Genomic DNA, 72,089 nt, shown 5'->3' on the forward strand with positions numbered 1-72,089 from the left:
GCCCACTTCTCCCACTGTCAGCAGGTCTGTGTTCATGCAATCATTTACTGAATGATGTGATTAAAAGGATTTATTAAGAGCTTGTTATCTGCTAGGCTCTATGCTAGTCACTATAAGGTTGGCAAAATAAAGTCCATTCCTATCTGGAGTTTAGAATACAGTGGATTTTATTCTTCAAAAAAAAAAAAGAACTCATTTCCATACCTGGATGCTTGGTTCTTACCTTACAGTGACCAATTATCACTGTAATGATCTTTTCTTAACAAAGTAACTTTTACTGTATTGTATTTTCTTATTAGAAGAGCAATAGAGACATGGCTTAATGCCACATGACAGACTGCTCTGGTCGCTTCTCACTACTACAAACACGTGGAAATGCTGGATAAAACGCATTTGTAAATTTTCATACAGTAAAATTCATTCCTTGGATGTACAGTTCCAAGAGGTTTACCACATGGATATATATATCCATGTGACCAGTTTACAATAAGGATCCAGAATAGCTCCATTACCCCCCAAATCTCACTTGTTCCTTTATGGTCAAGTATTTCCTCACTCTAACCCCTGGCATCCATTGATCTGCTTACTGTCCCTGCAATTCTGTCTTTTCAAGATGTCATATAAATGAAATCATATACAACCTTCTGAGACCACATTGTTTCATTCAGCAAAATGTCTTTGTAAATGATCTTTCTGGGATATTTTTAAGGAAAATTATCATAAGCAGAGGTGAAAGTAAGGCACAGGCAGGAATAAGATATTTAAAATTTACATAACCAACAAAGAATTCATATGTGTAATATATATAGAATTCCTGCAATTCCGATAGAAAAAGCCAACATCTCCGTTAAGCTGCAATTAAAATTTTCACGTGAAGGCTATTCAATAAACATTGGAAAAGATGCTCAATTTCAATAGTTTCAAACTGAAGCAAAGTTCTCCATTATGGCTGAATTCTGAGGCTGTTGAAAGCCCTTCTTTGTAATTAAATTTTCGTAAAAGAAAGAGAGCTTATCAAGAAAGTTATCTCAAAATCCAGGCACTGTTTTGCTGTTTCATAGTTTTGGAAGAAGACGTGGTTGAAGTTTGTAATTTTAGGTGGATAGGTATTATTTAAGTTGCAATCACAGAATGTTATTATCTCTTATACCAGTTATGGTTTATGACTTTTCATAATTTTAAGCATGTTTCATGACTCAGACAGAGTTTCACAGTACTGTATACATGTGTCATGAAAGAACAGAACAGTAAGAGAGTCTTTATCTCTTTACATTGGTTGAAAGGGAAAATCTCTGTATAAGAAAAATGCCAACTGTAACTGTGCAAAGCCAAATTTTCAGTCTTACTTTGTCTCAATATGATTACTTACCCAGGCATGTTCTTTGTTTAGCTCTCCAAGTTATAAATATTCTGTAACCTTGGCTTTTCTTATTAACAAAGAGAAACAATTTACAACATACAGCCTTTACCCAAAAAAGTATTTTTAGGTCTAAGTGACTTACTTCAGAGTTCACTTTTAATTAAAATTGATTCCCTGCTTAAACAGAGACATATTTTTCTTACTTCACTTAACGCTTGAACAGAATGAGGGCTTATATTCTTTTGCTTTCACATCAGTTATTGCAGTTTCATGACGTGTAGCAATAAGGTTTGTTAATCCTGAAGATAACAACAAAACTTAAATTTGATACAATCAAGTACTGCCAAGCATATGGGGAAATGAGTATTTTTACGCCCATCTGTGTAAAACTACTATTTCCATGTGGAAATACAAACGATTTTTATGGAGAGCTTAACTGGTGCTGGTCATTGTTTCCATGTTTTTAATGCTTTTTGAAAAGGCAATTCTCCCAAGTACTTATGAAATAAATATTATATTATCCATGCTACGGCTAAGAATTGAGCCTCAAAGAAGAACTTGGTCACAACCATACGTGACAAAAGCGAGGACTGACCTGGGGTCATCTAACCACCCGCAAGGCCCTTGCTCTCTTCACTAGGTCATTCTGTTTCTAAGACAACGAAGGATTAGTCTAACCATCCACCAAAGATTCAGTGAAGCTAATGTTTCCTAGCCAGGAAATATTATAATGCCAAAACCAAGGATAAACACTATAATGCCAAAACCAAGTTCACACCTTTCACTTCCATTTTCTCTTTCCTATCTAAGTTGTCATTAGCAACAACAGGTTGTTGTGATGTAAAATAAATGAGGTGGGAAAAACTCATTTTCCACCTACTTCCCTCCCTTTCCCTACTACTTGAAGAGTAGGCTGACTTCACCTAACGGAAATGACTTCTTTGCAGCTTCAGACAGAGATTGATAATTACCCCTTGACCTCCCACCACGTACCCACAAGGAAAGCTCCCATCATTTCACTCATATTTGCAAATGTAACCATCCTTTGCTTAACACAGAATACATTCACATTACCCTTTTTCAGGATCATAGCCTTAGAAGAATGCGTAACATTTTCCCAAACAAGAAACAAACATTTACATCCAACAAGCACCACAACCTTGGTTGCTGGAACTGAGCAGTGTTGTAGCCTTTCAGAGAGGAGTTTTGGGAAGCCACAGTGCGGACTGCTGGCAGGAGATCTCGTGTGGCTCCCCTTAGCCCACAATCCAGAGACCATCTGCAGAAAAGCATCAGTCATAATACAGGAATGCACTTTAGCCAATGCTTCCTTGTTCTCGTGTGAATTGAAAATTCATCCCGAAAACTAAGAACAGCACCTGGTGGGTTGGGCAAGAAACAGGGAAGGCTCCTTTGCAGCAGTGAAGTGTCCAGGTAGATCTGACGTCCAGCTGGCTTAGTACCAACAGCAGCAGGGATTTTTTTCTTAGGAGATTAATCAGGCTTGTTAGCTTGTGTTGACAGATCTGTCCGAGTTGCAGTGGCCCATTCTGTTTGGAGCAAAGGAACGTCCTTTTATGTGACCTTCCTGTGTTAACCAAAGACTTGGTGGGAAGTTATAGTCAGGGGTAACAGAGGGCACCAGTGCTTTTACCTCTATAAACTACAGAGAGTATTTTTATACTTTAAATACTTCCAACAATTAAATCACACTTCAAAGAGCAGAATTAAGTTTGTATAGAAAGGTGAGGTGGAGGCCGGTAAGGAGTAAGATGTAGTTCTTGCAAGATTAAAAAATAACATATAAATAGTAATCATTTTACTGCAATACACTTGACTCTTCTAACCACTTCTAAAGATACCAAATTTAAAACATCATACTTTAAAATAGTATGTCTAATTTTTGGACGTGGTCTGGGATACCCAAATCATCACCAGAGGATGCATTACATTGTTTTCCTTTAGGGGCCAAAGGTAAGGGAGCAGTTCTCAAAATTGCATATAAACAAAAAGTATGGTTTCTGCCTTTTATCTTTAGGCTTGTATTCGCCAGAAAATCCTGCCTTTGGAAGAGAAGTATTTTTGCCTCGTGAACATACACTTTTATCATGTTTTTGTTTGTTTGTTGTCAAATAAATCACACGGGCATAAATGGACATCTAGGAGGAAATCATGCATCTGTTCCTCCCAATCCCTGGTCCTGGTCCTAACATTACCCTGAGGCTGGGGATTATTCAAAAAAGTGCTGAGCCCACAGTGGACTTTCAATAAATAGGAAATAAATGAATGATAAAACAAAGGGAATGGCAGAGCTCCTGAATAATGGTTTAAATTCAGAAGAAGAGAAATTTTCTTCCAGACAGGAATCTATCTTCTCTAGGCATACAACTAGACATTATTTCTCTTGATAGAGGGGGAAACTGTGCTCATTTTGCTTATTCTTAGCAAAATTCTATTTTCAATTATTGATATTCATAGGAACAATTCAACATATTTACTTGATACTCAATAAAGATATGGATGAATGAAGCCTTCACGAAGCCTTAAGGGAAACTATGAAACACACATAAGTTACAGTGACTAGACCACCACACAATTACTCATTCATTCATTATTTATTCAACAAATATCTATTGAGCCCTGTTTGCCAGGAAACGTTCTAGATGCTTGGGATACATCAGTGAATAAAAGAGTCAGCAGTACCTGCTAGCCTGGAGTTTGCATTTTTAGCAAGGAAGAGATAGATAATAAATGATAAACAAAATAAATAAATTATATAACATCTGGGACAGTGATATGTGCTATGAAAAAAGAATAAGTATAGTAAGAGAAGGAGTATTTGCTTTGGAGGGGCAACTGAAATGTAAAGAAGAGTGGTCTAGTAGGCTACATTGAAAGGTGACATTTTAAGCAATGACTTATAGGAAGTGAGTATGAGAGGGACCTGGGCAGTAGGGGAAAGTGCAGAGACCTAAGGAGGAAGTGCTCTTGCCAAGTTCAGGGGGCAGTAAAGGGGCCAAAGGTGGCTGCAGCAGAGGAAAATGGGGAGATTTGAGATCAGGGAGCTCATGGGGGGTTGGAGATTGAGGTAGACAGATCAGACAGGGCTTACTGGCCACTGTAAAGACATTGGCTTATTTTCCAACTGAAATAAGAAGTCACTGCAATGGTTTGCATAGAGGATGATATAATTTAAAATTGTTCTAGAAAGATCACACATGTTGAGAACAGACTATCCACAAATGTAGAAACAGGTAGACCATTTAGGAAGCTAGAGCAGTCGTCTAGATTAGATACAGAGGTGTTGAAACCTGAGGAGTCTCAGCGAAGATGGTGAGAAGCCGTCAGATTGCAGATGTTTTGAAGAAACGGCCAACAGGAATTCCTGACACGCTGGATATAGGGAGTGAGAGAAAGGGAGGAATAAAGGATGATTCAGATTTTTTGGAAGGATAGGGTTTTACTGATTGAGGTAGATGAGTTCCCAAGGGAAAGGGAGAGTGGGGGCTGTTGGAATAGGGATCTCTGATGGCGATGAGAAGGCACCTTGCAGATCTCCAAGTACAGGGAGTGTAATTGCCCAGCGAACTGATGCCAAGCTTCCCAGGATCAGCTCCCACCCAATGACCAAGGACAACAGGGCTACCAAAGTAGGCCCAGATCCTGGAAGATGCGGGGACCCTTCTAAAAGGCAACTTTGGCTCAAAGACTAATCAGTTCTAAAACTTTCTTAGAACTGCGTCGCAATCTAAGACTTGTGCTACCCAAACTTCCTTTGTTCCCTCTCTCCTTCTCAGGGGCCTGAGCTGCAATCTGAAGGTTCTCCCAACATCCTCCAGCTTCCTCTTTCTTCCTTCACTAGTATTTTTCCCAAGAAGCTTCCTGCACTTCTAATCCCATCTTGCTCTATGCTTCTCAGAAAACCAGAAGTAACTCAGGGTATTAGACTGAGTGAATTAGAAAGGTAGAAGGTGGTGACTGGAGAGAACAGAAGGCATTGAGTTCATGGAGAGTTGCAGGTACTGGTAATTGCAACATCTAGGATGTGTCCATGGAGAGAGAAGGTGAGTTAGTGTGAAGGACAAAACCACTGTTGGAAAAGAATCCAAGATACTAAGGGCCAGGATATTGGAAGAATCATGTTTATGTGTTCTGAAACTGCAAATAATACCGTAAGCCAGCAGCTAAAGTAATCAAAATGAGGGGAAAGTGATACAATACCTGTAGATGAAACCACAATGAAGAATAGAGGGTGATGTAATCTAACGACATGCTATTCCCAGCTAAAATGTTTGGGAGGTGGAGGGCAAAGGAAGGAGAACAGACTGATGTGACAATAGTCACAAAGACTCCATCTCAGTCCCAATTATTGTAGAGCTAAGGGAAGTGACAGGGTGGGGAGGCAACAGCTACACCTTGAGAGCATTTCAAGGGAAGCAGTATCTTTGGGAGGAAGCCAGTTCCCTTAGCAAGTGGTTCTCAATGGGGGACGATTTTATATCACCCAGCTTCTCCGTCCCCTGAGACATTTGGCAAGGTCTGGAAGTTGGGAGTTTGATCCACCTGCATCTAGTGGATAAAAGCCAGGTATGTTATGAAATATTCCACAACACACAGGACAGCCCCCCACAGCAAAGAGTTACCTGGGCCAAATGTCAATAGCGTTGAGGCTGAGAAACCCATCACTGGAAAAACAAGGTGAAAGGAAGTTGAGAGAAGGGGTTGAGGAGACAGGGAATTTTGGCCAGTCCTGCAACCTGAATTACTGAAGGCATAGTGGGAGGGGATTAAGAGCTGGGGAAGAATGGAATAAAGAGAGAGAATAGGCCACGTATAGATCCTTACCGGAATTAGAGTTTGGAGACAAGGAATGGCCAGAAGGTGTGGGTTTCTTGTGCTAACTGATATACATGAAATTATGTACGTGTTGGTGAGGGTTGCGGACGTGAGTTTCTGTTGCTCCCTCTTCCTTCTCGTTGATGACAGTGAAAGACGAAGAGTGTGTGGACTGAGGTCTCAGTTCCAGGGCACTGAGTTAACCTGGATTCTTGCCTGGAGAGGACAAGCATACACCTAATGTATACGTGGTGTCCTGGCTCATATAGACACTTCACCTTTTCTCTCCTTTCTGGCTCTCTCTTTTTTATTACAGTCCTCACTGCCAGTCACCCTCAAGTCCTCATAATTGCTCAGAAGCCCTACCAGAATCTAATAGCATCCCTGATGATCATTACTTTTTCTTCCTAATTCTTCCCTACACACACACACACACACACACACACACACACACACACACACACACACACTCACTCTCTCTCTCTCTCTCTCTCTCTCTTTCTCTTTCTCTCTCTACCAAAACACACCTGCTAGTCATTTCATTACCTCGGGGTTCTGATAAATTAAATTAGTGGTTGTATTAACTACCACTCCTAGATTAATATGTTAAACCTACTAGAAAACAATGAATCTGAACAAAGGATTTCAATATTTTATGGAATCATTACCACTGGGATTTCAGACATGGAGGCAGAACTACTGTTAGAGACATTTTCTAATCATTCTACCCAGGCGGCCAATTCTGTTCAGAAAGAGCCTTTAAAGAAGGAACAAATCTTTATTAACTTCCTCGAGGTTACTTCCTAGTGGCTGAAAGACTCCACAAAGACAAATTCCAGAAAACATTATTCAGATACACACTGAGAAGAGTTGTATCTCCTATGCTCTCCACTTTTGTTCCTATTTAGCTATTCACACCAATCAGAATCTGTCGCTACTATGGCTTGATCTGAGTATCCTCTTTCCCATCTTGATTCTGATGTAGTGCATGATTCATTTCCTTGACTGACAACACTCTCTCCTACCAGTTTCCTCACCCACGCTCCTTCCCCCTTTTTCACCAGCTGGGTGATATATAGTTTCTCTGTGCTCCCAAGGCACCCAATGTGTTTATCACACTACATTCTTCTTTTACTCACCATTTTCCCTAACTTTATTGTAATTCTTGGTTTACTTATTTCTTGCCCCAAACAAGACTCTGAGCACTGTAGAAGCAGGGACCATGGGTTACCCATCTTCATGCGAGTAGACTTGCAACAGTGCCTGGCACATAAATACTTGCTAAATTGGTGACTAAATGGAAGGACGGATTAGTGGAGGAACAACTTTAGCTTTTATAAGGGTTCTAACATTGATGGCCTTTTGTGAATGACCCTGAATTACTGGAGTTTTGAAGTGTTGCTTTTTTCTCCCATCTTTTACTGTTATGCAATCAATCCTCACCATTGACTGTCTTGCCTGTTTCTACCAGTGCTTCCTACAGTTTCACTACCCTGTTTATTTATATTCTGCTGTGAGATGGGAAATCCCAGGTAATCAAGATCATGATCAAGTTAGTAAAGCTACGTGCAAGTAGATAGGCTCTAAGGACTTTGAAAACACTGTGAAAAAAGTACATGATTTTCAGGGCGTGTGATTTTTAAAAGTTAGTCTTGTGTCTTGGAAGCCCTTCTGCTTGTGTGGTGCTCATCTGTGCTCTTGATGGCTGAGGTCATGAGATAAAGCACACATTATCACACTCACATGCGTACTGGTTAAAGACTGATGCTATTGGCCTGGTCTAGGGGTGTCACCTCAAAGGCAGGAATGCTGTCTAAACTTCTGTGTATATTCTTCAGCAACTCATACATTCTTTTTGCATTCTTTAATAAGAGTTCAATAAAAGCCCTTGTCTGCAAGCATTTTACAGCACTGCTTCCACTCCGTCACAACAACTTAATATACAGGGAAAACTCCTGGATGCCCTCTACCTTATTTTTCTTTCTTTTTCTTGTCTTTGTTTTTATCTGCTTTCACCATAAGGCAAGATAAACGGTTAAAACACAACTTTTTAAGGGAAAGGCTCTAATTCCACTTCCAGTTCTACCACTTAACTAGGTGAGCAGACACTGAGGAAAAAAATCTCAACTTTTGAGACTCAGTGTGTCCTCATCTACAAAAATCAGAATAATAGTAATATTTAATTGCTAGGATTTAGATATGAACCAAATGTCCTACTGCATTAAGAAAACCATGGTAAGCTATGAAACAGTGTAAGCTAAGCATTTCTCCGTTTGATCTGAAGGAGAGGACAAAGAGGCCAGGGAGTTACCTTGGAGCAGAGATTCTGAAAGAGCTGATGTGTGGGGAATATGAAGAAGCAGAAGACATGTTTCCTAAACCCAAGGATTATACAATCTATTTACAGAAATAAGAGTTCTATATAAGAAACAATTAGCAAACACTACCAAACGATATATACAATCAACTGAGAAACTGTGTGGTACAAAATATTAACCGCTTTAGGACTTTAAAGAAGGGAGGCATACGTGAGCTGAATAAATTAAGAAAGCCATCTTAGAAATATTACACTGAATTTATTTTTTTGGCGGTACACGGGCCTTTCACTGTTGTGGCCTCTCCCGTTATGGAGCACAGGCTCTGGATGCACAGGCTCAGCGGCCATGGATCACGAGCCCAGCCGCTCCACGGCATGTGGGATCTTCCCGGACCGGGGCACGAACCCGTGTCCCCTGCATCGGCAGGCGGACTCTCAACCACTGTGCCACCAGGGAAGCCCTCAATTTATTTTTTTAAACCTTACAGGAATCCTAAGACATCTCTAGTTCCAACTTCATCATTTCTTCATCAGAGATAAAGAAGCCAAGAATTCATCCCACTTCCTTCTAGAAGGATCCAATCCTCAAGAGTTAAAGGATTTGATCAGTATCCAACAGTTAGGCATGCCCTTCATCATCCAGGCCTCCTTCAACCACTCCCCACTTGGAGAAGAAAAAAAGCAAGGATGGGGCGTACAGTTAAGAAGATACTGCGATAATCCAGTGCTTCGATTAGGAGGTGGCCATAGAGGAGCCAGGACAAACAGGGAAGCTGTAGCTGAACTCTGTTGGGCCAGTGATTAGCTCTAGAGACCAAGGTCAAGAAAAACACCTTATGACGCTCACAGAGCTGTCTGGGGCCATGAAGCGTCACTTCAACCTTTTCTCCAAAACAAAAGAAAGACAAGAGCGAGGCTCTCCTACAATTCTCTGGTATGGTGAAGACACCACCATGTTTACTAGCCCTTGCTGGTGAGCAGCGTGGAACAGCTGCCATATGAAATCCAGACACCTATCATGTCAAACATAATCACTACCCTGATTCTAGGTAAGTTTCAGAGGAAAATTGATTTCAATTGAGAAAACACTCTCTGAAGGCCAAGCACCTCAAAGGTGTGTCAGGAGCCGAGCATACAAAAACTTAATCTCTGTTTGAAAGTGGCTCACTAGCAGTAGTGAAAATGAGAAAAGTAAACAGTTGGTTTTAACACAACGCACTTAGTGCTGCAACAGAGCAAAGCACCAAATAGAGCAAAGCAAAGAACCAAAGAGCATCTCAGATCTAATTCAACTTTTGGACTCAATCTACCTTTTAGCCCCTAAACCCAACCTGCTGAAGAAGGCTGAGGTCCAGGAAACACCTCATGGGCACATGGTGCCTGAACTATGGGAAAAGAGGATGATTTATAAAAGTGAACTGTGAGGTGGGCAGTGTTGTGAGATGGACACTATACTGATTATTGTTACTTCTTCCAGTTCTCAGATTTGGGAATTTAGCGTACCCTTCTGTCCTCCCAAGTTTGGAATCACTGGAGAAATAAGACACAGGAGATGGGCAGATGCAGATCACAATGGCATCCATATTATTGATAAAGCTGATTAAACAAGGTGACTTTGTATTTGTGACCGAAGTTGGCTTCCTACTGGAAAGCCTATTCACTTCCTACAGGAAGAAAGGAATGAAGGTGTGAAGGGAAACTGGGAGTGATCCTTCCATATTCTCCCTGCTGGAGCATAAAGGCACGGTGCATGCTCCAAAAGTGTCTGTTGAGTGAATGGAATGTGTGTAAACATTTTGTCTGTTGAGCTTTCTGAGAAGCGAGGATGGCCGTATTTTCTAGAGAACAGCTGCTCTGGTAGTGCAGGTATTGTTGCCATTCCTTGCTGGGAGGAATCAAAGGCAAGATGTTGTTCTGTAGGAGCTGCCATCAGTCAGAGAAAAGCACTACGTTTCTGCCTACTAATTAGTGGTCCTATTTCAAATGACCAGCTGTCTTGGTCTCGCTTCTCTGTGGCAGTGTCAGCAGTTTGGAGCTCAAAGTGTCTCTCTCAGTTTTCTTCGGTGCTGTAACTTTATAACTGTCTCCATCTCTTTTCTCCTCTTCCTTTTTTCCTCCTCTTCTCCTTTCTTTCTTTCCTTATTTCTATATATCTCTCAGGCCACTGTTTTCTTTGCCTGTTCAATGTGCCAGACGTGGGCTATAATTTGCATAACCATAGGTTTGACACGACCCTCCCCATCGTTCCACATACCATGTGACTTGAAAGAAAATTATGATGCCTTTTAGTGCAGAACTAATGCCATTGTTTTATCCAATGAGATGTTCCTCAGCACAAAATCCCTCAGGCCTTAGGAGAAGATGCTCATTCTCCATCTCTTTTTACCTAAGTATTCAAATGTATAGCGCTCTACATGGGATAAGACATCCTCTCCAATTTCTTCATGGCAATCACCTTGTGCTCTGAAGCATGCGATTCAGTTACCCATATGATTATCTTGGCCCGCATGGCTACAACTGTTATTAATGATCATAAAATTACCTACTTCTCTGATATAAATTCGGTCACAGTTATGCAGTTCCGATCACACATCAACCAAGTACATTAAAATATATTTTCCCAGCCTCTAGGGAATAAACGTCCCTTAACAAAATTTGCATTCCATTTAAGACAAATTTCAAAAAAAAAAAAAAAAAAAAGAAAGAGAAAAATAACACTTGTGAAATGGAAATGACTGAACAGCCTAGCTATTACCCAAATTAGGAAAATGCTTCAAAGAGGAAATAAGGTGACTCTAAATAAATGATATGTTTATTTTCTGTACTGTGTATTTGATCTAGGTCTCTATTTGAGGTGATACGTGTGTGTTACTTTTAAGATACGTTTCTGAACTAGCCATGGATCTTTGCATTAACAGGTAGGAACAGTGCCTTGAGGCAGAGGTCACAAGACACATCACAATTAAGCCAGCACAGCAAGGACTGAATCTTGCCTACTGGTGTCATAGTGAAATTGCCTGTGAGGAGCCTGTGAAGTCTTTAAACCTCAGAAAAGGAAGCTTCCTACTGAAATCTCTTAAAAATCAATGCTACTTTGTACTCATTCTCCATGACGTTCTGGAACTGCACGAGACAGTGACATCACATACATTTAAAATTTTAGAAATCAAACTTTTAGTCATTTCATTTTTCAGTATACATTTCTGAAAGATAACGACTTTTTTTTCCTTTTTTTATAACATGACCACAATATCATTATCACACAGAATAAAATTAACAAAAATGTGTTAATATCAAATATCTTGTAAAATATTTAAATTTCTAATTGTGTTAAATATCAATTCTTGCTTAATGTTTGATTGAAACAGGATCCAAAAATGATCTAGTCACTAATATGATTTTTCAATCTCTTCATATTTTAAACCACCTGAATAGAAATTTAATTTACCATACCATTTACTCATTGCAAATGTACGTTGATGACTTTAGCAACTTTACATTGTCTCTTTTAATCTATAGGTTTCCCCTCCATCTCTGTTTCCTTTTATTTGTTGTAGAAACTGGGTCATTTGTTCCACAGATTCCCAGATTTTATCTTATTGAGCTCATCTCCCTGTATAGTTTTATATGTTTCTCTGTTTTTCATTGTTAGTTTTTAATTTTTTATAAATTTAGTTTTATAAATTTTATTAAAATAACTTTTATCGTTTTTAGGAAATTCATTATTTACCATAAATTGATAGTTGGCATCATTGGTATGAAGTACTACCTTTAGCTACAATATTCATAGACGGTGGTGCGTATTTCATCCGGATGCATCCTCTTGTGATGCCAGCAGTGGGTGATGAATGCCTGCCTCTTTTAATCCATTAGTGGTTGCAAAATGGTAATATTCTAAATCTATCATTTCTCCTTCACTTATCAGCTGAAAAACTGTCATAAAAAAAGCACTATTCCCCAACTCATTATTTAGTTACCCACTGGTACAGTTTATATAGGAAAGCCAGGATAAAATGCTTGATTTATTTTATTTAACAGTTTTCGAAGTAATGAGTTAGCTTCCAAGCACTGTCCAATAGTGAACAGTATTTTTTATTGATGTAATTTGTAGATTTTAAAATACTTGAAATGTTTTAATCCTTTGAGTTTATCGTCATCGTTTCTCAAATTACCCTACCACCCGGCCAGTGGTATCCTCTTCGTATTAGTTCCTGAGTCCTTATGATCCAACCTGCAATAAGATATTCCTTATCCAAACCTGGAACTGGCCGTGAGAATCTCGACATTCTTCAAGTTCAATTCCTCGTGCACATGTACGTATGCTCTCTTTGACCCCCTTCGCCTGGGTAACCACTGTGTCCCTGAGTGTCAACATTATTCCCTTCCTCCCCGGCACATTTCATAAGCTTTCATCTTTTGAATAGAATACAACAGGTGTTATCTCCAAAGTTAGGCTGAGAGTTCTTTATTAATTCATTCAAAGTGCAGCAGTCAGAGGTTGATCAGACACTCAAACTATGAGTGATATAAAATAAGGGACTTCTAAAAAACTATATGTTATGCTATTATGGAAACAGGTGGAGATGTCTATGCAAGGCTGTCACCTCTGAGGCTGCTTTGGGGTTGAAGTCACGTCAGGCTAACCAGCTCACAATGACAAACCAGATCCCACGAGGACCACCTGGTATTTGCATCCATATTTCAGAGCCTCTCACGTCAGTGATGCGGACGATCTTCAGGAGAGCCTGATGCCCTTCATGACAGATCCTCACACATGGACCAGGACACTGAGAAGCTAGAGAGACATATGCAGCAAACCGACAAGGTGCAGGCTTGGGCGATGCCCCACACTAACAAGAGGTGGGCCAGCAGATCAGTAACAAGTGCATGAGCTTCCACAGTTCCTGGTGTCTTACACCAACCTTCAGAGCACAAAACATGGCTGCTGCTTTATTTCCACTTCCCAAAGAGTGAAAAAATTTTTCTTGTGACCAACCTTAATCTAGGAGAGGACAAGGAAGGGAATTGTGGAAAAGGTCACTTCAGCTTAACTAATTTCAGAGTACATACCTGCTAGAATTTACCCCTTATCAACTAGGCATCCACACATACACTTTTAATCATACTTAACTTCCAAATAAACAAAAGAGAAAAATCATGCTTTCCCTAACTTTTTCCAACTGTCCCTCATAAAACTAAAAACATGCTATTACTTTCCCCAAAGAGGATACAAGGCTCTTTATTCACCTTTGAGAACGCTCATTCTTCCTCTGGGTGTGATACACCCCCTACTCACCTTTGATATGTTGTAACTAAATAGTGAGGTATAAAGTTGATACTACTAACATGTGTTATGTTAGGTGGTATAGATATGAGAGGGGAGGAAAAAAGAATTGAGTTGGTTAATATAGAAAATATATTCATATCAGAACAAGAAAGATATACTCATTTCTGTAACCTGTCGCATGGTTAAATACGGTTTTTAGAATCACCTTCTTAACTACTCATTCCATATTTCCTTTGTCCTCAGCAACCACCTCAGCCCCTTGTGATTCTGTGCTTGGTAGGCTGACCCAAACCTTTGTTCCTGAAGGGTTTGGGCCATTAGCAGTCTTGCCTATATTGGGTTGTAGTAATTTTTCATTGACTTGTATAAGAGGATACGAGAAAATGGTACCTTATCATGGGCTCAGTGCCAGTCTCCGCTGTTGGCAGGTTGAACACTCAGACAGGCAACAGTCAGATCCCCTCTGATGAACGAAAGTCTACATTACTGAGTTCATGTATAACCTTCTATCCTGGCCACTTCATTCATGAATCCATTAGGTAAGAGCAGAGGTAACTGGGGAGACTGAATGACTGATGTCCATAGCAGAGGTTATCTTCTCCACCCAATCACATCCTCCTCTGCTGAAGTTGCTCTTTCATGAGCATTTACATAACACACAAATATCTTCACAAGTGCTGCAAATTTGGAAAGATGTATCAGCATAAAGTTTACCCAGTGTTCCTTGTTACCAATTTCCAATTGTGTTTCTTCTAAATCTCTGACTACCTGACCAAATCATACTTCACAGGAATCACCGTAGGTCCACCCCTCAGGCCATGTCTCCTTCCAGGCAAAAGCCGGGTGGCACTGCTTAAAGTTATGCCCAATGGAACAGTTTTGTTTCACCCCTGTCCTTTTTTCTTCTTGAGTCAATTGATCACAGGAAAATCCCCTGGAGACAATAAGTGAGGGAGGGAGGAGGGAATAGAGCAAAAGTATGAGACATGGACATCCCGACTACTTGACTCACGCAGCATATATGTGCCTGCAGGATCTGCTTAAGTCCAATTATATATACATATACATATATAGAAATATATCTTCCATTTTATGATAAAGTGCTGATCTGTATGCCCAGATTATACATGGTGATCAGACAGTATCCATTTAATGATGGGCATCTTAGATCACATGAAAATTCGGTGGTCCATGACCAAGTGTTCAGTCTTTCCCAGGGCCCAATAGCAAGCCAGAAGTAGTCTCTCAAAATGATTATCTTTACCTGCAGAGAAAAGCATAATGATGTTCCAAAATCTTGAGGGTCTGCAATGTGACTTGCCTGTGAAAGCCTTCCAAAGGCGTCCCTATGTGACACTTCAAGGATTATATATCCAGGAGGAAGGACAGCTCACATTGCCCACTGGACCTATTACAGACTTTTCTTTCTCTTTCTTGTCTGAACCCAATTGAAAACTGGTAGCTTTTCAGCTTACTCTGTACATGGTTGTAGTAGCATACCGCAACGAGACATATGTTTCCTCCAGAATACAAAGAGGCCCATCAATTGCTACGGATATTTCTTAGTGGTAGGAAGCACCAGATGCAGCAACTTGCCCTTCAGTTTGAAAAGGATATCCCGACAGCCTCAGATCAAAGGAACTTCATTGAGATATGTGGTAGACAAAATAACATCTTCCCCAAGATATCCACGTCCTAATGCTCCAAACCTGTGAATATATTCACCTGTCAAAAAGGACTGCAAGGGGCTTCCCTGGTGGCGCAGTGGTTGAGAGTCCGCCTGCCGATGCAGGGGACACGAGTTCGTGCTCTGGTCCGGGAAGATCCCACATGCCGCGGAGCAGCTGGGCCCGTGAGCCATGGCCGCTGAGCCTGCACGGCCGGGGCCTGTGCTCCGCAACAGGAGAGGCTACAACAGTGAGAGGCCCGCGTACCGAAAAAAAAAAAAAAAAAAAAAAGGACTGGACTGCAAGTGTGATTAAAGTAAGGACCTTGATATAATTACACAGTATTATCCTCATGGATCCAATATAATCACAAGGGTTCTTATAAGAGGGAGACAGAGGGTTCAAGTCAGAGATGATGTGACAATGAAAGCAAAGATCAGAGAGAGATGGAGGCAGACGGCTTATTTAAAGATGCTGTACTGTGGGTGTTGACGCTGGAGAAAGGGGACAGTAACTACACACAACCTTCTGAAGCTGAAAAAGGCGAAGAAACAGATGCTCCACCAGAGTATTCAAAAGGAACACAGTCCTCACAGCACCTGTAATCAAGGTGCACTGACTTCCAGCACAGTGAGATAATAAACCTGTTTTGGTTTTAGCCCCCTAAGTTTGTGGCAATGTATTACAATGGCAATGTGAAACTAATATTAGGTGACAATGAATTTGTGGTGGGGGGGGGTTATTTTCCACCTCCTAAATGTCGAAATCAAATAACTAGAGATTTTGTTTCTTCCTGCTCATCAGATCCACGTATCAGGATATAATCAATGTAAAGGAAGAGTGTGATGCCTGATGGACTGGAACTGAGGCAAGTCCTGGTCACCTAGATTATGACAGGATTTGAGAGTTGATAGAGCCCTGAGTTAAAACAGTAAAGCTGTATTGCTGACCCTTCCAGCTGAAAGAAGACTACTCCTAATGGTCTTTACTAATGGGTATGGGTGAAACAGCATTTGCCAGATAAAGAGCTGCATACCAGATGACATGGGATGTATCCACTTGCCTAGCAATGAAACCACATCTGGACCAACAGGTGCAATTGGGCTCATCATCTAATCAAGTTTACAATAGTCTCCTGTCACTCTTCAAGATCCATCTGTTTTCATCACAGGCCAGAAAGGTTAATTGAACAGAGTTGTATTATAACAAGGACCTACTGTATAGCACAGGGAACCATACTCAACATTTTATAATAACCTATAAGGGAAAAGAATCTGAAAAAGAATATATATATGTATAACTGAATCACTGTGCTGTACACCTCAAACTAACGCAACATGGTAAATCAACTATACTTCAATTTAAAAACAAAAAGTTGTATTAGGAATCACCACTCCTGCATCTCTTAAGCCCTTGTTGATGACAATATTCTGCAATTCCCTTAGGAAGGTGGTATTGTCACTATTATTAAACTATTTTGGTAGGGAGAGGGAATTTTAATGGCCTCCACTTGCCCTTTGCTACCTGTATTAGTTTTCCACTGCTGCATAACAAATGACCACAAACTTATTGGCTTAAAACACCACTCATTTATTAGCTTGCAGTTCCGTAGGTCAGAAGTCTGGCACAAGATGGGTGGCTTCTCTGCTCAGGCTGAAATCAGTGTGTTGACATGCATTCTCGTGTTAAGTTCAAGATCCTCTTCCAAGCTCGTTCCTATTACTGGCAGGAATTCAGAGACTCTCCACCAAAGAACTCTTTAAAAATACTTCTCCTCACAACTGTTTTTATCGCAGCCTTGGTGAAGGAATTGTCTTCTGGACCGTCTCGGGGAACATGGCTGGGGGGTGGATAAGCAGATCTTACTGGAGAAATGTACTCCAGCATTCAGCTCTCCCTAAGCTTCTGGATTTCATCCTCTACAATATACCAGGAAGTTCTGGCATTTCTACTTGATTTCATTTTCAGTTTGGCATTTCAACTTCATAGGAGATTTGGGGGTACAGCTTTCAAACAACCAAGCTGACTTTTAAAGAGACTCCCAGTGGCTCAAAGTAACATACTGAATCCAGAATTACCATTTAGTAAGCCATCCAAACCCAACAGTTTATTCCTTCCACTCTCCCCCAATATCCTTAGGATCCATTCCTAATTTTCCCCCAGGTTACTTTCAGTATAAAGCAGCAAAGCCTTGCCATTCTTCTTTATATTGCACATCCTCATAGGTCATCCTGTGTGCCTTATCCTCTCAGGCACTGTCTGGACTTGCATTTGGTTATAGGTCTAGAAGCAATGGAAGGTTTATGTGCTGGGATTGAGAAGGAACAGTAGTCCCCGGCAAGGAACATATCTTCGAGGCCCATTTCAGGTTCTTCAGCCAAGGGGGTGCTAACCTCCTCTGCCAGGAAGAGAAGACAGATGCCTGCTTCTGCTGGTAAAAGCGGCTCAGTAAAACTTACGGGTCCAATAATCCCAGATTTATTGGAATCTGCACATATGAATCCAGGTTCCAGGATACCATTCCTTCCGAACAAATGCCTTAACTTTAACATAAGAGACTCGGTGACACTGGTAATTCAACTGTGCTGTAATTCAGCCTGACACAGGTTTAGACCTTGGATTTAACACTCAGAAATCTCAGCCATGAGGCTACAGGAGATAAGGGTTTTCTTCACGGTGGTCTTAGAGCTTCCTGGTTTCTTCCCAGACATTGAAATGCAAATTTAAAAGCCCTGAGCTCATAATTTTCTTCCCCTAAGTTCTCCACCACACTTAAAAGCAACCAGCTAACCCCATTATAGTCCTTACTTTCACTAAAGTTATTCCATGCCAGATTCCTAGTCACTCAAAGGCTTGCTTCTACAGGCACCGGATTATCACATGCTGTCCGATGAACAAGGTGAATTAGCAGAGGAACAATAACACGTGTAAGCTACCCCAGCTCACGTACCACTGACCTTCAGAGCAGACATGGCTGCTGCTTCACTTCTGCCTCCCCAAACTCATGTCAATTTCTCCCGTTCCTAACCTGGAACCATATGAAGAAGAAAATTCGTGGAAATTCAGTTCCCCCTTGGCCAAGATGACAAAACCACTACTTAAAGCCCCTTCCTGTGCCAGCCAGTGAGCTACATCTTGAAGATGAAAAGCTGAATGCCCCATTAGCTCTGGAGGAGATGATTCTGTGTAAAATGTGGTTGACAGACATAAAAAAAAAAAAAAAAAAAATAGAAGATACATTCTAATACGATGTAGTCTGTGGGAGCATAAAGAAAAAACACTAGCACCTTCTCCCTCACCCAATCTAACACAAAATGAATCAACGAGAGTATTCATTGATTCACTGAACCCAAAGAACTCTAGGCTACTTTCCAGGTTTTGGAATGTTGTCTTTGGAATGTTGTCTTCTGAAGATTCTCCTTTTGCAATATTTTTTCCACCTGTTTTTCTTGGGTTCCCATTGCTGCCCCCTTGTAATTAACTTCTATTATCAATACTTTATTTATGGACAGTTATGTGTCCACCTGACCACTTTGCTGTCCTTAGTCTCCCACTGTGATCCATCTGACATATCTCAGCAGATTGTTTTACTTTCATCTTGTCATCTTTCTGCTCAAAATCCATTAATAACCTACTCTCCAATCCCCATTCCCCATCTCCAGGAAAATGTCCTCACTCCATGTAGGACCCTTTCCAACTTTTGTTTCATAACTAAGCTGTATTAAAAAATCATCGCTTTGATAGGTGGTAAAGAGGCAGATTTAGCTAAGAGTAGCAAGGACTACACAAAGACAGAATTTTGGCTCTGCAGGAAGAGTCTGACTAGCTCCGTGAGTCAAACAGTGCATATGTCAGATTTTGCAGTTGTTGATCATACTGCAAGTGATCAAGTGCACTGTATAAGTTGAAGCAGGTCAGAGTTTGTGTCCATAGAATTTCACTAATACAAAGAGTGAAGGAAGCAAAACAGCTCTAAAAAGGCAAAGTCCAAAGTTCAGGAGGTCAGATTGTCAAAGATAATTGCACTGAAGTGCAGACACTGAGCTAAAGCCTAGTTTTTCTCCTCTACACTTGCCACAGCCTGATGGCGGGGGCGGGGTGGGGGGGGAGCCAGCCCCGCTCACACAATTACCACAGCTGGAACGGAGTTAAGGATCTGAGGGCAAGGGGCACAACCAGGATGACCACGGGTCTCAGTTTGCATGGAGCATTCACATCCAGTAGTAGCCCTGCCACTCTCAAAAGTGGCCACATTTGGAAAATAAGTTATACGTTCATTTTACATTTAGATAATACCTCAGCTCCCACAAGACTGAACTCGTTTTGTTTAATCTTACTTTCAAATTTTGACTTACATGAACTTGAATTTCTCTTCCTCATTTTCTTTTTCTTTCTGGTGATTAACACCTTTAATGTTCCAATTTACATTACAGCTCCTCATTATGTTCTGTAATGTCGCTACCCTGGGTTTTATTTTGTTGCCAGTTGCAAGACCTTACGGAAGTTACTTAACCTATCTGTGTATCAGTTTCCTAATCTTTTAAGTGGACATAATGGGTATCTACAACATGGATTTGTTATGAAAATTAAGAGAGGTTAATACATGTAAAGTGTTCAGATTAGCGCCCTGAACCTAACATACGCTAAATAAATGTTTAACTTCATCAGTAGCAATAACACCGACGATCTCTCTCTTTACCTGAACTCACATAGCATCCTCACGTGACACTTCAATTGTTCGTTAAATCTTTATTTGTGGCTTTTTTTTTTTTTTTCTTTTTTTGCGGTACGCGGGCCTCTCACTGTCGTGGCCTCTCCCGTTGCGGAGCACAGGCTCCGGACGCACAGGCTCAGCGGCCATGGCTCACGGGCCCAGCCGCTCTGCGGCATGTGGGATCTTCCCGGACCGGGGCACGAACCCGTGTCCCCTGCATCGGCAGGCGGACTCTCAACCACTGCGCTACCAGGGAAGCCCTATTTTGTTTTTTAATTTAATTCTAGTCCTTAATAACAGGGACTATGTCTTATTTTTGTATTCTCTAAGAACCCACCACAACGCCTTGTAAAGAGTAACAGCTCAGTAAATAAAGATGATTTACTTTAAGATAATCTTTCAAAAATAATTTGCCATTTTTAAGTAGAGCCCACAAGTAAAACAAGAACGTTATTTCCTGTGTGGGACTGCATCTCAGGGCCTCCATCTTGAGAATAAATTCCTTACAGATTGGGACAACGGGTGTAGATGTGAAAGCGATTTTTGAGCCTTGAACTAACTCCTAGGAAACCAGATGAAAGCAGGTGTTTTGTTTTTTAAATGAAATATTTAAATAAAAGTTGTTTGTTGATTTTTGTCTATTTCTCTTAAATTTGGTTTATCTCTTTAGATAATTAAATATTTTACCTGGTAGTTTCCAGGTAATAAAAGTTTAGCCATAACTTCATTCAGTGTCCAGAAATTGGTACTGTCTTAGCACTGTGCTAGGATAGTCATAGGATTAAAAACACAAAAGATAATTTCCCTTTCTTGAGAGACTTACAATCTGAAGAAAATAATTTAAAAATACAGTTTATATATCTAAATTTTAGCAATAAAGCTGTAAAAATATGGACATAAAAATAGGAGTCAAAGTATACACAGTCGTAGTTCTAAGGATATTACAGATAAATGAAAAGCTACTATTTTATTTTCTGTGCTATCCAATTTACTTCTAATTGCATACCTATTCCATAATTATTTTTTATCTTTCGAATCAAAGTACAAACTTATCAAGGACAAAAAAATAGATATTCTCCCCTTCATTTCCAAAGAAGAGCAAACCTTAGTCAATCAGCATTAGAAGTTAGTTTAAAAATCACTACACTGAGAATAAAGTCAAGATTCTTCATAGTGTTTTTAAATGTTACTGCTAAAATCAACACTTAGAACGACTTTCCCTGCGCTTGAAGAAAGGGGAGAACAGGTGCTGTTTCCTTAGTTCAGGAGCATCTGATTGTTTTTATACTTCTTGAGTTAATAAGAAGTGAACTTATAATCATTTGATTCAACATTACAAGTTTGATGTAAACTCAAATTTGATTTCCTGTAACACGTATATGACAAGTTAACATATTCCCTACGATAAACAGGAAAACACGCATCACAGTCTCAAAGTTAAAGGTTATATAACCATGTCTCACTGTAGTTAAAATAGATTCTACAGAACTTCCACGAGAAGGAGGCTATTTAAATCCACATATGTCACTTTTCTTGCCCATAAAACACTGCTAAAACTGTAGTAAAGAGGTAGATACTTAAGACACAAACCCCTAGAAAGTTAAATTCTAGGCCAGCAATGGAAAGAGCCAATCAATAACCAACCCGATTTACTTCCTCCAGAAATAGTGGTACCCACTGCCTCTGAAGGTTAGGAGGGAGTTAAAGGGTGTTTACAGAGCAGCTACATCATTAGAACCCTTCATCAGTGGGGAATTATCTCTCTCAACACCAACAGAACACTAGATGTTTAATTTCTGAAGAAGATAAACAGAGGGGCTCTCACAGGGCATGTTAGACTCAGTCGAGAGACTGTAATAAAAATGGGATAGGAGACAGAGAGAAAAGATTAAGAAATTCTTCACACCTAAATTTCAAAAACTGCATTTAGAATGGGAGTCAAGGTTGATTTTGAAGAAAATGTTATCTATTTCAGAATGTTTCCTCCTAGGATTTTAAAACCAGTGCATAAAATTAGCCACCCAACATCACTGTTGAAAGGTAGAAGTTAGAGGGTATTTTTTACAAAAGCTACAAGTTCAGATATTTGTAACCTCAACAGTAGCCGAGGACTCAACTGCACATCTCTCCCACTTTCTCCAACACATCTTCCAGGTGCAACAAACACCCACCCACACCAGGGTGCCACAGGTGAAAAAGCTGAGAGATGGGGAAGAAAAGATACTACAATGAAGGAAAAAATCATTTTAAAAAGTATGTGATATTAACAAAAACAGAAACTGTCCTAACTAAAATTTAATGATTTAATGAGCCTAGGGTTTTTAAATATATATTTCAAATAATTTAATCACACCATGTATTCTATGAACAAATGGAACAGAATTAGAAATCAATAATAAAAGGAAATTAGAGAAATTCACAAACATATGCATGTGAAGCAATATACCCTAAAGGGATCAAGGACGACATCGCAAAGGAAATCAGAAAATACTTGGAGACAAATAAAAACAAAACTCAACAAACCCAAACATAATGGGATGCAGCTAAAGAAGTGTGGAGGAAAACTTATAGCTATAAATGCCTATATTTATTTTTAATTTTTATTAGTTTCAAGTGTAAAACAGAGCGATTCGATATTTTTAGACATGATGAAATGATCACCTCAATAAGCCCAGTTACCATCCCATCGCCATACAAAGCTGTTATAATATTACTATGTTCCCTATGTATACATAACATTCCTGTGACTTACCTACTGTAATAGCTGGAAGTTTATACCTCTTAATCTGCTTCACCTATTTTGTCCATCCCTCTATCCCACCTTCCCCTCCTCTACAAACTATCAGTTTGTCCTCTATATCTATGAGCCTGTTTTGTTTCTTCACTTGTTTTGTTTTTGAGACTCCACATACAAGTGAAATCATACAGTATTTGTTTTTCTGTGAATTATTTCACTTAACATACTACCCTCCAGATCCATCCATGTTGCTGTAAGTGGCAAGATTTTACTATTTTTATGGCTGGGTAATATTCCACTGTATATACATGCCACATCATTTTCATCCATTCATCAACCAACAGACAGGTACCCAGGCTTCAAACTATACTACAAGGCTACAGTAATCAAAGCAGTATGACACTGACACAAAAACAGAAACATAGATCAATAGAACATAATAGAGAATCCAGAAATAAACTCACACACATATGGTCAATTAATCTACAACAAAGGAGGAAAGAATATTCAATGGGGAAATTCAGTAAATGGTTTTGGGAAAAATGGACAGCTGTATGCAGAAGAATGAAACTGTACCACTTTCTTACACCACATATAAAATTAAACTCAAAATAGATTTAAGACATGAATATAAGACCTGAAACAACAAAAATCTTGGAAAACAACATAGGCAGTAACCTCTTTGACATCAGCCTTAGCAATATAGTTTTGGATCTGTCACCTCGGGCAAAGCAAAGAAAGCAAAAATATACAAAAGGGACTACATCAAGCTAAAAAGCTTTTGCACAGCAAAGGAAATTACCAACAAAATGAAAAGGTAGCCTACTGAATGGGTTAAAATATTTGCAAATGGTATATCTGACAAGGGATCGATATCCAAAATATATGAAGAATTCATACAATTCAATATAAAAAAGCAAATAACCCAACTTAAAAATGGACAGAGGACCTGAAATAGACACTTTTCCAAAAAAGACATACAGATAGCCAACAGGTACATGTAAAGGTGCTCAATATCACAAATCATCAGGGGAATGAAAATCAAAACCAGAAGGAGCTATCACCTCACACCTGTCAGAATGATTATTGTCAAAGAGACAAGAAGCAACAAGGTTTGGTGAAAATAAGGAGAAAAGGAAACTCTCGCACACTGTTGGTGAGAATGTAAATTACTGCAGCCACTATGGAAAAAAGCATTGAGGTTCCTCAAAAAACTAAAAACAGAACTACCATACAATCCAGCAATCCCAATTCTGAATATTTATCTGAGGAAAATGAAAACACTAATTTGAAAAGATACATGCACACCTATGTTCATTACAGCACTATTTACAATAGCCAAGATGTGGAGGGTATCATTTTCTTAATAGCTCATCCTCTGGTGCTTCTCTTCAAAGAACCTAAGTATTAGTTTGGAAGAGTGTTTTTATACAATTCTTCAAATTATCTTTGTTTAGTCTTGAACTTACTGAATCTTTTCCACCAAGACTCAAGAACCAGAGGAATAAAGGGAGGGGGTGGCAATCACACGGGGAAAATAACTTCCAGGAGCCCATCTGAATGGGAGAGTTTGCTCTTTACTCAAGGGTCATTTGGTGGCATGGAGAAGAAAGGAAGCTGCTGTGAGACCTTTTAGTGGTTCAGATGCTGCCCTACTCCGCTGTGTCAATGTCTTAAAGTGCTACCCTGGACAGAGTAGGGGAGAAATACTCTTCACTTTAATTTTGGTGCTTTGAAACAATCCCCTTTCATGGAGCCAGTAGGATTCTACATCCCGTATACCTGTCTTGACGTATTATACAACTCAAGAACAACAGTAAAATATGGTCTCAGTAAGGCATCTGCTCAAGATGTATAAGAAGGCAGTGTTTCTTATTTTGTACGTTTGGATGAAATTGAGTCACTGAAGAAACTGTGAAGAGCACAGAGCTTTAATATACAGGGAAACTTAGATCTATCTTAAAAATTGGGGATTATTTTATCTGCAGATTTATGATTATTTGGAAAAAGATGGAAGAATCTTTTCCCCAGATTCTACCTCATCTTTGCAAATACTAAGGTACATGGCGAGTTCCTTGAGTAGTAACTCTGCATCACTCTTAATATCCAAACAGCTGGAAGGAAATTTAAAGGTCAACTATTCTGATCACTCATATAACATATAATAACTACACAGCACTCCTGACACACAGCCATAACTGCTGAAAATTATTCACAAGCAGGAAACTTACTACCTCAAAAAGCCATTCAGTCCATGTTTGGGCACTCCAATAGTTAGAACAGACTTTCCGGACTTTCTCAGCATAATATCCATTTAATACTAAAGGCAGTACTTCTAAGGAACAGATAGCTAAATGTGACTACCTTTAAAAATAATAATAAATCTAGCAAAAATATCCTTGCATCTGTAAGGATAGGTTAGGTTATGCTGCAGTAATACACAACCCCCAAATCTTAGGAGTTCAATACAACAAAGGTTTATTTTGTTTACACGTTTTGCAAGTAGGAGGTACCACTCATCTTTGTCACTTGGGGACGCAGGCTGACATTGTCTCCATCTCTGCCATCATCACAGGCTGCCACGATCAATGCAGAAGAGGGAGCTGCACAGTGGCTGCTGAAGCATTTATGTGCCCACAAATAACATGATGGCTATTGCTCACGTTACAGTGAGTCATAGGACTGTGCTTAACTTCAAAGAGGGTAGGAAAGTGCAGAGAGCTCAAAATGTTTGGGGAGCAGACCTGATCATTACTTTTCTGGGTAAAAAGCGAAATATTACAGATAACGTTAAATGACAGAGGACTAATTAGGTAAAACTACTCAAAATACACACGTCACAAAGATTTGCTATCCTTTATGTATGGAAAACTTTTAGAACTCAATTAAAAAAAAAAAGAGAGAGAGAGAGAGCGTTAATTCCAATATATGATTGAATAAAGGGCCTGGAAAGAAAGGACTGAAAAGCAGAGAGAGAATATTTTAACAGATACAGCCAAATACTCAACCTCACTGGTAATGGAAGACTGATACAGTACGTGTAAAAATAAAAGCTAATACTTATTGAATAACTGCACTGTGTCAGGCACTGTGCTTACAATTTATACACATTATCTGAATATTTCCCCAACCTTGCTACAAGGTGAGTACCATTTATTAATCCACTTTAGAGATGAGGCTATTAAATAAACTTCCTGGGGTCATTCAGCTTGCAATTATGGAGCTGCATTTCAAATCCAGGTGTGTCTGACTCCATGATAGGTACTAACCTCTAATCCATATTTAAATATGAGTGAAAATTATAATATGAATGAAAATTACAGTTTTCACCCAGTTTTTAAAGTTACAATGCCAGCATTGAAAAAAGAATGAAATCTGATGGATAGTGTAGGTACAAATTCTTAAAATCTTTCCAGAGAATATTTAAATTGTAAAAAAATATTCCCTGTGCACACTCTGAGTCATCAATTCTACTTGTAGTAATCAAATAGCTCACTAAAATATAAGGAAATAATCATAGTTGGAAGCAAAGACACACTGTTTGAGGGCCAATTCTGAAAGCAGGAGCAACAGAGTTCCTGTCCTTATGGCACTTTCAATCCTGCAGTAATAATGAAAATATCAAAGTCACTCTCCTTATTCAGAAAAGCTCAGGCACGGAAGGTACCCACTAAACCACATCTGTGTTATCCATTGTGTCCAAACTAGATTCCCTGTACAAAAAATCTAATAAACTCATTTGGTTTTCTTGTGTGATTTGCTCCCACTTTTTTGTCAATTCTACTATGTCAATGTTTCACCACTGCCCAGATTCCTCCAACATTTACTGAGCACACTGTGTAAAGTACTGGGGAAAACTAGATAAACAGATAAATCACAGCTCCTCTTTTCAGAGTGTTTAGCCTAATGGAGATTTTCCACACAATATGGAAAAATGCTCTGATATTACATATTACCTGGGGTACAAAGAGACAGGGAAGGCCTCTACCCCATCCTCAAGCAGTCAAGGAAGACTTCCTGGAGGAAGAGGTGAATGATTTATTAGAGGTAATTTAATTGAGGTAAGGATAGGTTTGAGTTAGCCAGGTGAGAAAGGTTAACAGTCATCCAGGCCAGGGAAGCAGAATAAACAAAGCCATAGAGGCATGAAATGGCATCACAGGGGTTCATTGAGCCAAACTTTTGTGGTCTTATCTGTGGGTGTGACTTTGAAACTCCTGGTGCTAAACTTCGGAGGAGAAATAAAATAGGAAAACTTGCACCTTGTTATCTCTAGCCTGTTAGTAAGACTGTCATTCCATAAAAGGTTAAAAAATTGTCTCATGACTATGTTTTTTCTTGTCGCTGCTCGCCTTAAATTCAATACAACACCACGCATATTGATTTGGGATTTGAACGTGCTATATATTTAAAGAAAAGGGCAGGCCGAAAATGTGAGGTGATAAATCAAAAGCTACCAGAACCTCTGCACTTAACGGGCAAAAACAGGAGGTCCCTTTTAAAGGCGAATGTTGTTTACTGATATGACGAATGGGCTTTAAACTCCATTCCTCTGAGCATTCTTTTTATTATGACTATTAAACGATGGTTGCAAATGAGCCGCATTACTTCCCACTGAGACTCATTCCAGGGGTGTGGAGGTGAAAGGCTGCCCAGCCTGGGAGAACTTTGCTGGCTTTTCTCTAATGTGCAGTGTCCGCTGAAAGCACTATTGACTCATCAAGAGCCTATCCTTTGTAAGAAAGAGAGCATTGACCTTAAGAAACCAGAAGAAACATGAATTTTAAAGAGGTACCCAAGACAATTACAAACTGGGATCATGAAGAAACTGTACACCTGGGATTAATACGACATAGTGAAAACCATTCTCCAATTTCACAGGCATCTTTGTGGAATCATAAAGCTGTTTATATAAAAATTATAGGAGAATACAACCAGATATTTATAGTTACTTAAAATTTTTATTTTGAGACAATTGCATATTCCTACGCAGTTTGAAAAAGTGAAAGCAGCTCTTATGCCCCTTCCCCCTTTGCCCATTTCTGTTCCCCTCTAACCTTAAAAGAACTTAATTATAGGAATGAGATCACTAAACAATTGAAACTAACTTGGACTTATGCTCTCCTGAAGGCACACCATGCCTTGTCTAACCTATTGATTCTTTTCCTAGATAAAAAGAAGGAAGAATGAGGAATTAAGTGGCTAAAAACTGACTTGCTCTCCACCCCGCAACAGCCCCCTCAGTAGTCCTGCGGGCAGATCACGCAGGCAAGATAACAAGTGAAGGAAGTCAGCCAGTCTGCACTAAATGGAGAATGATGCAAAAGCCAACCTCCCGCCTCAATGATTCACTGAGATTCTTCCCCCTCATGTTTCCCTTTAGAAACTGTCATGGCTGAGCAGAATTTTTGGAGTCGGTCTCTGGACACGAGTCCACCATCTCCCCAGATTGCCGGAATTTCCTATCAAAGCACCTTTCCTTTCTACTGACACTTGCCTCTCAAATGATTGGCTTATGAGCAGCGAGTGGCCGAACCTGGGTTTGGTTACAAAAGTAGTACAGAGAGATACCATGTCCCCTTTACCCTGATGCTCTCAATGATGACATCTTCCGAATCTCTAGTACAATGTCACGACCAGAATACTGACGTTAATGCAGTCAAGATACAGAACATTTCCATCACAAGAAAGATTCCTCATCTCGCCCTTTTATAGCCACACCCACTTCCCTCACATTCCCCTCTACACTCTACTCCCCCTTCCTCCACTGTCTTTAATCTCTGGCAACCACTGATCTGCCCTCCGTTTCAGTAATTTCGTCGTTTCAAGAAAGTTACATAAACGGAATCATACCTGGTACAATTCTTTGGGATTGATTTTTGGCCCAAGCATGATTCTCTGGAGATCCATCCAAGTTGCTGTGTGTATCAATAGGGTGTTGCTTTTTACTGTTGAGAAGTATTTCATGGTATGGATGTACCACAGTCTGTTTAATTGTTCATCAATTGAAAGACAGTTAGGTTGTTTCCAGTTTCTGGGTATTACCAAAAAAGCTATGAAAACTTTTATCAGTTTTTTGTGTAAACATAAGTTTTCCATTTCTCTTGAATAAATATCCAGGAGTGCAATTGCTGGATCATACAGTAGTTGGATGTTTAGTTTTTTAAGAAACCGTCAAATTGTCCTCCAGAGTGGCTATACTGTTACATTCCTCCCAGTAATGTATGAATGACGCAGTTTCTCTACACCCCTGTAAGCATTTGGTGTTATCATTAATTTTTATTAAAATAACTCTAATAGTAAGTAGTTATGTCTTATTATGGCTTTAAGTTGCATCTACCTGATAGGTAATAATGTTAAATATATTTTCTTGTGCTTTTCTGTCATGTGTACATCCTCTTTGGAGAAATGTCTCTTCAAGTCTATTGCCCATTTTCTAATTGAATTATTTGTTTGTTTTTACTACTGAGATTTAAGAGTCCTTTATATATTCTAGATACTCATCTTGGATAGTGGTTAGCAAATATTTCTAGCTTCTTTTCAGCCTTTTAACAGCACATTTCATAGAGCAAAAGTTGTTAATTTGATCAAGTCCAATACACCAATTTTTCTTTTTATGCGTAGTTCCACTGGTGTCACGTCTAAGGACTCCTTGCTTCACCCTAGATCCTAAGGATTTTCTCCTATATTTTTGAAAAGAACTCTTACAGTTTTACATTTTATATGATACATTTATGATACACTTTGGTTTCAATTTTTATAAGGTACGATGTTGAAGCTTTATGATTGTTTTCTTGCTTATGGATGTCCAATTGCTCTAGTACCATTTGTTGGAAAGGCTATCCTTCCCCTATTGAATGGCTTTTGCAAATTTGTCAAAGCTGGGCTTATTTGTCTCCGTCTAATTTTGAACCCTTCTGTTTCACTGATTCACTTGTCTATCCCTTCTCCAAGTAGCTTTGATCACCAAGCTATTATTAATTGAGTACACATTCTTTCCCCTTTATTCTTCTTTCTTAAAACTGTTTTAGGGCTTCCCTGGTGGCGCAGTGGTTGAGAGTCCGCCTGCCGATGCAGGGGACGCGGGTTCGTGCCCCGGTCTGGGAAGATCCCACATGCCGCGGAGCGGCTGGGCCCGTGAGCCATGGCCGCTGAGCCTGCGCGACCGGAGCCTGTGCTCCGCAACGGGAGATGCCACAACAGTGAGAGGCCCGCGTACCGCAAAAAAAAAAAAAAAAAAAAAACTGTTTTAGCCATTCTAGTTCCTTACCTTTCCATTTAAATTTCATGGTTTTTTTCTACATACCCCCCCAAAATCTTGTTAGGACTTTAAAAGAAAGTGCATTAAACCTGTATATCAATTTGGGAAGAACTGGAACCTTTACTATGTTGAGTTTTCCAATCTCCATTTATTTAGCTCTTTGCTTTCTTTCATCACCCTGAGGCCCTCCTGGTTTCTGATGCTGAGGCAGATAATACTGAATCTTAATTTCAGGACTTACACCACAGTAATGTCCAGGGTTTTTTGTTGTATTTCATATGAGAATAGGGAAAAAAAAAAAACATCTACTCCATGTTCCTGGAAGTGGTCTTTATAACTTAACCATACAATTGCTAAAGAAGTTTTAACCTCTTCACTAGTATGCCACAGAGCACCGTGATATAGCCCAACTGCTTTCTCCCTCTAAGCAAATGATATTGTTGTCCATATTTACCAAATATTTAACTCTTGTTTATAGTATAATTCACTCCTTTGCGCCAGTGCTAAGTAACCACCTACTTACCCTTCTAATATTTTTCCATTTTTCCCCCAAACCACTGGAAACTTTATTACAAAGAACTAGAGTGGCTTGCCTCATTCTGCAGTCTGCCCACTGCAGAACTACAAATACTTGGGGGACAAGAAGCTGATTAAAGATCAATCTTAAGTGAAGTAAAACAACTTTTGAATCTCAAAGGGAAAAGAACATTTAATTTACCAACCAACCAACGAGAAAATCTACCTACAACTTTACAGAATCCCTCAGTTTCTCAAAACGCGAGGTCGTATTAATAACAGCACACTGGATTAAAGACTAATAGTTAATAAGCATAAAGCAAATATATAATGGTAACATTTTTGGCTTAAGAAAGCTATTAATTTATGCCAAAATTATTTTTAGGCGCTATTTAAGAGTCAATTTAAGCTGAATCTGCCAGAAGATATGGATTTTTCCTATGTATTTCTCTATTTATTTACTTAGTAAAATTGGTGTTAATAAGGAAACAACTTTATTTTAACATGCAAAGTAACATATTTTCCTTCTAGTGTATGATGATGATATAAAACCCCAAAGAATAAGATGTTCAAGGCTAAACTACATTAACAGGAGCATTACTAATCCTGGAAATTACAAAACCTGGATCTACAAATAACAAGTAGTCAAATTTAATACTTCTAATTTCATAAATGTTAAGCTGTTCCTCGAGAAAAATATGGGAGCAAAAAAAGGAAGGGAGGGAAAGAGAGCAAGAACAAAGGGGAAATATTGGGTGTAGGAATTATCTAGTCTACAGGCAGATTTAAATGCAACTGTTTCTGAGTGCCAGGAACCAAGCACTATCCTGGCAGGAAGCATGTGCTCAACATATGTTTTCTGACTACCGGCAAGTTGAAGAAAAAAAGTAGTTTTGGTTCCTCTTCTCTGAATTATCTTTCTTCTGAGGTCTGACGAATTTCAGGGAAAATAACATTGTCACTTTTAAGGTATTTTGAGATTTCCTCCAATTCTTGATTCTAACATTATATTTTCTTCTCTCTTTTTTTAAGAATCCCAAAGCTTTCCTTACCTGGTTCAATATGAGAATACCTATAAGTACATTATCTTCTGTCAAAGTAGGAAGCCTTAACTGAGTAGACAGTAGCTCCCTGAATAGTGGGTTTAGGGTGCTACTGGGTAACTGCATGTCACGTTTACTATAACCATGAGATGAATATGACAGGTATAAGCCATCGTAATTTACAATGGGGACAGAAGCAGAGAGAGGTTAAAATGCCAAAAGGAGTACAAACAACTGAATATAGACCAAACTCTAGCCTCTTGACTCCCCACCTAGAGTTTTCTCCATCTAGATTCTTATTTCTTTAACCAAGAGAGGAGATAGGGGACTCCTGGAAAGGTCATAAGGATTCTGAGAGGCATCCTGGAATCCACACATAGAAGTACTAATCACAGTCTGAAGACCTAATAAACATCTCGCACATGTACGTACAGCCATTCTCATACACACACCCACACACACACACGTGCATTTTCAATCACCTAAATATAAGTTCATTTTAAGATGTTACTGAATACCTATTACTTATGTACATTCCAAGGTGTTGGGGAGGAAGAAAATTTCCTTTACCCTTCTAGATTCTTCTGGCTGGTCTAAGAATCAAATTGACATGAGACAGCTTAACAGGAACAAAACCAAACAAAAGTTTAACAACATGTATACATGAGAAAGACCCAGGAAAACCAAGTAACTGGCCAATCTGGCTGAAGCCCTCACCTTAAATACCATCCTCAGCTGAAGACAAAAGAGGGTGCTGAGGATGAGTCAGTTATGGGAGGAGAAGCCCAGTAAACAAGGGTAAGGTTGTTACATGAATTTAGGTCCGCGTCTTCCCCACTGATAAGAGTTTCTAGAGATTTGGTCATTCTCCTCTTCCAGGTACCAAGAGGGAGACACCCTTACAAGTGGAGATTTCCCTTACAAATGTAAACGTTTCTTACAAAAGGGTAACTCCTACTTGGTGTTCAGTTTTTCCCATGTCCGCTGTATCTTAGAAAACAAGCAGTTTCAAATAATATGCCAAAGAGACACATTGTAGGGTCGTAAATTCTCCTCCCCTACAAAGGCAATACGAACTAAAAGGCACTGGAAATCTTAAATGAATACATTTTTTAGTGTCAAAGAGGGTCTCTAACCTTAAAAAGCAAGGGAACCCGTGTTCCAATAATTTTCTGTAAACCAATAATTTTCTGTAAATAAAGGTGCTCACAAATTAGCACCTGGAGAAGCGGGAGCAGAATGTTGGTATCTGGTAAGGGAAACCTAGTCAGCATTCTGCTGCCAGTGATATCCTATGTACTATCGCCAGTGAAAAGATAAGACAGGGAAAGGATTCTACAGCTCTTCTCTATGCTAGTTCCAAAAAAGGCCATAAGGCAAGGAGTTCTCCTGGTTTGTACTCAGTTTACCAATGCCCGGAATATGTTGGTGGATTAAGTGTCTTTTCCTTTACAAATCTGTTTTACAGAAAGAATGATAGGCTGCGAACTACACCCAGCAGGAACAGAAAATCAGCCATAAGACCGGCAATAATAACAATAATGCTACATTTAAGCAAGGTACCCCCATAAAGCCACAGAAACAGAGGGACAATTCTAAATGACCCATTAATATTTTCGCCCTACCACACAGCACATTTCTCCTGTGCTTAAAACAGGTTTGAACATTAACAATAACAGCTGCATCTTAAATTTAGTGGCATCATTTAATTTTAGGTGTGTGCATTAGTAGAGGATTCAAGCTACCCTGTCTCAAGCGAATTACTGGGAAAAAAAAAAAGGAGAAAGGGGGCTGCTGCCTGGGCTTTGTGTTCACAGCAATTAGTTTTAACTGTCTGGAATCTGACTTTAAATAATTTTATAGCTTGGGCGAGATCTCTGCCATTTACCATGTGTGCCCTTCCTATTTTTATGGAAACCAGGACCTCATTCTGAGGCTCTTGCCTGTCAGAGCTGCAGGTGAAGGCCAGCTGGGGCCAGCGGCACTTTGTGTGAATATTAGCATCTGAAGAGGGTTTCTGGAGGCCTTGTGTCTTTGGGGACGTAACGCTCTAAGTCAGATGCAATAGCCTTGCCTCTAAGTTGCCTTGCCAGCAAATACAAATCCTAAGAAATGAGCAGTCTGGGCCTGGTGGCTTGTCTTCAGAAAAGGGTCTTGGGTGAGGTTTTAGGGTAAGGGGGAATGAGAGGGAAAACGGGAGCAAGGCTCCTGCCGGTCAGAGGCTGTGTGCTCTGGCAGAGTGACTGAAGTTCATTAACAATTATCTCCAGCTCCCCACAGCTGTGTGTACAAGATTTCATATATGACACATGCTGCCTTTGATTAATGGGTGTAACAGTATCTCTGTGACGGGAAATGTTGGCTTGTGGAAAATCATAGCAAATCACAGTCTGCCAAAAAGATACTTGTGAAAATCTTTCCTGTGTCAAATATAAATGCAGACTACACACAGAGAAACCAAAGACTAATTAATTCCTGCACTAAAGGAAAGAGAGTTAATCCAGTTTCCAGTATCCTGAAACCTGTAATCCTTACGAAGGCAAATCTTCCAGGAAGAACACCAAAAATGACACACGTGAAAAACCTTTAACTGCAGGGGAAGCTTTTTATAGGAAGAAAAAGGTTAGCAGGCTTGTATTTCCACCCACCCACTAAAAGAAAGAGGTGTTTCTTGACCTTTATTCCTACCACCTACCTGAAAATCACACCCAATCTATTTAAGACTCTACCTAATTGAAGTCTTAGGATCACAAATAAATCATTAGCACATTCCAATTAATTGAAAATAAGAAGTCTGCATTTGGTAGATTCAAACAGAGTTATAAAATCAAAACTTTTATTTCTGTAAGGAACTTTAGTGGTCACAAAAACAATTTCTCCTTATCTTGCAGGATAAAACTGAGGGCTAACATGTGGAAGCAATTGGAAAATGCCCAGATTTGCTGGGGACTGAATGCCAGGTGATACTTGAATAGAAAAGGGGAGAAGGTGACAGAGTATGTTTTGAGTACTATACAAGTTTAGCATTTTTGCCTTCTTAATTAATAGCTTTAAAAATCAAAAATATAGGGCTTCCCTGGTGGCGCAGTTGTTGAGAGTCCGCCTGCCGATGCAGGGGACACGGGTTCATGCCCCGGTCCGGGAGGATCCCACATGCCGCAGAGCGGCTGGGCCCGTGAGCCATGGCCGCTGAGCCTGCGCGTCTGGAGCCTGTGCTCTGCAACGGGAGAGGCCGCAGCGGTGAGAGGCCCGGGTACCGCAAAAAAAAAAAAAAAAAAGAAAGAAATCAAAAATATATAGCATACAGAGTTTAAACAAGTATAAGCTGAAGAACCTTGACTAGTCCACTCACCTTTGGAAGCTCTCACTCTGACTCTCCCTGATGACACCCTTTTCTCATTTTGTGTTATGGAGGAAAGGGCAAGGAACTCTTCTGAATTTTATTTTCATCATTCCTCTGTTTTTATTTGGAGTTTTATCACTTACATGTTCTCCAATTAACAGGCGTGATTTCATACTATAGGCATTAACAATATGCTTTTTTCCCGTTTTTGAGATTTATCATGTTCATGCTAATTCACACTGCTACATTAGTTTTCACTGCTGTATAATATTCAAGTGTATAACAATGCCATACTTTGTCCATCTTCCTACTCTGTGAATAAATGAAACCTAGCTATTTGGGCCGAGAGCTAGGATGACCTGAGACAACATAACATTAGTTGTTTGCTCAAGAAGAGCCTTGTGCAGAAAGATAAGACTACAACCTGAGAAACAGCTTCACTAGTATCGTCAGGAAATTCTTGCAGTTCACTTTATCCAGGCAAATAATTTGCATATTTGGAAAAACACCTCTTTTAAAAGTACAAGAGTCTGATCATCTGGACACAGGATGAGCTTATCAGAACAAAGGCATTTAAAAAATTACTCTATTAACCCCAAAGGCAAGAAAATAGGGGAGGATGATCCAAGCAAAGATGGGACAAATAGAAAACGACTAGCGGGATGGTAGATTTAAATCCAACCCTGTCGATAATAATATTACATGTAAATTGTCTAAACGTAAAAAACAGAGACGGTCAAACAAGGTAAAAATCAAGAACTAATCATCATCCACAAAATACCAACTTTTAATATAAGGAATAAATAAGTTAACAGTAAAGGGATGGAAAAAGATATAGCATGAAAACACCAGTCAAAAGAAAGCTGGCTAAATTAACCTAAGATGCAATTCTCTGGTTCCTTTCTGGTTTAAGGGCACATCTGAAGAAGCCAGGAAGAAAAAAGGAGTCGTTTGTAAGGAAGACACAGCTCTGCAACAGCAGCACTGCAGGGCCCGCACACTCACCATGACAAGGAGGACACAGAGGCCTCGGGCTACGGAACCCAGAACGTTCGACTGGGCCGGGATGCCGTCCAGGACTTCGACTGCTGCGGCGTCACTCTGCAGCCCTGCCCCGATCTCACCATCACACCAGACGGCTTCCTGGATGAGTGAAGCAATCCTGGAGTACATTTTGCACCAAAAGGAGAACACCCAGCAGATGAAGGCCGGCCAGAAGCAGCTGGGCCACCTGCGGTGCCAAGAGCACAAAGAGCGGCAGTGGCCGGGGTGAAAGACCAGGTGCGGGGCTTCCTGGAGGGGGTGGCCATCGTGAGCCGACCTCTCAACCCCTTCACGCCCAGGGCTGCCTCGGGGAATCGCTCAAATGATGCCTGACCCCGGGGGGCAAGCGCAGCCCTGCAAGCAAGGACGAGGGCAAAGTTCTACCCAGCTTCTGGATCCAGTCACTGACCCCGGAAGCCAAGGCCACCACGCTGGAGAAGCTGTCGTGTACAGTGACCTGCCCCACATCGCAGCAGCTGCTATGCACGACGGCCCTGACGGCCCTGCGCTTCACGCCGCCGGGAGGCTGTGTGGACCATGCGGGGCTCGCCACGCACCACGACCAGGACAACCCAACAACGCCACGCCTGCGCAGTCCTGCAGCCCTCCAGGTGCCGCGGTCACATTTGAGTGCAGTGGAGAAGCTGATTCAGAAGGACGTGATGGACGCAATGACGGGAAGGAAGCTCACTAACCAGATATGGTGGCTGCAGAGGGACACTACCGGCTTTGCAAGATGAGAAATCAAATCACCGCCGGTGATGTAGGCCTGAGTGTGCTGGAGACCAAATAAATGGGCCGAGACGACAGGGAGAAAACCTCTGCAACTAGATTGCCCGAGTACAAACCGTGGTTCACTGCTAACTCGCTTGAGTAAATTACCTTAACCCTGAGGGGGGGCGGGGGCGGGGCCCCAGGAGGGATTGGTTCCAGGACCCCTATAACCAAAATCCACCTGAAGATGCTTGAGTCCCTTATTTAGAGTGGCGAAACATTTGCATATAACCTACACACATCCTCCCATACACTTTAAATCATCTCTACATTACTTATGTAATACAATGTAAATGCTATGTAAATAGTTGTAAATGCAATGTAAATACTATGTAAATAGTTGTCTGTGCTCTGTGAATTCAAATATTGCTTTCTGGAATCTTCTGGATTTGGGGGGAGAAGGGAATGGGTGAATCTGTGGATGCAGAACCTGCTGACTGTAGTCTGTTTCTCAAAGGACCGATGTGAAGATTGAGTAAAATAAGTGATTAGTACAGTAGTACTAATAAATGCTACATAGTAAATATAGTATTTATTATAGTATTTATGTACTCATAGTACATAGTAAATACTCAATAAGTATTAGTTATTTGTATTATTAGTAGAGGACATTACTAGTGGATATTCCTGAATTACCTTAGACTATGATAGGGATGCATCAAATATTGTACTCTTAAGTATGACACAGGACGTTGGTTTACCATAGAACTATTTATCAATTAAGAATACTTGCAGCTTATAGAATTTTTAACATAGTAGTTTAAGCACGCAGCCTATTTCCTACTCCCTACAACAGGGACAGGGGTTTGTTACCTCGGTAAACTGGCGCTTGCCTTTAGATTAGTTCGTTCCTGATAGCATCTGTGGTCCATTTGGCTCAATTGCTTGCCCTCTCAGCAAATGAGCTTTCCAGGTTACAATTGAACAAGGAGAAAAATTTGTTCTCAATTTAAGATGTAAAACTTTAACCTCTGAGACTGACTTCTGAGGCGCTTTCTTCTCAAGTTTCTTCATTTCATAATTTACAAGAAAACTGAAATTGAGGAGCATCTTACATTTACTTGGTTCACATAGTGAACAGTGAGCTAGCTAAATGCTTGAGGGCGAAAGGACACCTCACTTGAAGAGGACATGAAATTGAACACATGATAATTCAAAACAGAGCAGGCCTAGATATGGTTTTGGCCTCTCAAGGTAGAAGAGATGCCATCTAAGGGGAAGAATGTTGTGTTTACATCTTGATATTTATAATACTATTAAGAAGATTTGTGAAACAGAGACAGGAGGAGGGAGGGCAGGAAGGGAGGTTTCAGATTGGAGTTAGAATCCGGTTTAATTTGAGCAGCCTTGATGAATGGCTTAGAAGTGAACTGCAAACTGACCAAAATCTTTCTCTTGGTGTTTCCCCTGTGTTGCTCAAATCTCCAGTTTCAAATGCTCAGCCCCTACCCTGTCAAGTGATCCCACAATGATCGACCAACAGAAAGAACAGAAAAACCTAATACTTATAAAAGTAGAAATGGCCACTACCAGAAATGTGATATGTGATCACAGTACCTCAATCAATGGCATGGATCTGGACTAACCGTGTCCTGAAAGGGTAATGAGCTATCTATCCCCCAGCTTAGACTGGAGAACGACCACAGTGGTGGAGCTGAAACTGAGACCTCCCAATATAAAACCGTTGAGATGGCCCAAGGTAACACGCTTAAAAGACAAGGTGGCCTGGGTCAGCGTAATTGCAGGGTTAGCTTGTGGGGCTTTTTGCTTGCCAAGTTATCTGAGCAAACAGTTCGTTCATCTGGAAAGACCACTCTTTTATAAGGACAGTGGTTTACTCAAAAGGACTTGTCTTCAGACCCTTGCCCTCTCTCTAGTACTTCTAAATTACTGTGGATCAAACCTAGCCCAATCCCAAGCATTTTCTTGTTGTGAAAGACCCACCTAAACCATTAAGCCCAGACTTCAAAGCCCTACAAACACCCTTTCCTAACCTCCTCCTTTTGTAGTGCCATGAAGACTGTCAAGGTGACCTTCTCCCTGGCAGCTTGAAATTTAATACCTTCAGATTTGCTCAATAAACAGGTTTTCCTGGAGGAATTTTTAAAGCCCACGTTTCTGTTGGGTTATTCCTCTTTCTCTAGTTGATTTGTGATTCCTTATATATTCTGGACAGCGGGATGTGATTCAAAAAATCTCTGAATTCGGAGCTTGTCTTCTTAAGTTTTTTAATGGTTTCCTTTTATAAACTGAAGTTTTACATTTAATATGGAGCTCAGAGCATTGTTGCAAAATTTAAAAAAGAAAACACATGTAACTTACTAGCACAGTAAACTCTCATAGAGTACGTTTCTCAACACTCCCCATAAAGATTTGGGAAGAAGGTAAAATTTGGTTTTGACCAGTGTTAAATACTTAGTGGTCTTGTGCTGGCCCAGCCCATAGGACTCTAGATCCTCAGGATTTTTCTTGTCCTTCAAACCAATAAAAAGGTTCCCATGTCCAGTTACAGCAGTTTGGTGGGGATTTCTAACACATGTCTATAGCTTCTTTGATGAGAGAAGTCATCCATCTACTTTAATGTCTCATGATCTCCTAATGAGCCCTGTTTCCATTCTCCAGGTAGCATAGTCTCTCTGAAATGAGTTTCCTCATCTGTAAAATAGGGATAATATCTCATCTACCTCCTTCACTGAGGTTGTTGTGGGGGGGTCAAATGAGATCATTAAAGAGTTATTATAATCATGTTTGCATTTTAACCGGGCCTCCAGGAGGTGACAGTAATGCCCTACTCAATAAGGGTAGATATTTCTGATGGAAATATTTTTGAAACAAGTCAGAATCTACATGAACAAATGAATACATGTGGATATATCGAGCAGTTTGACCAGTCACTGGGAGCTAAGCTTATGGAAGACAAAGCTTTTAACTTAACTCCAATAAAGAAATCATATATTCCGAGGGGGCTATTAAGAGAGCATCTCAACAGCCTCACCTTCACCCCTCCCCCCAATTACATGCACCAATGCAGAAATCTCTTCTATAGCATTTCTGATTCATTCTGATGACTTCCTGTCATCTTCTTGCTTCTCAGAACAGGAAGATCATTACCCTAAAGGAAGGTCAATGAACTATAGGAAAGCTCTAATTGTTCGCCCCTGATCCTAATATCGCCTTCTTGAACATTCCAGGACTAATCTCCTCCCCGCTGTATGCACTAGTCCTTCGGACATACCTCCATCCCTTTCTCCCTTAAACTTCTGTCTTAGTTAAACATCCTTAGCACCTTCTTTGGTTATGTGAAATGGCCTTCAGTTACCTCATCATTCTTCCCACTGTTTTAGAAGAGATTTGGTGTTTCCACATACTCCTTTTCCCCCCCTAATCCTTAGTAACTTTCTACACAGGGAGAACCTTGCACCAGCCATAGTAATATCAACTCCATTTACTATCCCCTCTCCAAGTATGCTTTACAGCTAGGAAGATGATGTTATCTTACCTGTCCTAATAGAAGTACTAAAAAATAGCTCTAAGCATTTGAAGCTTCTCTGGTGTATAGACTATATCAGTCCCAAGCCCCATCTTTCTGGAAATGATAAATTAAAAGAAAACTGGAACATCTTGATAATTCAGTTAAATGCCCTACAGCACATATGTTGAAATCCATACGGTTTACTAACTACCGAGGTGGAGCTTAGTTCCACAGTTCTGTTAACTAACTTGAAAAAAAGGAAAAAGGCAACTTAATCTTTCACATACTGCCATTTGATCATTTTCCAATAATTGTGCTTTGGTGGCCTTCAGCTCACTTAAGAGTTTTCCTAATGTGAAGCCATTGTTCAAGGGAGAGTAATTAGAAAACAGTAATTTAATGCAAACTTTAAAAAAATCTCTTTCAGCTCCACGACTCAGTGATTTTGTAGTAAACTCCTGTATAGAGGATTTGCAAAATCTACACACATCCCAATTCCTCACCCTGATCACCTCTCTTTTGGGATTTTAGGAAGCAAACTACTCCAGACCTGTCTTCTCAAGCTGGAGATAAACTTCTTCTCCATCACTTACAATATTACTATATTGTGATAGTTGGTTTACTTGCCAGTGTCTTCCATTAGACCACTTCTCAAAGTCTGGGACCTTATCCTTTTCAATGTTGCATCCCTCACACCCAGCACACTGTCTGATTTCTATTTTTCCTAATACACATTTCATAAATGACTGCTAAGTTTGACGGAACGAATGAAGAACTCAGGAAATCCCCTGGTTTCCTGCTTTCTTTGGTGTCTCTTTTGTCATTTCAAGACATCTTTGTTCACACTTACTCAACATGTATTGAGTATCTGATAAATGAAAAGCACTGTGTTAGAGTCTTTGAACACACAAATAGCTATATGATTGTATAGGACTTGGTGATCTTAATGTCCCCATGGCTAAATAAGTCTTTGATGGAACTAACCAGAAATAGTCTATTACTCATGAATCACTATGATATGGCATTACATACCATACATTACTACTTTGGTCATGGTAGGCATCAGTGCCTGGTACAAATATGACTAGCTATATATTGGCCAGTAATCTCTGAGGTGTCCTTGTACATGAATGCTGTTCGATAACAGTTCATTATTATGGGGGGTGGCTAATTTAAATCTCTTGGGAAATTTGCATATGAGAGGCATAGAAAAAAATTAAGTCAGCAGCAGAATAAACAGGTGCAGTAAGAGAGACAGAAGTTGAGTCATCAGAAAGACCAGCACTGTCATCAAGGAGGAAGCATTTACCCAGTGCAAAGGGGCCAAAAAAAGCAACAGAGGAGCTATGTCCTGAAGAATAGTCTAGTATATCAGGTGGCCCCTGGGAGTAGTTTCTGTTCTTCTTACTTCTCTGTTTATCTGTATAACGAACCCCATGAAACGAGCCAGCCAGAGTGTGGTTCTGCTTCTCACCATTGGAAAGAGTCTGATTAACTCCACGGTATAGCCACTGCCTCAGTGGAGATCAGACATCAGAGTCCAGGGGGAAGACAGATGTGGCAATCAATGAAAACACTCATGTTTGTTCATTTCAGGCCAGAAGTATGCTGGGAGTATAATGGAGCCTGGGGGATTATCTGTTGAAGAAGGGGTAAAGTTAGGAAAGTCTTCACAGGGAGAAAATACACAGAATTGAATTTTTTTAAAAAAGGAAATATTAATATTTAAGGAAATAGAACCAACATCAGCAGAAATACCGAAGCATGAAATTATGATATTTAGGGAATCACAAGTGACCACTCCCTGTCTCCTGAGAGGTGTGCTTTTTTACCTCCACACGTCTCAGCCTCTGACCTTTTATGCAAGATCTTAAATGAAAGGTTCAATCAACTCCCTACCTAGGTTTTCCCGACTTTCCCACTTCCATCAGTGGCTAGGAGTAGACACTTCGGAGCCAGTATGCTTGGGTTCAAGTCTTTGCTCTGTTACCTACTTGCTTCGGTGATCTTGCTTTCCTTTCTTCATCTGCAAAGCGGCGGGGGCGGGGGGGGGGCGGCTACAGAAACCGTATTTTCATCAAAGGACTTTTGTGAGGATTAAATGAGTTAAATAAAAGTGAAGTGCTTAGATTAAAACCTGGCTCAAAATCATTGCTATATAGGTTTTGGCTATTTTTGTCCAGCTCCTTATTATCTTCATGCCCTCGTGGAGACCTGACAAAATTATTATTCCTACAACTACTCACCTCAACTACTTTTCATCCAGTGACTCTGTGCACACCTGACAGTTAAAAACTTCACTCCTCTGTTTAACAGCTGAGGCCCTCTATTAACTGTTGCTTTCTCCCCATGGGTTCTGATGTTCTGCTCATCACCTCCAATCAGGACTAACCTTTCCACGGGCTTGAGTGTTCACTGCCTGGGAATACATTTTTAAGGTTATCAAGATCACCTTTATTATCCCTTCCCTCACCTTTTCTGTTAAAATGAAAATTTCCTAGGGAGGGATATTATGAGACAATTAAAACCCTGGGCAAATCTTGACTTATTGTGGTAAAGAGGATATTAAAGACCAACCATGTAGATGTCACAGTCTTCTCCTTCTAGATAAAACATGCAATTTTAACTATTACCAAGGGTACTTTGATCTCAATCATCTAAGTGTATATCTATTATCTATCTACTGTTTTTTGCTTTACACCTATACCAAATATAGTGTTTTGTGATTTACTTTTTTCATTACATATGGCTTTATATATACCTTTTTCATTTGGTGGACATGTAGGTCACTTTTAATTTTTCATTACTACCAATGATGAAGCATTAATTGTCCTTGTGAAAATGTACAAGAGTTTCTTCTGTGCTAAAGATGAGTCTTAGAATTTGACATAGCTGGGTTTGAAGACATGCACAATAACAGACTGTAAAATGCCTTCCTAAAGTGTATTCTCTATTTCCATTCCCACCAACAGTGAATTAAAATGTCAGTAACCTCGAATCATTGTAAACATTGACTACTGTCCATACTACCCAAAGCATTCTACAGATTCAATGCAATCCCTATCAACATCCCAGTGGCATTTTTCACAGAAATAAAAATCCTAAAATTCTGTTTCACAGAACAAAAATCCTAAAATTCATATGGAATCACAAAAGACCCCCAAATAGTCAGCATAATCACCATGAAAAAGAGGACAAAACTGGAGGCATCATGCTTCCTGATTTCAAATTATATTACAAAGCTACAGTAATCTAAACTCTATGGTATTGGCACAAAAAACAGACACATAGATCAATGGAACAGGATAAAAAGCCAGAAATAAACCCACACATATATGGTCAATTAATTTACAATAAATGAATCAAGTAGTACAACAGGGAAAGGACAGTCTCTTCAACAAATGGTGCTGAGAAAACCAGACAGCCACATGCAGAAGAATGAAATTGAATCACTCTCTTATACCATACACGATAATCAACTCAAAATGGATGGAGGACCTGAATGTAAGACCTGAAACCATAAAAATCCTAGATAAAGACATAAGGGGTAGGCTCCTTGACACTGATATTGGCAATGATATTTTGGATTTTACACCAAAGGCAAACACAACAAAGGCAAGATAAACAAGTGGAGTTACATAAGCTTCAGCATAGCAAAGGAAACCATCAACGAAATGAAAAGACAATCTATGTAATGGAAGAAAATATTGGCAAATCATATATCTGATAGGGGGTTAATATCTAAAATATATAAAGAATTCATACAACTCAATAGAAAAAAAATCCAATTAAAAGATGGGCAGAGAATCTGAGTAGACACTTTTCCAAAGAAGACATACAGATGGCCAATAGGTCCATGAAAAGTGGTTCAATATTACTTATCATCAAGAAAATTTAAATCAGAACCACAATGAGGTAGCAGCTCACCCCTGGGTATTACCAAAAAGACAAGAAATAACAAGTGTTGATGAGGATGTGGAGAAAAGGGACTCCTTGTGCACTGTTGGAAGGAATGTAAATTGGTGAAGCCACTATGCAAAACAGTATGGAAGTTCCTCAAAAAATTAAAAAGAGAGCCACCACAAGCTCCAGCAATTTGGGGTTTTACCCTCCAAAAATCCAAAATCACTATCTCAGAAAGATATATACACCCCCATGTACATTGCAGCATTATTTTCAATAGCCAAGACATGGAAACAACCTAAGTGTTCACAGGTGGAGAAATGGTTTTAAAAATGTGGCATATATAAACAATGGAATATTATTCAGCCATAAAAAGTCAATGAAATCTTGCTATTTGCAACCATGTGGATAGTCCTTGAGGACATTATGATAAGTGAAATATGCCAAACAGGGAAAGACAAATACTACATGATTGCATTTATATATGGAATCCAAAAACAAAAACAAAACCCTCATGGATACAAAGAACAGATTGGTGGTTGCCAGAGTTGGGGGTGGAGGAGGTGAGTGAAATGGGTAAAGATGGTCAAAAGTTTCAAACTTCCAGTTATCAGATAAATGAGTCTTGGAGTTGTAACCTACAGCATGATGACTATACTTAACAAATACTGTATTGTATATTTGAAAGTTGCTGAGAGAGGAAATCTTGAAAGTTCTCATCATAAGGAATAAAACATTGTAACTAGGTGTGGTAATAGACGTTAACTAAACTTATTGTGCTGATCATTTCACAATGTATACATGTAGCAAATCATTATGCTGTACACCTAAAACTAATAAAATGTTATGTGTCAACGATCTTTTCATTTTTTTCCCATAGTTTCAGTTTTTCTATCTTTTCAAGAGTTAATTTAAGTAACTGACATTTTTTAGAGGCATAGATTTGTACATATTATTCTCTGATAGTTTTAAATTTTCTGTCTCTGTATTTATGTCTATATATGTACTTATTCTCATAGCTAATATTTATTGTGTATCACAGTTTTTTTCCTTTTTTACTTGATCACAGTTACCAGTGGCTTTTCTATTTTACTGATGTGTTAAATGAACTAGATTTCTTAACAGATTAAATTTACTGGTTAAGTATTTTCAATTTCATTATTACTATTCTAAATATATTTTAATTGCTTTCTTTCAGATACTGTTTTATAATATTCCTTCTCATTTCCTTAGTTAAAGGTTTAAATAATTTAATTTTAAACTTTCTTGTTTCTAATATAGATATTTGCAATTAAGAATTTTCCCAAGAACCTTTCTCCCCATTCTACATGTAATATATATATATTTTTTGTATTTCTGTCATGCTGTTTGATAAAGAAAGGGTAGATAATACATGTCTAATATCTTGATACAATTTCTTTTCCTACTCTCTTTTGGATGAATTCCCATTTTAATTAGGAACTAGTTAAGTATGTAGCTCTTGAGCTGTTCTAGTCTGTCAAGAATTCACTTGCAACAAGTGATTTAGAGGGTGCTGTAGCAGGAATTATTTGTGATCACTAAATGTTTCTCTGCTGTTTGCTTTCTGAACACTGCCCTTTGAATTTAAGCTTGGCCATGTGATTTGTTGGGCTAATATAAAGTAAGCAGAAGTATCTTGTGTCACTAGTACATAAACCTTAAGGGCCAGTTATGATTTACCTGCCTTCTACTATGGTGATTAAAGAAGCAGGAATCAAGATGCAGCCTCCATCAGCCTGGGCCCCTAAAGACTAAAATGAGCAGAATCACTTGCTCACCTTACATGAGCATGTTATATGGACACAAATAATCTTAAGTGTTTTGCCCATAAGAGTTTGGGAGTTTGCTACTCCTAATTGATACATGTGTTCACAAAACTCCTTTTCATAGTCAGCGATCTTGAATCACCCTTCACTAGGGATGTTACTCTCACAAAAAATGAGTAGGCTTTTTCTCCCTCCCTAGGGTCACAACAAGTCGAGATACAGTTTTGTCCCCGTATTATGAGAGATGAAAGCAGAAACATATATTTTATTAGATGAAAATATAAGAACAAATATGGCTGGTAGCCACCTAACTGTGTCTAAGGCCAGTCCTTCCTCTTGAAGAGTTGTAAGCATGGTAGGTGTTTGGAAGATGATTGTTAAATTTTAACTGAGTGATAATTCATACAATCATTGCACGTTCATTGTGGCCACTGCCAAGGTTTCCCTCCAGTGGCCTCTGAGAATACTCTTCCTTGTGTGTAATACTTACTGATCTGGGTAGGTAAGTGATATATTCGCTTTCTACCTGTGTATAGGAAGTCTTGTGCCTTTGCATAAGATATTTTAAAAGCTACTACTCACTGTCCTTAAATGCTACATAATCATTTCCAGAAACTACCAACTCCCACTTTCCTCCCATGTATGGAGGAAGAATACCCTAACTGAATGGATTCAGAGATAAAACTTGGTGCTCTTAATCATCTGAAAATATATCTATACTCTTGGTAGGCTCCATCATATTGATCTGCACATAGACACATTTGTGAGATCATCTGTCTCTCTTAATAGTTCACTCTCTGCTTCCAGAGAGTGGGTAAGTACATTTTCATCCAATTGTGATAGCAGAGGCTACTTCTCTAAAGAAGTATGTTTTCACATTTTACGAATTTACAAGCATTTGTGAGAATGTGGAATGAAAATAAAACAAAATACCAACTTGCTCTTCCAGCACTATTATGTTGCAGTGCTAACCGTATCACTTTCTAAAATACCCATGGGGGCTTCCCTGGTGGCGCAGTGGTTGAGAGTCCGCCAGCCGACGCAGGGGACATGGGTTCGTGCCCCGGTCCGGGAAGATCCTACATGCTGCGGAGCGGCTGGGCCCGTGACCCATGGCCGCTGAGCCTGCGTGTCTGGAGCCTGTACTCCGCAACAGGAGAGGCCACAACAGTGAGAGGCCCATGTACCGCAAAAATAATAATAGTTAAATAAAATACCCATGGGCTGTATTAGCAATAGTAACTAAAGTAGGCCAACTGACTCCTTAAATAGTGTCAGGGTAATGAATCTACTATGTCATTATGTTACTTCTATAAGTGTTGTTTTTAAACTATTGAATGTAAACTCCTTTATGGTCTATGCACTTCAAAGAAGTATACTTTTCATTATTTTAAAAAAGCAAAGATAGGGAAATTTGGGTCTGCTTTGTTAAGCAGAGTGATTTATCATACTTAGTACAATATCAAGCTACAATGAATCCATATAACATTTGCCACCAAACATGCATTTTGCCAACTGATGATACTCAAATTTTAGATGAATCAAACACTATTAAGAGAGGGAAAATTTTAAGTATACTTTTGAATCTTGCTACTATATTATGAGCACAAAAATTATCAGAGAAGTGTTACAGATAACAAAATGGAAATACGCAGGGAATTAATGACTCTCTGAATGAGTAAATAGCCAAAACACAATGTAATAAAGTTCTAGTCTTCAGTTCTGTAAAATTAAGGTACATTCACTAAAGGCAGCATTAACTCGAAACTGTCATGGAATGGGTGTAATACATCAAATTATTGTGTGACTATCAAGTAAATTATTATTAGAAAACAGATCTCCATGACTGAACTAAGTCAAAGGGAAACACCAAATATGATTACCTGTAATGACAAACTCAGAGCAACATTAAAAACTGTACTGAACAGAAGGCCTACAGTGGTCTCTTTTATTATTTAAATGAAAGACACTATAAACAATTGTTTGACAGTCCCATGCTGGGCTGTTGTTCTGGCCCAATCAGACTTGATTAGGAGTGCACGTTCAGTCTTTCATGAACACCTGTGTCTAAAGCCCACAAATAATTAGCTTAGCCATACCATTTCACTCTAATAATGGTGTAATTTGCCACGCCTTTCAGGCTCTGGACAGCTGGTGCTATTGAAAAGTACCTCAGGATTAGGGCCTGAGTCTTTGGTGGGGGCGGGGGGGGGGGGGGTTCTTAGGTATCCATGGCAACACACTTAGACTGCAAATTATCACCTCTAATAATAACTGGGACAGTCTATCTTTATTTTATTTATGTTATCCATAGAAAAAAGATAATGCATATCAAATCACTGGAAATCTGTAAAATAAAAAAATACACATATATTTTATTACCTTGTCAATAGACATATAAGATTGAGAAGGACAAGGAAAGTTTTTTTTTAAATCACACCTGTTCGAAGTTATTTGGTTATTTAATAAAGATCTATCAAAAGATAAATGAGGGAAAATGAGGTCCACCACTGAATTTGTCAGTGCTAATTGATGCTGTTACCTATAGCTGCACAGAAATCTAAAGGTGAATTATTATCTTGAAAAGCTCTCAGCTGAAAGCAACTTTGTGACTGCTGTACTTTTATCTGAGTTCCTGGAAGTTTATAAATTGGACAGCCTAGAAATGCTGATGGCCATACTTTGGCTTCCCACAGCTTCTCAGCACTTCTAGCAGTGTGTTCCATTAACACAAACATGGCAGGCAGGTGGGACTAACTCATGACTTGCCTCAAATGTTGGTCCAGTGACATATCCATTTATGGAATTTGCAGGAGACAGGAAAGGAAATCCTTCTTATATCAGGCTACACCACACTTGGCTCAAACAAACAGACAATAAGGCTCTGCTAAATAAAATATACCGCATGTATTTAGAAAGTGAGGCAAGTGGACATTCCTTTTTTCCTTAATAGAAAAGTATTCATTGTATGTTGATTATTAAGATTCAAGGAGTCGCAGTTAAGTACCGTGTATATCTCACAGGATACCACTGTGGTTAAATGCTTCCGCTTTGGAGTCAGACTGCCTACATTATCATCTAGGTTCTACCACTTAAAGTCGTGGTGTGACTTGGAACAAGCCAATTACCTGCTCTTAGTCTGTTGTCTCATCTGTACAATAGGAAGAATAATCATACCTACTTTAGGGGGAGAAGGTGAGACTTAATGAGATGATGTGCATAAAAGGCTTTTTTTAGTATTCCTGCATATGGTGAACAATAAATATTAGCTACTGTTACTAATTGTGGCAGACCTGGAGATGTGCCACCCAAATCCCCCTTCCAAGAAAGACTTGTCACTCTACCTGAGGGCAGACAGCCTCCAGCTATCAACTCCTGTAGCATGTGCTTCACCTGCAGAGTTGCCTCACCCAAAGTCATCCCCTTCTGGAATCAGCCCACATCCAGATGACTGACTGAGCAGAAGACCCAGCCATTTCAGCTCAAAAGGGGACAGTTCTGGAGTGAACCCTGCCCAGTTAGTGAAGGCTCTTGTAACACATCATTGCAGATCCACATCCTTCTCCCTTCCGATGTTACTGATTCCTAATAAATACTTTGCACATCAAACTCCTTCTTTTTATTGTTTTCTTTCATTACCTATACTTCTTTATTAGAAAAGAAATTAACCATTCCCACTAGAGACTGCAGAAGGAAATTAACTTAATCTTGCAATTCTAGAACAAACTTCATAGTCAGAGATTCCTAAGTCTTCAAAAAGTGGGGAAAAAAGAAGAGAAAATCATTTGGGACAGCACTTTTCAAATCTGGCTCTTTTCACAGACATATTCTCGGGTGAGAGAGTTGGAAGTTTTCTCTGAATGTTTTAAATTTTGCATTTTACTTTTGTTGATGATCTAAATCAAATTAGTACACACTTGTTCATGATTACCAGGATGACCATTTTATATAACAGCGTCACCATATGATCACAGCATCTGAACTTGTACCTCTGATCCCTGTGGCTAATGAAGACCAACATGCTTAAACCTTTCATGTGAAATTTCTCAAGTTAGGTTTTCAAAACTTTCACAGAATTGTTGAACATTTCCTATGAGATCTCTGAGTTGTCAAGATTGAGAACACAGGTTCACAGCAGTGACTCTCAAGACGGGATGAGGTGGGGTGGGGATGGTGACCAGGGGATGCATGTAGTTTCAAAAAGCACATTCAAAGTATTAATATCTACTGATTTCATAATATAAACTCTATAAAGTCAACATCAACAAAATAATTTGGTTGTTGGGCTGTAGCAGAAAACCAACTATAGATTCATCCTAGGAGGCTTGGGATAAACTCAGTTCAGAAACACTGGCTTAGAGGTAAAGGAGTCTAGCACATGGTGAACAATGTAAGAAACACCTGCCAAAGATCCCCTCAAGCATCTGCTTCCAAGACACACAACCTGCAACACTGATAAACAGCACTGAAAATAACTTTTATATTTAAGATTTCAGAGAACATTCCTAGATATTGCAAAACAACAAAATCAAGATTATTAAATTTAACAAATAATATTGATGTTATGTCCTAGGGAGCACAAAAAAAAATAGGACACAGCTCCCGTTTCTTCAGGAACTGCTCACAGTCAAGCAGAAAAGCATCCCTCCCAAAGCAGATGCCTGTAAAATAACAGGCTAATTACAGTTACTCAGTAGGGTCACACATAAAGTACATTCACAACAAAGCAAAGAACAAATAAACCTGTTGCTGGCATTGGTAAATTGTACAGAGAAATATTAAAATTGTATTTCATTTGGATATTGAAAGATGATGGGTGTTCAAAATAGAGGGAATAGGGGGCTTCCCTGGTGGCGCAGCGGTTGAGAGTCTGCCTGCCGATGCAGGGGACACGGGTTCGTGCCCCGGTCCGGGAAGATCCCACATGCCGCGGAGCAACTAGGCCCGTGAGCCATGGCCGCTGAGCCTGCGCGTCTGGAGCCTGTGCTCCACAACGGGAGAGGCCACAGCAGTGAGAGGCCCACGTACCTCAAAAAAAAAAATAAATAAATAAAAAATAGAGGGAATAGAGTAAGGCTGGGACAAGATGGCAGAATAGGAAGATCATGGGCTTGTCTCCTCCCCCAAACACACCAAAATTCTGACTACATGTAGAGAAACTATCTCTGAGAATGATCTGAAGACTAGCAGAAAAGATTTTCCACAACCAACCAAAGATAAAAAGGAAAAACCACACTGAGACAGGTAGAAGGGCCAGAGACACAGTCTGGCCGGGATCTATACCCCAGCACTGTGACCCAAAAGTGGGAGGGAGGGCATAACATAAGCAGTCCCCGCTGAGATTCTGGATCCCACCTTGGGCCTCTCACCCTAAGAGACCTGCACTGGGAAGATGAGGCCCCATAACATCTAGCTTTGAAAACCAGAGGGACTTACATCTGAGAGAGCCAGAGCACTGTAGGAAACCAAGACTCTACTCTAAAAGGGCGCATGCAGAAAGTCACTCCCCCAAGTCTCAGGGCAGAGGCAGCAGTCTGAAAAATCATTTGGGACAGCGTTTTTCAAATCTGGCTCCTTTCACAGACATATTCTCGGGTGAGAGAGTTAGAAGTTTTCTCTGAATTTTTTTTTTTTTTTAACCTAAGTCTTACATGAAGGAGATTTGTTAAATAATTTTAGAGCATATACCTGAGAGTCAGGGATCTATTGGAACTTTGATTTTTTTGTATGTTTGAGGCTCACCCTCTAGCTGGCCTTGCACTGGCAAGCACCATTTCTGACTCTCCCCATCTAACGTATTATCACCACTTACTCTGCCCCAGATTCACCTGTGGACCTGACACAGCTAGCACAATTCTCCAAAGAAGCCCCCTGTCCCACCAGTCCCAGCAGGAATGCTTAGCTACCACCAGAGCACCTCTAAAGAGCCCCCTCCCTTGAAAGTCATTGTGGGAAATATAGGCCAGCCCTGGAGACCCTCCAAAGTAGTTCCCCAACATGGCCAAACCCAGTGGATGGCCACGGCCAGCACCTGCACCCTCCCAAAGCAGCTCTTGCCCCAGGGGCTAGCTCCTTACACCCAACCACCCACAATAGTTGCAACAGGGCCTTACAGCCAGCCACACTGGGTGCCAACCTCACACACTAGCACACCCACAGCAAGCATGGCCTGTCCACAAGAGCACACACACAGTACACACAGGGGCATTCCTAGAGCAGCTGGCTCTGGTGACCAGGGGGAACTACACTTCTGAGGACCACAGGACATCTTCTACACAAAGCTACTCTTTCAAGACCAGGAGGCATAGCTGATTTACCTAATACACAGAAACAAACACAGAGAGTTAGGCAAAATGAGGAGACAAAGGAATATGTTCCAAAAACATAACTTGTCAAAACTTTAGAAAAAGAAGTAAATGAAACAGAGATAAGCAACCTGTCAAATAAGGAGTTCAAAATAATGGCCATAAGGATACTCACTGAACTCAGGAGCAGAATAGAAGAACCAGTGAGAACTTCAACAAAGAGATAGCAAATAAAAAAGAGAACCGATCAGAGGTAAAGAATACAATAATGGAAAAGAAAAATACACTAGAGGGAACCAACAGAAGATTAGATGGTGCAGAAGAAAGCATCAGCACTCTGGAAGACAGGCTAGGGTATATCACCCAATCAGAACAGCAAAAAGAAAAAAGAAACCAAAAAATGAGGATAGTTTAAGGGACCTCTTGTACAATATCAAGTGTACTAACACTCACATCCCAGAAGGAGAAGAGAGAGAAAAAGAGACAGAAAACCTATTTGAAGCAAAAAGTGTTGAAAACTTTCCTAACATGGTAAAGGAAACATATTCAAGTCCAGGGAGCACAGACAGTCCCAAACAAGATAACCCAAAGAGACTCATACCAAAATATATTATAATTAAAAATGTCAAAAGTTAAAGAGAGGATCTTAAAAGCAGCAAGAAAAAAGAAACTAATTACATATAGGGGAGCCCTCATAAAACTATCAGCTGACTTTTCAGTGTAAACTTAAGATGCCAGAGGGAGTGGCAGGACATATTCAAAGTACTGAAAGGAAAAAAACTTACAATCAGGAATACTCTATCTGGGAAGGTTATCATTCAGAATTGAAGTACAGATAAAGAGCTTCCCAAACAAGCAAAAGCTAAGGTATTTCAGCATTACTAAACTGACCCTACAAGAGATGTCAAAAGGACTTGTTTAAACAGAAAAAAACATAGGTAGAAATATGAAAATTATGAAAGAAATGAGTCACCAGTAAATGTAAAAATATAATAAAAATAGTGGATCAACTACCTGTGTAGCTAATATGAATGTTAAAGGAAAGAACTAGTAAAATCCTGTCTATAGATAGATAGATAGATAGATCTATCTATCCCTCTATCTCTCTATCTATCCATATATATATATAGATAGATAGATAGATATAATTACTTAACAGATACACAAAATAAAAAAGATGTAAAAGATGATGTCAAAAATATTAAACATGACAGAGTGGTAATAAAGAAGTAATGCCTTTAGAATGTGTTCAAACTTATGTGACCATCAACTGAAAATAGATTTCTATATACATAGGTTGTTGTATAAGAACCTCATGGTAACCACAAACCAAAAACCAATAATAGACACACAAAAAAATAAAGAAAAAGATGTGCAAACATAACAATAAAGTCATCAAATCAAAAGGGAACAGAGCAAGATAAGAAGAAAGGAAAAGGAAAGAACAACATAAATAACCAGATGACAATTAAGGAGAGGGCAATAAGTTCACACCTATCAATAATTACTTTAAATATAAATGGACTAAACACTCCAATGAAAAGACAGAGGGTGGCTTAATGGATAAAAAACACAAAGAAAGCAGGGATAGCAATACTAATATCAGACAAATAGAGTTTAAAATAAAGACTGTAAAAAGAGACAAAGAAAGACATTACATAATGATAAAGGTAACAAGAAGATATAACACTTGTAAATATATTTGTTCCCAACATAGGAGAACCTAAATGTATAAAGTAAATATTAACAGACATAAATGGAGAAATTGATGTAATACAATACATTAATAGTAGGGAAATTTAACACCCCACTTACATCAATGGACAGATCATCCAGACAGAATATCAAAAAGGAAACAATATCATTAAATGCCACACTAGACGAGATACACTTAATAGATATATACAGGACACTCCATCCCAAAACAGCAGGATACACATTGTTTTCAAGTGCACATGAAACATTCCCCAGGAAAGACCATATGTTAGGCCACAAAACAAGTCTCGATACATTTAACAAGACTGAATTCTTATCAGGCATCTTCTCTGACCACAAGGGTATGAGACTGGAAAAGAACTAGAAGAGAAAAAATGGAAAAATCATAAGCCTATGGAGTCTAAACAACATGTTATTAAACAACTGCTGGGTCACTGAAGAAATCAGAGATAAAATTTTAAAATCCTATGTGAAAAATAAAATGGAAACAATGCTCCAATATCTATGGGACAGAGCAAAAGCAGTTCTAGGAGGGAAACTTATAGCAATACAGGCTTATCTCAGGAAACAAGAAAAATCCCAAATAAATACACCTAAAGGAACTAGAAAAAGAAGAACAAACAAAGCTCAAAGTTAGTAGGAGGAAGGAAATAAAAAAGATCAGAGTGGAAATAGATTAAATAGTGACTAAAAAATATAGAAAATAACAATGAAACTAAGTGCTGGTTATTTAAAAGATAAACAAAATTAATAAACCTTTAGCCAGCTTCATCAAGAAAAAAAAGAGAGAGGGTCCAAATAAATAAAATTATAAATGAGAGAGAAAACCAACACCAGAGAAATATAATGGATAAGAGATTACTATGAAAAATTATACACCAAAAAATTGGACAACATAGAGTAAAATGGATAAATTCTTAGAAATATACAATCTTCCAAGACTGGAATCAGGAAGAAACAGAAAATCTGAACAGACAGGTTACTAGTAATGAAATTGAATAAGTAATCAAAAAACTTCCAATAGACAAAAGTCAAGGACCAGATGGCTTCACATGGGAATTTTACCAAACATTTAAAGAAGAGTTAATACTTATCCTTCACAAACTATTCCAAAAAAGTTGAAAAGGAAAAAATTGCTCCAAACTCATTCTACAAGGCCAGCATTACCATGATACCAAAACCAAAGACAGGAAATTACAGGCCAACATCCCTAATGAACATAGAGATGCAAAAATCTTGAACAAAATATTAGCAAACCACATTCAACAATACATTAAATGGCTCATACATCATGATCAAGTATGATTTATGATCAAGAGATTTATCCTAAAGATTCAAGGATGGTTCAATATCTGCAAATCAATGTGATATACAACATTAACAAAATGAAGGATAAAAAATCATATGATCATCTCAATAGAGGCAGAAAAAACTTTTGACAAAATTCAACATCCATTCATGATAAAAATTCTCAACAAAGTGGGCTTAGTGTGAACATACCTCAACATAATAAAGGCCAGATATGACAAACCCACAGTTAATATCATACTCAATGATGAAACACTGAAAGCATTTCTTCTAAAACCAGTAACAAGAAAAGGATCCCAACTCTCACCACTTTTATTCAACATACTATTGGAAGTCCTAGACACAGCGATCATACAAGAAAAAGAAATAAAAGGCATACAAATTGGAAAGGAAGAAGTAAAACTGTCACTGTTTGCAGATGACATGATACTACATATTTAAAAAACCCTATGGATTCCACCAATAAACTATCACAACTATTAAATGAATTCAGTAAAGTTGCAAGATACAAGATCAATATACAGATATCTGTGGTGTTCTTATACACTAATAATGATCTATCAGAAAGAGAAAGCAAAAAAATGATCCCATTTGTAATTGCATTGAAAAGAATAAAATACCAAAGAATAGATTTAACCAAAGAAATGACAGACCTATACTCTGGAAACCGTAAGATATTAATGAAAGAGATTAAGATCACACAAATAAGTGGAAAGATGTACCATGCTCATGAATTGGAAGAATTAATATTGTTAAAATGTCCATACTACCCAAACAATCTACAGATTTAATGCAACCCCTAGCATAATACCAATGATATTTTTCATAGAACTAGAACAAATTATCCTAAATTTTCTATGGAATGACAGAAGACCCTAGAGAGACAAAGCAATCTTGACAAAGAACAAAGCTGGAAGTATCATGCTCCTTGATTTCAAACTATACTACAAAGCTACAGTCATCAAAACAGTAATGGTAGTGGCACAAAAACAGACACAGATCAATGGAACAGAATAGAGAGCCCAGAAATATGTGGTCAATTAATATTCAACAAAGGAGGCAAAAGTATACAATGGGGAAAGGACAGTCTCTTCATTTAATAATTTTGGGAAAACTGGATAGCTACATGCAAAAGGATGAAACTAGACCATTTTCTTACACTATATACAAAAATGAACTTAAAAAGATTAAAGAAAGATTAAGGCCTGAAATAATAAAACTCCTAGAAGAAACACAGGCGGCAACCTCTTTGACATTGGTGTTAGCAATATCTTTTTGGAAATGTCACCTCATGCAAGGGGAGCAAAAGCAAAATAAATAAGGAACTACATCAAACTAAAAAGCTATTTGCAACGAAAAGATAACCTACTGAATGGGAGAAGATGTTTGCAAATAATATGTGTCATAAAGGGTTAATATCCAACATATATAAACAGCTCATACAACTCTATATCAAAAAAACAAACAACCCAATTTAAAAATGGGCAGAAGACCTGAATAGACATTTTTCCAAAGAAGACATACAGATGGCCAACAGACACATGAAAAGACGCCCAACATCAGTAATCACCAGGGAAACGGAAATCAAAACCACAATGATTTATTGCCTCCCACCTGTCAGAACGGCTATCATCACAAAGACAACAAATAACAAGTGTTGCTGAGGATGTGGAGAAAAGGGAAAACTCAGGCACTGCTGGTGGGAATGTACATTGGTGCAGACATTATGGAAAACAGTATGAAGATTCTTCAAAAAATTAAAAATAGAGCTACTTTAAAATCCAGCAATTCCACTTCTGGGTATTTACCAGAAGAAAGCAAAAACATTAACTCAAAAAGGTATATGTACTCCTATGTTCACTGTAACATTATTCACAATAGCAAAGATAAGGAAGCAACATATGTGCCCATTGATAAATGGATAAAGAAGATGTGGTATGTATACACAATGGAACATCTCTTAGCCATAAAAAGAATGAAATTGTGCCATTTGCAACAACATGGATGGACCTAAAGGGTATTATGCTAAGTGAAATAAGTCTGACAGAGAAAGACAAGTATTGTATGATTTCACTTGTATGTAGAATATATAAAACAAAACAAACAAAAAACATACTTATAAGTACAGAAAGCAAACTGATATTTGCCAGAGGGGAAATGAGTTGGGGGACTTGGTGAAATAGGTCAAGGGGATTAAGAGATACAAATCTCAGTTATAAAATAAGTAAGTCACAGTGATGTAATATACAGCATAAGGAATATAGTAAATAATACCACAGTAAATTTGTATGGTGACAGTTAGTAGACTTGTCATGGCAATTATTTCAGAATGTGATTTTCAGATCACTACGTTATCCAACAGTAAGTAATATAATATTATACGTCAACTATGCTTCAATAAAAGATAGAGGGAACAACATAAATTTTAAAAAATACTGTTGCATAAAATTATGTAATTGCTTGAGAAGTTTAGAAACTAGTAAAAAGGCAAAAAGGAAGAATACCTGATATAGATATAGTTAAGTGAATTAGCTATAGATAAAGCCAGAAAGGTTATCTGTCAGCTCTTTTTAAAAAAATTTTATTTACTTATTTTTGGCCATGCCGTGCAGCCTGCGGGATCTTAGCTCCCCGACCAAGGATCGAACCAGCACCCCCTGCTTTGGAAGCCCAGTGTCTTAACCACTGGACCACCAGGGAGGTCCCTCTGTCTTTGTTTCATGTATTTTGAGGCTCCGTTGTTTGATGTGTACACATTTAGGATAGATATCATTCTATTGACTTGTCCTTTTATCATTATGTAATAACTCTCTTTTTCTCTATTGTCTTTGCTCTAAATTTGTATTATTCCCTTGCCTTTCCTACTTTTTCAGATATTTCACCATTGTTTAGTTTTTAATTAAACATTAAACATCATTCCTTAATTTTTAATTAATATTTGCACAGTGCACCTTTTTTCCATTCTTTTATTTTATTTATTTTTTTTTTTATTATTTTTTTTTTTTATGCGTTACGCGGGCCTCTCACTGTTGTGGCCTCTCCCGTTGCGGAGGACAGGCTCCGGACGCGCAGGCTCAGCGGCCATGGCTCACGGGCCCAGCTGCTCCGCGGCATGTGGGATCCTCCCAGACCGGGGCACGAACCCGTGTCCCCTGCATCGGCAGGCGGACTCTCAACCACTGCGCCACCAGGGAAGCCCATTCTTTTATTTTTAACCCATCTATGTTGTTGAATTTAAAGTGAGTTTTTAAAAAATAAGCGCTTGATAGTGGGGTCATTTTTAAAACTCTACTTTGCCTATCTCTGTCTTCTGACTGGTGTATTTTGATACTTCTATTTAAGGTAATTACTGGAATGTTGGTGCTTACAGCTACATTCTGATTTATAGTGGTGGTTACAATACTGAGTACACTGTCAGAGTTCACTGAACTTAGAATGGGTGAATTATGTTTTATGTCCCATGCAGTTTGTTAAGGAGAGCAAGATCTCCAGCTCCAACTTTGAAGTTACCACTGGATGAAATTAGCAGTGTGGCACTGCAAAAACGTATTAGAGACAGACAGATGTACATCCTGGTTTCTGTTCTACCATTTATATCTGCTTGACCTTGGACATTAAATATGCATTCTGGGCTTCTATATCCTGATCCTGCTTATGAAGGGTAGGGTCCATGGAAATAATTCCACAATTGTGATTCACCTTCTTTCTACCACACCATGTTGATGACTTCTATGGGTTTTTAACTTTGAGATTTTATCATTTGTCAAGACAGGCCATCTGATTTAATGTTTGACTACTTTAGTTTCTTAGTGGCTTAGAGGTTTAATTAAACTTCTTTTCAGATTAAAGAGATACTTGAGCGCAAGGAAATATTTTGCCAAAATTTTTATCTTATTAAGGTTTAGAGCTTCTGTAAAATCAATGTTCCATATAGTAATGAGAAATCACCTTAACTTAAATGGGAGTAACCAATCTATCATGTCTGAAAGATGATAACATTTGGAGGTGCTTTTGATCTGAAAATCAAGTGTATTTCAACGATTTCTTTAAAACTAATTTTTACCATCAAAAGAAATGTAGGAACCTCAAAACGTAATGCATGCTTAAGTTTACATGTTATATAGCTTAAAAAAATCCATAAATAAATTACACACACACATACACATACACACACCATTCATTGGAAATGATAATTCTCTTCAGCAAGTGTTCAACTTCATGAGAGACCTGCATGGAGTCCGGAAGAAAAATAAGAACAATGCCTGCCTGGGCAGATCAACCAAGTTCATCTCTGTTCAGTATTAAACTTGCCGGAGCAAGTTCGCTCTCACATGGTGACTTTAGAGGTGCTGCGCTATCCACAATCATGAATCAACAGCCAGCAACAATTGCAGGAGCAGGAAGCCAACAACCTGTTTGCAAGGTACACATTAAGTGGCACCACTCGCCCTCAACTGGCTCCCTCCTGGCTGAAATTCGCCCGTGATTTTTTGGGCAGTCCATATTGTCATTTTTGCTTCATTTTTTTTTTTTTTTTTTTTGCCTTTAAAAGCCTCACAAGTGAATACAAATACCATAGCAAAGCTGGCACCTTACAGGAACTCCCCGAGGGCAGAAATACTATCTTAGGCAAATCTCTGTTTGCCTATGTATGAGACATAATATGATGTCCAGTGAAATTAAGGCAATTATTCCATTTATAATTTTCTCTCTCAGTCTTTCTGTAACATTAAAGAGAAAAATCTTGGTTTAATGCTTGCTTTTTTACTCCTTGTCCAACAGGTGGTAATATTCTTTTAATAAACTGAGAATAGATCTCAGGCAGAGAGTCAAGAGCAGGCTGCAGCACCCATTTAAAATAAAATGTTGAAAAATATTTTTTTCACCTACCTTCTCTTTACAGCAAGTGATGCTGGTTTTACATTTATGAGAGCAAATGCTACTTACTTATGTGCAGATTGCATCAGGAGTGCAAAGCGAGTAAAATTCAGGTAGACGGGGGGTGAGTTCTCTCTTCCAGGAAAAGATAATACTGGAGCTGAGTTCTAAAAGATAGGAAATAGAAGACGGTGGAAAAGTTAAAAGAGCCATTCCAGGGAGAGGGAAAAAGATGGGCAAAGGCTTTGAGAGGTAACCTATCCCAGAACTATAGTTTAAAATGATTAGGCAAAGAATAAGCCAAAGATTATGAACTTCACTTAAACCTCTAGGAAGCTAGCTCATAGTGATAAGCAAGGTGGGTTGTAATCCTACTTGCTATTAAAAAAGATCAGGCAAGGAGCAATCTGGCAAGTGGAGGGAGAAGAACCAGTAGCCCAAGAAACGAGCAAGAAAATGTATGATGGATGGGGAGGAAGTATGAGTGCAGGGATGCATTTGATTTTACTCCCATTTCAATTTTTTGATGGCTATTGTTCTTGCATGTTTTACTATATTTTCTTGTATTTTGACACCGTGTTTTTCTAAAAATGTATTGCTTAATCTAGGTTACCCAATCTGTTAGCATATAATTGTTCATTACATTTTGTGCTTTTATACAATCTGCTATATTTTATAGATTTTCACATTTTTTCTTTTTAATTTGCTTATTTTGTTTCTTCTGTTTAGCCATATGTTTATTTGCTACATTTCATTTTTCAGAGAACTTTAAAAATTATCCTGTTGTCCTGTACTCCACAATTTCTGGCCTCATTTTTATTATTTCATTTCTTTTTGTTGCTTGAAATGTGTTCTGTTTCTATTTTTCTAGCTTATTGAATTGATCCTCGTGTATCTCCAGCCTCACTCGTTTTCTGATAATTACACTCAAAGCTATACATTTCCTTCTTGTTACTCTCTAGGAGCACATCATACATTTTGAAATACACTTTCATTTTATTTGGCTGTAATAGTTTACAATTTCCCTGTTTATTTCCTTTTTAACCCATGAGTTATTTAGAGGCACGATTATTATAGCTCCCATTCACATGGGAACACTGTGTTCTTTGGTTATTCATTTCTAATTTTACAGCATGGTGGTCAAAGACTATAATGTGAGGTGCTGAGTCTTTGAATCTATTGAAAGTCCTCTGTGGTCTGATACATCGTTGGTTCTGAAGAATGATTCACGTGTGCCAAAGAAGAAATGTGCTCTGTTTTCTCAAACAAGCGTGGTATTTATGGTCTTCAAATTTTCTAATGTAATTACAAATCATAAAATTCACTCCTTTAAAGTTCACACTTCTATGGTTTTTAGTTTATTCACGATTTGTACAATCAGCACGACTAAGTTAGAACATTTTTCTTAACCCCCCAAAAACCTGTACCCATTGGAAGCTACTCCTCTTTTTCTCCTACCACCAACCTCTGGCAACCACTAATCTATTTTAAGTGTCTATGAGTTTTCCTATACTGGACGTTTCATATAAATGGAACCATACAGTATGTTGTCTTTTACGTCTAGCTTCTTTCACTTAGGATAATATTTTCAAGATTTATCCATGTTGTAGCATTATCAGTATTTCTTATTATTGCCAAATAATATTCCATTGTACGGGTATGCCACATTTTTTACCCATTCATCAGTTGGTAGACATTGGCTGCTGTTGTTTCTGTATTTTAGCTCTTATGAATAATGCTACTATGAACACTGATTTACAAGTTTTTGTGTGAACATGTGTTTTCATTTCTCATAGGTATATAATACGTAAGAGTGGAGCAGCTGGATTATATGGTAACTCTATGTTTGACATTTTAATGAATGGCTAAACTGAGGAACTTCCAAAGCAGCGGCATCATTTTACAATCCCATCAACGATATACAGGTTTCCTTTATTTTTTTTATTGGGGTATAATTGCTTTACAATGTTGTGTTATTTTCTGCTGTACAGCAAAGTGAATCAGCTATATGTATACACATATCCCCTCTTTTTTGGATTTCCTTCCCATTTAGGTCACTGCAGAGCACTGAGTAGATTTCCCTGTGCTATACAGCAGGTTCTCATTAGTTATTTATTTTATACATAGTAGTGTAAAATCATGGATTATAGACTAAAAATAATAATAATATATAGGTTTCCAATCTCCCTATCCTAGACAACATTTTATTTTAGCCACAACTGGTGGATGTGAAGTGAATTCAATGTGGTTTTCATCTTCATTTCTCTAACAATTAATGATATAAATGTTGGCTGTATATTTTCTTTAAAGAAATGTCTATTTCCTTAAAGAAATGTCTATTTAGATCCTTGACTCATTTTTCAATTGAGTTTTCTTTTTATTATTGAGTTGTACAAGTTTTTATATATTCTGGATGGAATTCCCTTATCAGATATATATCATTTGTTAACACTTCCTTATTTCTGGTGGGTTGTTTCTTCAGTTTCTTGATGTATAGTTTGTAATACATAAGTTTTTAATTTTGGTGTATTTTTTTTCTTTTGTGGCTAATATTTTCAGTGTCATATCTAGAAACCATTGTCTAACCAAGAATTACTCCCATGTTTTCTTCTAAATGTTTATAGACTTAGCTCTTACATTTAGGACTATGATCCTTAAAAAAAAAACAGAACGAAACAAAACAAAACAAAAACAAAACAAAAAAACCTGTTAGCTAGCACTTTTAGATAACATTTATGAACAATTTTAAAAGACTTTTAGATTTACAGAAAAATTGTGAAGATAAGACAGGGTGATCCAATACACCCAACAACCAGTATCCCTATTATTAACAACTTACATTGGCATGGTACATTTGTTACAATTAATGAATGAATGTTGGTAAATTACGATTAAATAAAGTTCAGACATCATTCAGATGTCCTTAGTTTTTACCCAATGACTATTTTTTTTATTCTAGGATCCTGCCTAGAGTTCCATATGACAGTTAACCATCAAGTTCCCTCAGGCTTCTCTTGGCCTTGACAGTTTCTCATACTTTCATTATTTCCGGTTACCTTGACCAGCTTTTGAAAGGTACTAGCCAGGTATTTTGTTATCAATAGAATGTTGCTCAGTTTGGAGCTGTCTGGTGTTTTTCTCATGATTAACCTGAGGTTCTAGATTTGGGAGAGGAAGATCACAAGGGCAACGTGCCACTTTCATCTGCTGATATGAATCTTGATCACCTGACTGAGGTAGTTAATATTTGTCAGTTTCTCCACTGTCAAGTTACACTTTGCCCCCTTCTCCATACTGTACTCTTTGCAAGGAAGTCATTACAAGCTCTCACACTTAAAGGTAGAGAGTTATACTCCTTCTCCTTAAAGGCAGAATATTTACACAGATTATTTGGAATTGTTCTGCTTAGGAGATTTGTCTATAATTTGTCTTATAATAAAAATATTAATGATAATTACAACTATCTTTTCTATTGAGCTGTGCCAATCTGTGTTCTATGCTGTTTTCTAACTCAGATGTATGCATAATATATAGGCGTGTGTATACTTTTTAATTCCATTTTATTTGATATCAAAAGTGCAATTATTCCAGCTTTATTTTCATGTTTCATGTTTGTCTACTATCTCTTTTCCCATATCTTATCTTTATTTTCACTCTTTCTGTCTAGTTTTAAGTAAAAGAAAAAAGAAAAGGATATACTGGACTTTTAAACTTTTCTGACTCTATGTTTCCAAATATCTGTCTTTAATCCATTTTATTTACTATAATACCTATGTGTGAATTTGGATTGATTTCCACTATCTTTCTGGTTTGTGTCTAGGAACAATTTTTTTTTTTTTTTTCCCTGTGGTACGCGGACCTCTCACTGCTGTGGCCCCTCCCATTGCGGAGCACAGGCTCCGGACGCCATGGCTCATGGGCCCAGCCGCTCCGCGGCATGTGGGATCTTCCCAGACCAGGGAACGAACCCGTGTCCCCTGCATCAGCAGGTGGACTCGCAACCACTGCGCCACCAGGGAAGCCCTAGGAACAATTTTTATTGCTTAGATTAATCAATTCTTATTTTTTTCCTTCTGTCCTTCCCTCCTTTTATTCCCCATTGCTTGTTTAAACTTATGCATTTCATTGCATTTTCTGATGGTTACAATTCTCTTATTAAAGCATATATTTCTCTTTCCCTGGCCAATGCGTCAATTTCTTTAATACCTATGTGTCCCTCTCTCATATGATAAGAACCTTGGCCGACTTTTAACTCCCTCTGTTCTCTACTACAATTCACCTCACCAGTTTTCATGTGACATTAAGTTGTAGATTAGGTGTTGTGGATATATATTTCCTTTAATCACTGTTTATTAAAACAAATAATATTTATTAATGCCCTTATTTATTCCTGCTTTTTATAATCATTGCTTCCTTGTGGACTAACATAATTTTGTAGGGAATACGCTAAAAAAGATACTTTATGGCTTCCCTGGTGGTGCAGTGGTTAAGAATCTGCCTGCCAATGCAGGAGACACAGGTTCGAGCCCTGGTCTGGGAAGATACCACACGCCGCAGAGCAGCTAAGCCTGTGGGCCCCAGCTGCTGAGCCTGTGCTCTAGAGCCCACGAGCCACAACTACCGAGCCCATGTGCCACAACTACTGAAGCCCACATGCCTAGAGTCCGTGCTCTGCAACAAGAGAAGCCACCACAATGAGAAGCCCGCACACTGCAAAGAAGAGTAGCCCCTGCTCGCCACAACTAGAGAAAGCCTGTGCACAGCAACGAAGATCCAACATAGCCAAAAATAAATAAATAAAATAATAAATAAATTTATTTAAAAAAATTACTTTAGTTGAGGTCTGTGAGTGATAAGGTGAAAGATTTTTATTTTGCCCAATCATCTGAACTATCTGTTTTCTGGATAATCTAGAATCTGTTCCTTCTCCAGCCCCCCAACAATACATGATCTCATCGTCTTGTTGATTCTGAGAAATCTTATGTACTACGTTTTACCTGTGGCTTTATAGGTGATTTGTTTTTCCACTGTGGAAGCCATTCATTAAATAACACTCTGCTGTGTCTGGATGTGTGGTTTTATTTCTTTATCTGTTTATTGTGTGCTCCTTCACCCTCTGAAACCATTTTTAATCTAAGGTCACGTGTCTTTCTTTAGTTCTGGATAACACTCACTTTTTCTTCAAAGATTACCTTCCTACATTGTCTTTTCAAATGTTTCTTTCTAGAATGTTCGCACTGTAATTTGATCTTCTATCTCTCTGAGTTTTTTTCAGATACATTCTATTTATGCCATCCCCTTGATCTGGATAATCTTCTCAACACGATTTTCCAGCCCATTAATTAATTCTTTGTAGCTATTTTGCTATTTAAATTTTTTATAAAACCCTTTATTAAAATAATTACATCGTTTCACATCCAATATCTCTAAATGGTTCTTCTTTTAAAATATCTGCCCTTTTTTCATGTTTGCAATAAATTTCCTTATTTCCCTAAGGATATGTATTGTGCTTATTCAAAATTCCTGCTTTTTCTGCTCCAGTAGCTCTGCTTTCTCTACTATGTATTTGTTGTTGTTGCCTTGTATTATTGTCATCAAATATTTTGTGCAAACTTTTTAATTTTATTATTGTCTTATTGATTTTTCTTTTACAAGGTCAGCTCCCTCAAATTATAATCTTTGCCTCTGGGAAGGGTGACATCTAACCCTAGCCTTGTTCTTCTAGCTGTGATTTAAAAGGAAGGGAACTATATCCTAGGTAGGTTGTCTATTGATATAATCTGCTTAACCATTTCTACTCTTTTCTGGGACCTACATTCTCTCCCTTGACATCATTTGTCACATCAGCCCAAGCTGTCTTTTATCCAGAGATACTCACGTTTTGCGGCACTTGTCTGGCCCATGCTGAAGAGAGAGCACAGGAGAAAGTGCTCACGGTCAATTATCCAACTATCACACATTTATTATCTATTTCCTTTAGAATGTAAATCCCTGGGGGTGGTAAATTTGTACTCTTTACTAATACCTGCAGCACTTAGAACAATGCCTGGCGTAGAGCAGCCATTCCATAAATAACCGTTGGATGGATAAACACGTATCCCATCAGGGCTCTGGGTCAACTTTATGTGACTCAGTCATGCCTAGATTTTATCATAGCCTTCTTGATCACGCTACACATGGGGCAGATCTAATGATCCAAGGTAGGGTGTTGAGGCAGTAGATGTAGATGTTTATTCCAACCCCTTTCTTTTTAGGGCTCTGGGAACATGGTGGGTGCCGTCCAGATTTTGCATTACTATGTTGGAACTGCACTCAGCTACAGCCAAGAGAATGCCCTACCAGGTCATGACTTCCAGCCTGGGCTTCTCAAGGCAACCTGAAAGAGAGAGATAACAGTGTACCTGGGACCCTCCACCCTTCCAAGTTGTTCCAGGGTGCCATTTCTTCCACTTAAAAAGAAACTCAGACTTTAAGCCTCCTGAGGAATGTATACAGTTTTGTGCCACTTGCTAAGAGAAGCTCCACATTCCTCACATGAACAATAACTTCTCTAGCGTCTGCTGGGTTTGATGTGGAAGACAGAGTCATCACATTTGCCTTCGTGGTGAGTAACACAAACTCCAAACTCTACTTTTGATATAAATTTAAGTAAAGAGTGAATTGGTTACAAAGAAAAATATTAAATTATTTTGGAGGCGATATGACAAGGCGTACAAGGAATTATTTTGGAGGCGATATGACAAGGCGTACAAGGAATACGAGCCTATGACAGAAATTATGAATATGGTAGGCAAATATCTAATTCCTTGAACATAGTAGGTGCTCGATAAAAAACTGTTGGATGAATGGAATAAAGAAACAGTGCTTTAGATATGAACTCATAGCTCATTGAAGATCTTGTTCCTGCAGAGATGTGACAGGGGAAAGCCAAGAATGATGAAAGAGCACAGAAAGGGGAGATATAGGTCAAGACCAACTTTTCCAACCTTAAAATTTTGTTAAGACCAGCCCTGCTCATAGAGAGCTAGAAAAAGACAAACGTTAACAGCTCTGACAGGCTGAAGCAAAGCCAAGGGGAATTGGGATATTAGATCCATTTTTTAATTGACCAGGGGTGGCACAAAACATCTATAAAGATGCCAGCGCTGACAGGAGCAAGCTACTCAGCACAGCCCGCTGAGAAAGACCCACCATCAACACAGACTCCTAGACCTCCGTTCTATGTCTGGCATGTCCAATATCTATGATATCTTCCCTGCAGGAAATATCTCCCCTGCAGGAAACATGGATTTGAATGAGGGAAAAAACCTAGAAATTAGAAGCCACTTAATATCTACAGATTTCTCATACATGAGATGTGATAAATGGACGGCAAGACAGTCAAGGAGAAAGCAAAAAGGAAATTTCTTGGTCTACCTGTGAACATAGGAATGTGCAGGTCACTGGATGAAGTGAACCGATCTCAACTCCACCATAATAGTTTTCTCATCTCTAGGTACCATGTTATCCATTCACCAAAAATTTGCTCATAAAACTATATTTTAAAAGCTCCTAAACACCCAATCTAAGTATAGTAGAAGTTTAAAAGACAAGAAAACATTCTAATTTCCAGAATATGATCTCCCACTCTGTACAACCTCTTATTTTTCTACTGTGTTGATGCATCCATGCCTCTCACGGACTCTATGCTTGAGTGTAATTTCTAACTTCTGTGACTATAAGAAACAAGGAATATCATAGTGAATTATGACAGATTTAGACCACAGAAAGTGAACACGTGACCTAGATCCTGATGGATAGAGCCATAGGCTAAATATCAGAGACTACTGGTTTTCTGACTACCTCTATGACCTTGGGAAATTCATCTATCTGAATCTCAGTAAAATCACCAATAAGGAAGGTAAGTGGGTTAGGTAATCTCTGAAGCCCCTTTCAGTTTGCCATTTTTGTTTATCTTTGCTGGTGTTCCTTCCACATAAGCTTCATCATTAGGAGGACTAATTTGGAGAGGAGGCAAAAAATTTCTTGGTTATTTTACACATTCCCAAGATTGAGAGCTTGTATTGATTCTGAGTTTTGTTTTCCATTGTTTTCCTCATCCTTTCTTAGAGACGTGTGTCGTTGAGGTCCAAGTAGACCTCCTGACCTGTTGGGCTGCAGTCAAATAAATATATGTACACATGCAAACACACACACACACACACACACACACACACACACACACACACACACACACAAACACTGCTTTTCAGTAGTCTATTGCCTGAAGGAAACATGGAATCTAATAGTGAAGTTTTGCCAGACAGTGTCCAACTCTCGGTAATCTGTTAGGCAGTGTGGAAGTAACTCCATCTTAGTTGGACAGATCGAGAACAGCATGATCTGGAAGAAGAGATAAGGCTGGACAAAATCTTAGGAATTTATTCTCTTGGGGGTAGCAGTTAAGGTAATGATTTGTTGAATGGATTCAAGGCAAAGGTTCAGCAATATCAACCACAAAGGAAAAGAATGATTGGGATTAACCCATGAATGCCTGAAATATGATCTCCAGAAGTGATCCCCCCAAACTGAGAGCATCACGGAACAACTTTACTATATCTAGAGCAGTTTATACTTTGGGGATTTGTCTTTGCTGCCAGTGTTAAAAGGATTCTAGTCCTAAGTCCTAACCTAGTCAGAGAGAGCATTCTCTCTCCTCCTCTACTTGGACAACCAATTAAGTTGTCAGTTCCAAATTTAGACAGAGGCTGGAAATAGGCTTAATTCAAGTTTAAAGGATTGGGTTATTGAGTAAAATTTCCACTCAGCATCTTATGTTTTGGAAAGTAGAGAATTCCATCATCAAGCTGGCTTCTTGTTAAATGAGGTGGAAAGCTGAGTTAGGTAGGAAAGGGAAGCAAAGCTAATGGCTGTGTCGCTACCAAAGTTAAAGAGAGGACCAAAAGCAGCAAGGCGGCTCTGCACAAACAAATGAGAACCTGAAAGCCTCTTCTGATTTAAAGACCTCTTCTGATTTCTCAAGGGAGAGATTATAGTAACAGGTAAATGATGCTTCCTACTGGAGAATGTTTAAACCTATGTCCTTGGAAGCTGTATCACATAGAGACGAGCATGGGCCCTGGAACCTAGTTTTTAAGCCAAGATCTATGATGTACTGGTTTTGTAACCTAAGACAACTAATGAAAACTTCTCTGAGTCTTGGTTTCTTTAACTCCAAGACATGGATAATAATACATCGCACATTTCACAGCTGTTGTAAAAATTAGAAATAATGTGAGTCCGTTGCTCGGTGCCACACAGCTGAGCAATTCAAATTCCACAGCTGATGTCTTTTCAGTTCAATGAAAAGTACAAATCAAGATGCTGGAAATTAACATTCAAGGAGAGTCTGTTATTTAAAAAAAAACAAACTTGTTACGAATTTTATAAAGTAAATAATTATGCTACAATATGGCTTGTGGCTTATTAAGTTTAGATTTTTATTAATGAGATTTTCTTAAAATAGGAGCACACATCAACTTCTTTAGGACATGATTCAGATAAATGATGTCCTGAGTCTTTGCACCAGAGATGGCTTGACCTGGTGATCTACAGGTTAGAACTGTCTTTCAAGAAGGTTGCAAAAAAATGCCTCCTCCAGAGGCAAGGGTTACTTGTTCTGATGCTGAGGGGGAAAGAAAGATGGTATTACCACTGTCTTTTCTCCAAAAAAAAAAAAAAAAAAAAAAAAAAGTAGAAAATGCCAAATCTTCTGTGGCATCTTTCCTGAAAATTTCTCTTTCCCAATAAATTGCTCCTTTTTCTATATTTCCACAACACTTTGCCAATACCACACTCTCCATCTCTCTAGGACAAATATCAATGACAGCTGATGTTTACTACCTACTTGTTATGGGCCAGACTCTGTCCCAAGGAGTACACATACAACTAAGCATTTAATCATCTAAGGCTAAGAAGTAGGTGCTATTTTCACTTCCTTTTGTAAGGCCTTTGCCTAATGTTCTCCAGCAGGGAAGTGATAAAGGCTAGGTCTGAAGACAGTCCTCGTCTGTTTCTGTACTCTATGCTCTTAACCACGTCAACCTGGCATTGCTTCTCTGGGCTACACATCTGAGAATCAATCCAGTGCAACTATTAAACTTATTTCATGGGCTGTTACGACTGAAACAGGATCTGAAAGAGAAGTAATCTTGACAATGCAGAAATAATCATTAAGAGAAACAGAGGGTGGCCAGAGAAAACATTTTTCTCCTTCAAGGTTTTTCTGAAGACTACACTGGAACGAGACAAGAGTCTAGAATGCCAACATGCTGATAAACTGCTTACCAATGCTGGACAAATTTGTCAACGATTCTATCTCCATATGCTATGCAGGAAAGAAAGCAAAATCATCTAAAATTATCCATTTATTCTAAATGAAGGATTAGAAAGAGAGCACCCACACCCCACGTTAAGGCAACTAAAGGCCCCTTGGGGATTGGTCCCTGTTTACTTGTTCAGCCTCACATTTTCCCTCTTTGCTTTCAAATTCTACATTCCAATCATATTGAAATGGACTCATTTACCTGAAAATGCTCCAGACTTCTCCCCCTACAGGTCATGGTACCTGCTGCTCCCTCTGCAGGGTCCCACTCACTGTCAACCTAATTCTTCCTCCTCATTCAGATGAGTAAGTGGGCATCTCTGCACAGGAACTCTTCCTTGACTCCCTTGCCCAGGTTTGGGGCTTTGCCCCTTGTTCCCATTACATGCTGTGTAGTTCCCACCGATGCCCTGCTGCCTGGACTCCTGGCTAGAAGGTACAGGTTAAGAACACAAACTTTAAAAATGGAATCTCAGTCCTACTACTGACCAGCCACCAACTTTGGGCAAGTTATTTATATTCTCTGAGCTTCAATTTTTTATTTGTATAATGAAAATAATAATAGCATCTATCTCATGAGATTGTGCTGAGGATTTGTTAAATGAAAGTAAAAGCTTAAGAACAGTGCCTGGTACAGAGTGAAGTACACATGGCTGCTATTATTAGTAATAGTAGTAAGTTTTCCATAAAAGACCATCAACTCAATGCAAATAGTTGGAAACCAGGATCAGAATACATGGTCACCTTGGGCTCTTTTATCATTTTAGGAAGATCTGGAGACTGTGATTCTTAGATGTCAGTTCTAATTACTGATCTCAGGGTGGTGCCGGAAAGTGCTGTCCTTGCTGGAGACTCACGCTGAAACACTGCTATACCTGTTCATTAGTTTTCTGGCCCAGTTGCTCTCTCCGCTGAACTCTAGGTTTCAAACACCGCGTCAGCATTTTCTCTGCAGACAGCGTTACAAGTTCGGGGATACTGCTCCTTGGGGCATCACTGGCTGCTTCTGGTAAATGGTGCTCAGTGTGTTTACTTTAGTTTTGCAAAGAAGCTGGGGAGGAATTGAGTTTGAGGCCCTGGGGAACTTCATAGACAGAGGAGGGGGGCTGGGAGTTGGCTTCATTTCTTCTTTGAGAACACGTTCGGCTTGCCACGCTCTTCCTCTCCCTTTCTGGAAGGTCCTCTCCCTCTCAGCATTGCTATTCTTTATCATCACAGTTACTGATACCCAGAGCCCTTTGGAATCCCACCCCCTGGCAATTCCAGACTTCCAGGCTGCTGAGGGAGGTTGGTAGGGGTGGGGCAAGGTCTGTCTTCCGAACAGCTCCCCGTGTTGCACATCCCCCCTCCCACAAATTGACCTTACATAAACCCATTCGTTTATGCCCTTGTTCCTGGCTCCTCTGCTTTGGCTGTTAGTGTGTGTGTGTTTGACATCTCCTTCCTCAGTAGCACAAT

At 39.0% G+C, this 72,089-nt stretch overlaps 1 pseudogene; it reads left to right on the forward strand.

Moving 5' to 3' along the window:
- Positions 1-9,349: 9,349 nt before the first annotated feature.
- LOC116764980 lies at positions 9,350-36,865 on the forward strand (annotated as a pseudogene).
- The last annotated feature ends 35,224 nt before the right edge of the window (positions 36,866-72,089 follow it).

The sequence above is a fragment of the Phocoena sinus genome, chromosome 14 (assembly GCF_008692025.1).
Source record: "Phocoena sinus isolate mPhoSin1 chromosome 14, mPhoSin1.pri, whole genome shotgun sequence".
Classification (NCBI taxonomy): domain Eukaryota; kingdom Metazoa; phylum Chordata; class Mammalia; order Artiodactyla; family Phocoenidae; genus Phocoena; species Phocoena sinus.